This window comes from Hibiscus syriacus, unplaced genomic scaffold (assembly GCF_006381635.1).
Source record: "Hibiscus syriacus cultivar Baekdansim isolate YM2019G1 unplaced genomic scaffold, ASM638163v2 tig00013915_pilon, whole genome shotgun sequence".
In the NCBI taxonomy this organism is placed as follows: Eukaryota; Viridiplantae; Streptophyta; class Magnoliopsida; order Malvales; family Malvaceae; genus Hibiscus; species Hibiscus syriacus.
The window spans coordinates 64,161-136,249 of NW_024062311.1; the positions used below are offsets into that span (position 1 = coordinate 64,161).

Consider the following 72,089-nt stretch of genomic DNA (forward strand, 5'->3'; position numbering starts at 1 on the left):
TAAGGCAAAATATTTTTGGACTTGAATTGAATTTATTCAAAGTTTTCAAAGATTTCAATAATAATTCAAAGTCCAATTAATTTGAAATTGAGTAGGCTTACATTGTGCGGAAGTATTAGCTATTAAAATCATAGTGGAGGTTTTCTTGGAGGAAAATTGGTCCAGAAAAGTTGAGTTGATCATAGAATCTGGCTCACAAGTTGCATTGAATTGGGTTCCTTCATCCAGACTATGTCCTTGGAGGAGATGGAGTCTTTTTGATGAAATTGATTGATTGGTGAGCAAAATCGTGAGAGTGGAATTTGTTTATGTACCAAAGGAAATTAACACCATGACGGATCACCTTGCTAAAGCGGAACTACGAAGACATGCCTTATTTAAGGCGTGGTGAAAATGAAAAAATCAGTTCCTTCAAATATGAAAAATGTCACCCTTTTGCTGATTGCTTCATCAATGATATTTTCAATGGTACCAAGAGCTCGAGGGCAGGTATTTATTCCATGCAGCACTGAAGCCGACTGCGAAGCTGTTGATTGTCACGGAGGAGTTGCACATTGTATCAAAAGACAATGCCAATGCACAGTTTTTGAAATCAAAGCACTTACACCGAGCAAAAGATGGAATGTTAAGGTTTGAAATTTTTAAAGCGTGGTGGTAAGTAGTTTTGACTTGAAGAGGCATGCTCCGCTTTGGTTTTGCAGTTTTTGCTGCACTTTGTATGTCCTTTTACTATTTTCGTGACTGTTCTGGTGTGTAGAGAGATCACTGTTTTGTATTCGGTCACCTAATTGTGTGTATTTTTTCTCTAAATAGGTTTAGATAAGTTTTTAACGAGACACGTAAGTCATGATTAAATATTATTAATAAATTACTTTGAGAGAAAAAACATTTTAAGAAAAAAATTAAAAGACTCGAAATATAAGAATTCGAATATTTAATATATTGATTGAAGATGTTTATCTCCAAAATGCTCCGGATACAATTCACAAGAATGATCTTATAGTGTGTGGTTGTAATACGATCATACTAGGATTGTATGAGTTGTAAAAATAAACTCAAATTACACTGCAATTAAAAAATTAATAAATATAATAATAACCAAAAAAAATTTTATTTAAATTTAGGGAAAACTATTTCAAATACCACCAAAGTTTGATCGATGACTCGTTTATATCACCGAACTTCTAATTTTGCTAATTTTTTATCATTGACATTTAGTTTTTCGTTTAATTATGTCACTCCGCCAATAATTAATTAACCGGACAATGAAATGGCAGTAGCACGTCGTGAGAAGGTTGGGCTTTCTTGTAATATGAATTGTTTGAGTTGTTATGACTCGGGTATTGGATCTTTCGTAACATATTTATTAGTTACTCAGCAATTATCTGAATTGCATTCCCTTGAGTTATGGTTTGTAGGTATCCCTGTTCTTGTACGCATCTTATTACAATGTATTTTGAGTTATCCTAATACTTCTTTGTGCCTAAACCTTGTGTGTTCAGTTATGATATTTCTATTAGGATTATTTTGACGCTGTCTCTACTCAGTTATGCTAGATGGTTATATCTTACTTTTATTTGATAAATACAGCAATGATACATGACATTATACTGTGGCTATATTCATTGCAACTCTGATTTGGGTGTTGTTTCTTCACATGTGTTCAGTCTATTTGATAATTTGGCCTTTTTAATGAAGATTACTTTTGAGTATTGGTCTGAGAACTCGAAACCTTTTAATGGTTTTGAATTGACATTTGACATGCATGTCATCTGCTTTTCTTTCGAATATAATGTTTTTTTCTTCTTGTCACTGCTTTAGGTTGGTTCTTTCTGCAATACTCTTATTATTTATGAGAGTCAAATAGCTGGTCAAAGTATTGACTAAATGGTTATAGCTCAGTGTGTTATACATGCCAAGTAAGCTTTTCATGACAGGAATAACAATGTTTAACGGCAAAACGATCGTTTTGTTACTTTTTCACAACGTTAGTGACCACTTTGTTACTTTTGAAACTTCAATGAGGAAAAGAAAACTTACTCATTCTTCAACGGCCATTTATATAATTTACCCTAAAAATTACATGATTGAGGGTGTTCCATGTTATATTCCTATAAAATTAAGGTGTTAAGTGAAGACTCAAGGTTAGGCTAATCATTTAGTCTAAGTCCTAAGTGTTAGGTTATTTTGGTTCATTAAGGGCATGCATTGTAATATGAAGTTTCAATATGTATGTATACATATGTGTTCTGTTTTGATGCGCATGGAACATATTGCCATAAAGATAAATTAAGTATATCCATATTGTAACACTTTCAGACCGATAAGGGTGACCCGATCCGATCTGAGGTGTCACACTAGGGTCACCGGAGCGACCCACAATAAAAATTCAGGAAAAATTATTTTTTTTGTAAAAACAAATCATAAAATAATTTATAAATACAAAAGTAGAATTTAATAATATTAAAAAATAAAATAGATTCTAGACTTGGATATAAAAACAAAATACAACCTATATGCCCCTTATCACATGCACCATACTCCGCAAATAACGCCGGTGGAATTCTTTTACTGATGTCGATAGGCACACTGGATTGATTCTTTTAATCTGAAATGGAGAGTAAAAGAGTGAGCTTTGGGAAGCTCAGTAATACAGAACTACCAAGTGATGCTAAAAGACATGCAGATAAAACGAACATCATAAGTTTTCCTTATTGACTCAATCATCTACAGATTTTCATAATGAGCTAAAGTTCCACTGATATTTCGTCGAGTAAAAGCCATGAAGATTTCAGTTCATAGGAAACATTCAGAGTACTAAGTTCTCAGGAGATCGGAATAGCATGTCTAATGTGTTCCAACCAAAACCAGTGTAAAGATACATATATTTTTTTTTAAACAATAATAGTTTAAAACATATTTTTAAAAACCATAGTAATACCCTCCAACCGAAAATTGTTATGCAGTTCCCCATAACTTCATCCATAAGGACTTACCCTAAGAACACAATAGAGGATCCACTCTAAGGGAATTCCTTAGTCCTATGGGCCTACGGGCCTACTGGCCTACCCAAGGGTCACCTTAACATTTACCAGCTTGATCATAGCTGAACCTCCATACTCCAGAATCCTACCCATACAGTATCCAGTAGAAGTCAGATTTAGCAGTAATAGTAATATCTGGATAGTGATCCAGAAAAATATAAGCATGACAAATAAATAAACCATATAACTGCCCTCTACCCATACACCATATGTAGTCCCATGATTAACCCAATGGAGTGCCTTGGGGCCTGAGAGCCTACCCAAGAAAGTTTCTCAGGGCCTCAGAGCCTACCCAAAGGTCACCTTAGGTTTGTAAGGATATACCAGCTTAATCAGAGCTGAACCTCCATACTCCAGCCTACCCAAATAATGTCCGATAAAATAGTTCAAGTATTAACTAGTAGAATTCATGATCCATAAATCAAGAACAACCATATTTTCCAATGAAAATAGGAAACCATATAACACATTTCAGGTAATCATAGTTCATAAACCAGTAGATTCCATGATCCATAAATCAAGAACCATCATATTTTCCAGTGAAAATAAGAAACCAGATAACACATTTCAGGTAACCATAGTTCATAACCTGATCAATAAATCAAGAACGATCATATTTTACAATAAAAACATATAAACATAGAACATATTTCAAGTAACCATAGTTCATAAACCAGTAAATCAGTGATTTCAAAAAATCACGTTTAAAACAGGTTAAGCATTTACATGTCACATAAGGAACACACTAGAGGATCCATATATTATTCGGAGATACTTGGTATTTATCAGGTAGGGAACCATGAAACTTTTATAATTTAATAGAATTTCAAAATCAATATCCATATAAAAGGGGTTTGATAGCTAACTCATTCATCATTCATTCAGGAATTGATTTATCAAGATCATACAATATTCAAATTTTTTTCGTAGGCAATTGAGTATCAGGAAGACATTCAAAATCTTTTACATCAGAATTATTGAGGATTTAGACATATCATGAGTGTTCCCATTATTCAGGCAAATCAAGGGTATTTTAGACATTTGAATCTTGGAGAATTCTTAGTAATTTAATCTAATAAGATAAGAGAGATGATTTGTGGTATTTAAGATTATATATTGAATTATCAGGATTTTAAGTCCAATTGAACCAACGATCCCAACACTATGATACTTAACAATCATCTGGACCGTGATACTTCACTATTATTCACTTCTTATTACTGACTGCACCAGCTGATCTGATTAATATCATAATCATCCTTGACCAGTTCTTGAGGAGACGAATAGGTATTCCGTTGGTATTTATTTCATTTCCACATTGTAATAGTATCCCACAACGTCCGACGATTTGGGTCGTGCTCCATAACCTTTAGAGGCAATACACCATTTAGGTTCATCGATGTTCCCATAGTTTATCCAACGACATTCACTTAATCTCAATCTTAAAGATAATTAGGTTATCTCGATATTTAGGGTTATTAAGTCATTTTGAGGTCCAGACATATTAGTTATTTCAAAACTTGAGAATAATCCATCATTTCAATACATCAGTGACGTGACGCACTTCTAGTAATCTAATCTTCAAATAATTATTCAAAAAAAAGGGAACGACATATTAAGAAATTCCAAATGTAAAAGTTTATTTTTGGGGTTTTTCAAATAGATCAAGAATTTAATCAATGATTCCAAGGTTCAAGTGAAACAAAATTTGAGTTCTTAGGTCATCTCCAATATCATAGTCATCCATAGTCCTTTTATACATTTTAAGCATATTATCGTCATTCCAATCAATTCTGTCAGTGACATTACTTCCGATAAATTAGGCTTCAAAGTATTCTAGTTCCTTTAGAGTTCCAGGTATTTTGTTCATTTGATCATTTGACGTTATTTTAGTTATTTTGTAGCTCAAGGACATTTCGGTAATTGATTTCAATCCAAACATATGGACTATTTTTGATAATTGGTCAAGTATGTCTTTTCTGAGTTATTTTTCACCATTAGGGAAGTCTTGGTCTTTTACAGTACAAGGGCATGTTCTTAATTTTACCGCATAGGTCTATTTTTGGTAATTTTTATCCAAATATTTTTGGTATTTAACCTTTAAAATTTTATCAAAATTTACACATCTTGAAGTCAATTCATTTATTAATGAATCACTGAACTTATAATTATTTCTGATCGATCTTTCAGCTTTTTATGCGAGCCATCTGAGTCTTATACAATTATTATCTTTTTACTGAAATTCTATTCGAGTCAAAAACTAATTAATTTTACTCAAAGGACCAATCATTACATTGATGCAATTACCGATTATCAACAAGCTATGGAAAGCATACAAAAGGTAGTAAATTATTACCACAATTTTTATGCTCCACTGATCGAACATTTAAACTTCATTCATCACTCTCGAGCTTGAATTCAACGTCCAATAATTCCTCTGATACATATCAATTGAATTTACGTCAAAAACTAAACTTAATTGAGAAACCAAATTGAATCCGAAGATATAACACTAAAAAAATGGTTTATCGAATGCGAATTTGGAAAAACAGACTTCGGATTTGGACTCAGGATGTCAAAAAACATAAAATATAACTTTTTGGGTCAAGGTCAACGGGTTGACTCAGACGAATTGACTCAGTCAGGTCAACCTAACCTAATTCAACTGGACTGGTTTGGTCCGGCTAGGGCTGATTCCAGAAGCTTCCTGGATCGACGAACGAATCTCACGTGCACTGCTAGCACGTACGACGACGACGAGGGCTGTTTTGACCAACCTATTTTCCCCTGAGCAACTAATCACCAAAAACAAACCACAACTAATCATAAATCATTCAAATCTACGCTAAATCAACCAAAAAACGCTCGAAGCTTACCCCCAACGATGATCGGTGACGACACAACGATAGAGGCGTCACTCACCTGGGTTTTGTTCGTACATCACCAAGAAGCTGATGATGGTGTGCTGCAACACCGGCGGAATCAACCGGAAAATGAAGAATTTGCAACGGTTACAAGGTTTCTCCCTGAATCGGTCAAACGTCGATTAACAACGAACGATGTTGGTTCTCGACTTGAAATCTTGGGGATTTTGGTCACTAGATAGAGATGGGTCAGATACGGGGAACGAAGTTGCCTACAATGGCCAGTAGTGAAGAAATTGGTGAGATAATAGTGAGGGTTTGGTTGGGGGTTTTAGATTTTAGGGATCATAGGGGTTTCTAATTTTTGTATTTTTCACTGTTAATAAAAAATGAAAAAAATCAGGATCAAGTCCCTGAACTTCCCAGAGTTTCAAAACTAGGCTGCAAGGTTCCAAAACTTTCAATTTAGTTCCTAATTTTCATTAAATTTGGGGTGTTACAATTCTTTTAACCTTAAAATAATTTTTGTCCTCGAAATTTACTCAATTCATAGAAATGTAAAAATTGAGCTTACATCCAGTCTTCATTCTCTCAGGTCTCATTTACAAGAATATAATTCCCCTATTAGACCTTAACTGGTTAAATAAGAGTTTGAGTCAAACTTTTCCTTATAAAAAATTCCAAACTAGAATAGAATTCTACTCGTAGAACCAAACATACCTAAATTATCAGTTCTTAATCAAAATAATACTTGTTTAACTTCAATGCATCATACAACATAATTGATTTCTTTCATACTTAATGGAATCACTTCGAGATCTACATTTTTACTATAAACACGTCCCTTTCTTTTAATCTCACACTGATCAAATCATTGAGGTAAAAAGGCTCAACACATATTGAGTTTCAAACTCATAAAATTGGAGTAAGCATGATTGCATAATTCTCCAATTAAGTACATCAGTGCATAACCTTTTAAGGCATATCACCTTGTTTAGGTTTGGACTATATACCTTGTTCTCCAATCTACTTGGGAAGCATATCATGATCTCAACATTTTACTTATAAGTTTGGCTACGAATTTATCATCATAGAACATTTGGAGAGTAACAAAACTCAAATTCACGTAAGAAGTCAGGTCAAAATTCTCGAACGAATAAACTCCCTCGATATTGGTAGGGTAACTTCTAAGATTGGGGTAAATGCTAACATTATTCCCTTTTTGCAAAGAATGTGTCATACAATATAAGATACTTTGGTATACTTATTACAGAATTATTACTTGACATCAAATTTCTAGCTCATAGGAGTACGATCACAATCTAGGGGCATGTACAGACCAAACATCCTATTATAGTCGATCAGCCAATCTACCCAAAAGAATCGACTCAACCTAATCTCTGATACCACTTAATATAACACCCTCAGACCGATGCGGATGACCCAATCCGATCTGAGGTACACATTAGGGCCACCGGAGCTAGCCACAATAAAAAATCAGAAAAATTTATTTATTTTTGTTAAAACGCCTAAAATCATAAAATAATTTATAAATAAAAAAGTATAATTTAACAATATTCAAAAATAAAACAGATTCCAGACTCGGATATAAAAACAAAATAAAACCTACATTCCCCCTAATCACATGCATCGTACTCTGCAAGCAACACCGGTGGAACTCTTTTACTGATGTCGATAGCTTCACTGGTTTGATTTTTTAACCTGAAATGGTGAGTAAAAGAGTGAGCTTTGTGAAGCTTAGAAATACATAACAACCAAGTGATGCTAAAGGACATGTAAATAAAAGGAACATCATAAGTTTTCTTTATTGACTTAGTCATCTACAAATTTTGGTAATGAGCTAAGGTTCCATTAATATTTCATCGAGTAAAATCCATGAAGATCTTAGTTCATAGGAAACATTTAGAGTTCCAAGTTTTTAAGAGATCGAAATAGGATGTCTAGTGTGTTCCAACCAAAACTATTGTAAAGCTACATATATTTTTAAAACAATAACAGTTTAAAACATATTTTTAAAAACCGTAGTAATACCCTCCAACCAAACATCGTTATGCAGTTCCCCAAAATTGCATCCATAAGGACTTACCCTAAGCATATAGTAGAGGAGCCACCCTAAGGGAATGCATTGGGGCTTTTGGGCCTACCCAAGGGTCACCTTAGGTCCATAAAGATTTACCAGCTTGACCAGAGTTGAACCTCCATACTCAGAATCCTACCCATATAGTATCCATTAGAAATCAGATTTAGTAATAATAATAATATTTGAATCGTGATCCAGTAAAATCTCGTAAGCGTGATAATGAAATAAACCATATAACTGCCCTTCACACATACATATATGTAGTCCCATGATTAATCTAAGGGAGTGCCTTGGGGCCTGAGAGCCTGCCCAAGAAAGTTTCTCGGAGCCTACCCAAAGGTCATCTTAGGTTTGTAAGGATTTACAGCTTGATCAGAGCTGAACCTCCATACTCCAGCCTACCCTGATAATGTCCCAATAAAATAGTTCAAGTAGAAATAGTAGATTTCATGATCCATAAATCAGGAACGATCATATTTTCCAATGAAAACAGGAAGCCATATAACACATTTCAGGTAACCATAATTCATAAACCAGTAGATTCCATGATCCGTAAACCTGGAATGATCATATTTTCCAGTGAAAACAGGAAACCAAATAACAAATTTCAATTAACCATAGTTCATAAACCAATAGATTCCATGATCTATAAATCAGGAACGATCATATTTTACATTGAAAGCATGTAACTAGAGAACATATTTCAAGAAACCATATTTCATAAACCCAAAAATCAGTGATTTCAAAAAATCACGTTTAAAACAGGTAAAACATTTTCTTGTCACATAAGGAAAATAATAAAGGATCCATATAATATTCTGAGATACTTGGTATTTATTAGGTAGAGAACCATGGAACTTTTTTAATTTAATAAAATTTCAGAATTAATACCCCTATAAAAGGGGGCTTGATAGCTAACTAGTTCATCATTCATTTAGGAAATGATTTATCAAGATCATAAGTATTTAGATATTTTTGTAGGCAATTAAGTATCAAAAATGCATTCAGAAACTTTTACATCAGAATTATTGAAGATTTAGACATAACATGAGTGTTCCCATTATTCAGGCAAATCAGAGGCGTTTTAGACATTTGAATCTTGGAGAATTCTTAGTAATTTAATCTAATAAGAGTAGAGAAATGATTTGTAGGACTTAATATTATATATTGAATTATCAGGATTTTGATTCCAATTGAACCAACGATCCAAACACTGCGATACTTGTCAATCATTTGAACCGCGATACTTCACTATTATTCACTTTTTATTATTGAGTGCACCAATTGATCTGATCAATATCAAAATCATCCTTGACCAGTTCTTGAGGAGACGAATAGGTATTTCGTTGGTATTTATTTCATTTCCATGTTATAATAGTATCCCAAAATGTTCAATGACTTGGGTCGTGCTCCTTGACCTTTAGAAGTAGTACATCATTTAGGTTCATCGATGTTCCCATAGTCTATTAAACGAAATTCAGTTAATCCTGCTCTTAAAGGTAATTAGGTCATCTCATTATTCGTGGTTATTTTAGTCATTTTGGGGTCTAGGCACATTAGTTATTTCAAAACTTGAGAATAATTCATCATTTCAATACTTCAGTGACATGTCGAACTTCAAATAATCTAATCTTTATATGATTATTCAAAAACAAAGAGATCATCGTATTAAGAATTTTCAAATGTAAAAGTTTATTTTTAGGTTTTTCAAATAGATTGGGAATTTAATCGGTGATTCCAAGGTTCAAGCGATTCAAAATTTGAGTTATTAGGTCAACTCCATATCATACCCACCCATAGTCATTTTTTACATTTTAAGCCTATAATCGTCATTCCAATCAATTATGTCAGTGACATTACTTCCAATAAATTAGGCTTCAAAGTATTCTAGTTTCTTTTGAGTTCCAGGTATTTTGTTCATTTGATCATTGCAGGTTATTTTAGTTATTTCGTAGCTCGAGAACATTTCGTTAATTCCTTTCAATCCAAACATATGTACTTTTTCTAATAATTGGTCAAGTATGTCCTTTCTGGGTTATTTTTCACCATCATTGAAGTCTTGGTCTTTTGCAGTACAAGGACATTTTTGTAATTTTACCCAATAGGGTTATTTTTGGTAATTTCTTATCCAAATATTTTTGGTATTTAACCTTTAAAGAAATTTATCAAAATTTACGGATGTTGAAGTCAATTCATTTATTAATGAATCACTGAACTTGTAATTATTTCTGATCGATCTTCCAGTTTCTTATGTGAGCCATCTTAGTATTATATAGTTAATGTCTTTTTACTGAAATTCTATTCGAGTCCAAAAATAATTAATTTTACCCAAATGACCAATCATTTAATCAATATAGTTACAAATTATCAATAAGTTTTGGAAAGCGTACAAAAGGTAGTAAAGTATTATCTCAGTTTTCAAGCTCCACCGATCGAACATTTAAACTCCATTCAATCACTCTCGAACTTGAATTTAGCATCCAATAGTTCCTCGAACACATAGCAATCGAATTTACGTCATAAACTGAGCTTAATTGAGAAACCAAATTGAATTCGAAGATAAAACAAGAAAAAATGGCTTACCGAGTGATAATTTGGAAAAATTTACTTTGGATTCAGACTTAGGACGTTAAGAAACATTAAATATAACTTTTTGGGTCAAAGTCGGTCGAGTTGACTCATAACGGGTTAACTCAGTCAGTTCAAATAGACCCGGTTCTACTGGACCTGTTCAGTCCAGCTGGGCTGGTTCCAGAAGCTTCCTGGATCAACAAACGAATCTCACGTGCACTCTCGTCGAGTGGCAGCGCATACGACGATGACAGGGATTGTTTCGATCGGTCGATTCTCCCCTGTGCAACTAATCACCAAAAAAAACCACAACTAATAAAAAATCAGCCAAATCTACGCTAAATCAACCGAAAAATGCTTGAATCTTACCCCCCAACAACAGTCGATGATGGTATAGTGATAGAGGAATCGCTCACCTGGGTTTTGTTCGCACATCACCGATGAAGCGGATGATGGTGATGGTGTGATGCAAAACTAGCAAAATCAATGGGAAAATGAAGAATTTGTGGCGGTTGTAAGGTTTCTTCGTAAATCGATCAAACGTCAATTAACAACGAACGATGTTGGTTCTTGACTTAAAATCTTGGGGGTTTTGGTCGCTGGACAGAGACGGGTCGGATGTGGGGAATAGTGTTTGTTACGAAAACCGATGCTGAAGAAAATTGTGAGGCAACAACGTGATTTCAGTTGGGGGTTAAGGATTTAAGGTTTGGGATTTTAGGGATCACAGGGGTTTCTGATATTTTTATTATTCAATGTCAATGAAAAATAGAAAAATTTAGGGTTAAGTCCCTAAACTTCCCAGAGTTTTCAAAACTAGGATGTAAGGTTCTAAAACTTTCAATTTAGTTACTAATTTCGTTAAATTTGTGGTGTTACACATATAGTCAAATTTTTACATGTTTTTAATTATATATATATATATATCAAATATCATTATACATGTCAAATACTTTTATATCGTACTTGTACACATATTAAAAATGATTTCATTGTCATGCAATCATTTCATCTACACATATACAAAGTATTCTTATTGAATTAGTCAAGAATTGCAAATTTTATATCTAAATATAGTTAGAAAATATCATAAGTTATTCACATCAACACACACGTTTAATCATACTTTAAACAATTTTAAGGATTATTCGCCAGTTCTTACATATCATATAATAAGCTTCTTTAATTTTGTCTCGTTTTATGTCTATGACAAGCGTCGTTTTACTATCAAATAAATTCCTTCTTCTCAAAATAAATAAGAAAGGGAAGAGCGTAGTAAACAGAAGTAAACATCGATCTACAGAGACTTAGAAAATTCCCAAATTTAAGTTTGAGTTGGCTATGATCCAGGCAAGCTGCAGTAAAATAAAATAAAATGGGGGCTTTGATAAAAAGAAGACTGAATAAGAAAAAGTAATTAAGAGTGAAAATAAAGAAGATTGAAAAAGTAAAATTGAAAATGTAAAATTGAAAATAACTATGGTAAAAAAAGCAGGCTAAAGCCTCGCTTTGACTCAATTTGTTTCGTTTCTGATAATCGAAAATGAATTTTCACTTTGGGATTCACATCAATTATAGTCTACAAGGCCCAACCCTTGTAACTTTCTTTTCACTTTGGTAACCGATTTTCCCAAGGTAATCTTTGGAAATCTAGTTTTTAATTGAATCAACTACGATAGTCGTCGTTAGCACAAAAACAGTTTTAGTTTAGGAAAAGCCAACTTGAATTATATTGTCTCGCAAAGAATCGAATCCGATCTCAGTTTCCCTTAGTGGACCGTCGCTAAGTGTGTTCACAAGAAGTCGGATATGCTACAAGTCGATCTTTCCTCCCAACTTTAAATCAAAACAACATCTAGACCAACGAGCTATTTTTGAAATGAAAGTGTTTTGATATTATTAGGTCAATTACCTAGCCAAGTTTCCAGAAAACTAAGAGTGACATCCTTAAGATGTTAAGTGCTCTTCAATTGTCATCGCTTAGTCTTTCGGCTTATGAGAAAATTAGCTAAGTATGACAGAAGTCATACTTAGGATATTAAAAAAAAAACTTGAAAATAAAAAAAGTGAAAACGAAAGAAGAATAACAAAACTTTTATAAAAACTGAAATCACCGAAAGTTACTGAATCTAATAACAAGTGTGTTTTGAGCCTTACCCCAAGGGTGTATTTATAGATTCTAAAATCCTAGAGATAAACATGGAAATTAAAATAAAAACAATTCTAAAGATAATTCCAAATGTTTTTTTTTTCAAATTTAAACTTGAAATTTTAAAAATAAATCTCCTAAGATATCTTTGTCTGACTACCTTCCAAAAGGTGCTGACTAGATCTTCTATAAAACTGTTGTTGATTGGACCTTCTAGAAACTATCACGTCAGGTCCTGTAATGCCCATAGTCGTGCCCATGTCTCCAGCCGTGACCAAATAAAAAAAATTGTAGAACACGCCCTTTTTAATGCTAATTCTGGAAAATAAGATCTTGCACGAAAATAAACACAATACAACAAAATCAGTAGTAATAAATCCACAATATCAAAGAATTATCAAGAAAATATTATGAAATTAGAACAATTATTAGTCTATTATTTTATGTAATTTGAACCACATACTCTTCCTCAACTACCATAGAGTACTTTTGTAAAAGTAAATGTCCTTTTGTAATTTAGTGCTTCAATTGTACTTTTTTCAGATTTATGCTTTAACTATACTTTTTGTGTAAATGCTTTTATTCAATTATATCTTTCGACGATAACTTTTTTATCAATTCTGAGATGAAGTCTAAGAATTCATCGTACTTTCATTAATCTATTTCTTTAAAATTCATTCTTTAAAAAATAACATTATAAATAATTATACATTTTTTATTTTCATAACATTATAAATAATTATTATAAATAATTACAAAACTTTGCTTGATGTGGGGGGAATTTAACAAGGAACACCCTTACAAAAAATTGGCTAAGAATAATGAGAGTGTAGTGAAAACCTCTCTATCTTTGTTTAGACTTTTTGCATTATTTTCTCTTTTGTTTTTCTTCTCCTCTTCTTTTTTCTTTCAAACTTGTTTTCTTTGTTGAACATTAGCAGTGGTAATCAGAGTTGTTTCTTAAGGATTGTGAGGTTCTATTACTATTTGTGAGTGATTAAAACACATCGAGAATTTGAGTTTTTTAAGTGTTTTCTAAAATGACTTCTTCAAATGCTCCTTAAACACATGTTCCTATTTTTACAGGAACTCATTACCATGTTTGGGCAGTTAAGATGAAAATCTATTTGAGATCTCTAAGCTTGTTGAGGGTTGTAAAAACTAATGAAGATCCATCGGCATTGAGACCAAATTCCACTCTTGCTCAACTCAAATCTTATGATGAAGAAATGTTGAAAAGGGATAAAGCTTGAAAAATGGATAATGCTTTAATGTGTATTCACTCCGGGCTAGCAGACCACATTTTCACCAGCATTATGGATCTTGAAACACCCAAGAGAGTTTGGGATAAACTCAAGGAAACTTATGAGGGAGGTGATAGAGTAAAGAAAACTAATCTCTTGACTCTAAAGAGATACTTTTCTATGCTATAAATGAAGGAGGATGAGTTAATCAAAGATTTTTCAATGAGGTTGATGGACATTATAAATCAAATCCGTCTTTATGGTGAAGACTTACAATATGAAAATGTGGCGGAGAAAGTCATTATTAGTGTTCCTTAGAGGTTCGAAGAAAAAATTTTAGCTATTGAGAAATCTTGTGACATGTCAAGATTGACCATTTCTAATAGTTTTAGCAAGTTAGAAGCACAAGAACAATGAGTTTATATTCGAACTCATAAGGCAAGTGAAGTTGCTTTTCTTGCTGCTCATAAAGGAGTAAATTTTAACAAATTCGGGAAGAAATCTGAAAGTTTGAAAAAGGGTAAGACTTTAGTTTCTCCTGATGGTCAGAATAGAAAGTTCACATCATGTCCTATTTGTAAGAAAACAAATCATGCTGAAAAGGATTGTTGGTTCAAGGATAAGGGAAAGACCAAATTTTAGTGTACCTTTTTGTGATAAGCTTAGCCACACTGAAAAATTTTGTTGGACTAAAAAGAAGTAAGCAAAGAAGCAATCTCAATAGCAAGCAAATGCCAGTGAAGAAAACCAAGAGCAGGGTGAGCAAATGTTCATGGTTTCTCATGTTGTTGTACCAGCTCACAATTCCATTTGTCTCTTGGATAGTGGGTGAACTAGACATATGACACATATGGAAGCATACTTCAATTCACTAGATCAGTCTTTCAAGACAAGTGTGAAGTTGGGAAATGGTGCTACGGTTCAAGTTCAAGGCAAGGGTTCGATTTGTGTCAATACTCCTCAAGGTAAAATAACTATTCATATTGTTCTTTTTATTCCTGATTTAGACCAAATCTAGTTGAGTTTCCTCAAATGATTAAAAATGGTTGTAGTGTTCAGTTTAAGGGTGATCTATGCAATATATTTGATGGTTATGGTTCTAAGTTTACTGAGCTGAAAATGAAGAATAATAGTTTCTATTTGAAGCATGATGTTATTTATGAACATGTTTACTTAGCAAATGATGAAGTTAGCCCTCTTTGGTATAAAATGATGGACCATTTTAATCTTAGAACCTTGAAGTACATGCAGTCGAATGACTTTGTAACTAACTTGCCTAAGCTAAATATTTATGATGATAAATGTGAAACTTGTTAACTTGGATAGTCACGTAGGTTTCCATTTTCTCATGATGATGTGCAGAGAGCAAGTATGAAATTAGAGTTAATTAACTCTGAATTGTGTGGTACAATGAAGACTACTTCTATGAATGGAAGCAAGTATTTTGTGTTGTTGATAGACGATTTGAAAAGATTATGTTGGTTTTATTTCTTGAAGTCTAAGTTGAATATATTCTCAATGTTAAAAGAATTCAAGAAATTTGTTAAAAATCAAAATGATTGTAGGTTGAAGGTCTTTAGAACGAACAATGGTGGAGAATATGTGTCCAAAGAGTTCAATGATTTTTGCAAAGACTCTGGGATTCATCATCAGCTCAATGTTTCTCACACTCCTCAACAGAATAGAGTTTTTGAAAGGAGGAATAGAATTTTTTTGAATATGTCAAGATGCATGTTGTTTGAAAAACATCTTCCCAAAACATTTTGGGCAGAACTGTCTCTACTTCTATGTATTTGTTAAATAGGTTAACAACCAAGGTCTAAACCATTTATGGAACACCTTAAAGTGTTTGGTTCAATCTGATTCAGTCATATACATTCTAATATGAGGTCCAAGTTAGATGAAAGGGCTTGGAAAGACATTTTCATTGGTCATTCTTATCAATTCAAGGGGATAGAGTCTTCAATCTGGAAAGCAAGAAAGTTGTTGTAACTAGAGATGTCACTTTTGATGAAGGTTCTTATTGGAATTGTGAGAAGAATGATGTGCAGAAACATGATCCACCAATGTTTGAAGAAGTTTTTACAACTGATGATATTGAGAATGATGAAAATAGTGATAGTTTTGATACAGCAAACACGACTAACGCTGAGGTTGTCAAAACCAAATCCTTAGCTAATATGGATGAAAGGTGCAATTTTATCTTTGCTGAACCAACAAGTTTTATTGAAGCTTCAAAGGTACCTGAATGGATTGATGCAATGAAGGCAAAAACTTCTGCAATTGAGAAAAATGGTACTTGGTTCTTGATTGATCGGCCTAACGACAATAATGTTATAGGTATGAAAGGGGTGTATAGGACCAAGTTCACTCTGGATGGCACTGTGTTCAAGCATAAGGCAAGGTTGGTTATAAAGGGGTATGCATAGATAGGTGGAGTTGACTATGGTGACACATTTGCACCATTTGCTAGGCTCGATACCATAAGATTACTCATTGCCATTCCAAGGGCAATTGGGTTGGAATGTGTTTCATTTTGATGTAAAGTCTGCATTCTTAAATGGAGAGCTTGAACAAGACATATATGTTAATTAACCTGAAGGTTTTATAGTTGCTGGAAAGGAGCATCAAGTGTACAAGCTCAAGAAAACTTTTTATAGCCTAAAACAAGCACCAAGGGTTTGGTATTATCGAATTGATTCTTATTTGCAGAAGTTGGGTTTTCAAAGGAGCATTAATAAAGCTACTCTGTATCTTAAGAAAGATGAGAATGTTGATTTTCTTGTTATTTCTCTTTATGTTGATGATTTGTTGGTGATGGGAAGCAATGACAAAGTTGTTTCAGAATTCAAGTTGAGTATGCAAGAGGAATTCGAGATGTCTAATCTCGGTTGGTATTTTCATTTCACAACAAAAATATGCCATAGATGTTCTAAGGAAATTTAAACTGGAATCTTGCAATGGGAGTTGATTCACCATTTCCTTTAAACTTTAAGTTGTCAAAGAACGATGGTGAGAAACTCGATGATCCTTTTATTTTCAAAAGCATAGTTGGAAGCTTACTTTATTTGACAGCAACAAGACCAGATTTAATGTTCCTTACAATGTTGTTATCTAGATTCCTGAGTTCACCAACTGATGTTCATTTGGGTGTTGCTAAGAGAGTTCTCAAGTATGTGAAAAGCACAATGTGTGAGGGGATGAATTATTTGAAGACTGGTAGTGTATTGTTGAATGAATACTCTGACACTGACTGAGTCAGAAGTTTGGATTATATGAAAAATACACATGGATATGTTTTCAACCTTAGCTCGGGTGCAATCTGCTGGAGTTCAAAGAAACAACAAGTTGTGACTTAATAAACTGCTGAAGCTGAATACATTGTTGTTGATGCATCAAATCAATCAATTTGTTTGCGGAATTTTCTTTCTGATCTTGGATTTAAGCAAGAAGATGATACTATTATTTTCTGTGACAACAAATCTGCTATTACTATTGCTAAAAATCCAGTTCAACATGGCAGAACAAAGCATATCGATGTGAAGTTCCATGCAATTCATGAAGCTGATAAAATTTGCATATCAAGATGAAATTTTGTTCTTTTGAAATGTAGATTGTTGATTTGATGACGAAGGTTCTTTCAATGAATAGAATTTCTTTTCTCAAACATGAGCTTGGTATGACCAATATCAACCTCAAGGTGGAGTGTTGATGTATTTGAGTTTGATAATGGAAATCAGATATTAGGTTGCAACCCAAAACCTTAAGCTGGAAATCAGATATTAGGTTGCAATTAGAAATGAGAGGTTAGGTTGCAATTGAGAATTCAGGTTGCAACAGGTTTTGTCTTGTATGTCAGTTGTAATGATGTCTATTAGTTGTTTTTGAGTCTGTTTTAAGTTAAGTGTGTCTTTTACACTTATGTTTGACAGCTCTACATTTAAAATTATTGTGGTTTGTAATCCTATTAAATGAAATTGTTAGAATGATGAGAGTGTAGTGAAAACCTCTCTATCTTTGTTTAGACCTTTTGCATTCTTTTCTCTTTTGTTTTTCTGCTCCTTCACTCCTTTTTGCTTTCAAGCTTGTTTTCTTGGTTTAACATTAACATCTTAAGGCAAGGGAAAGTAGAATAAAAACAGTAAGAATATGAATGGTGATTAGATCACATAAACATTTAACTAGAAATTGAAACGGACCACGTGAACGGATCCCCTCTGCAACAAATTATGATCTACGCCAAGAGCCTTGTTTCCACAGGTTTAGCAACACCTCAAGCAGTTCACTTTGGTATGAATTGGCATATACGGAAGCTAAGGGTAAGATTAGGAAAGGGGACAAAACATGAGAAACAACACTCAGTTCTGAATTCAAATGTAACAGTGCTGTGGGGAAAGCTTTTAGGTTTGTAAATCCAACAAAGGAAAAAAATCCTATGGATGAATGAGATCCATAATTTCTCAGTTGATGTTCCAAGGATATCAACCATCTAAATTTCAGATTGTGTTGATGTCGAAACATGAGCCATATTTTTTTCTAAAAGAGATCACTGCATATGTGAGGCTTAGGATATGTTTCAAGACTTCATCATTGATTAAAAGATTGAATTGGAATTTGAATGAGAAATAAATCAAATTTATTTGAACTGTAATTCAATTTATTTATGTTATAACAATAAAAAAGACAACAATCGTGATATCTTTTATTTTCGGGTTGTGATTTCTCTATTTAGGAAAAGTTTTCCTACAGGTGAGAAATAACAAGTCTAGTCTATGGAAATGCTTTGATTAAAAACTGTGATATAAGTTAGTTCCAAATTGGCAGGCAAGAATGGACTGTAGAACAAGCGATTTGATAATAAAAATCATGAGATAAAATATAATATTACACTGCATCAATTACTCTATGTGAAATACATCTTCTTCCACAGTCAACAATTTAATAATTGGTAAACTTGGTTATTAAACAATGATAACTTTTAATTAGAAATGAGGAAGGGGTCGCGCGAACGCAGGCCCCCACTGCCATAAATAAAGACGTAGGCTCTCCCACTTGAGGAGACCTTAAGCAAGTGCACCTTCCAAGTGCAATGAAAGCCACCAGCCTAGGCCATGAGTCTTATTGATCACCCATCGACCCCGTCCAGGTAAGTATATTTCAAGGTTCTCCTATGCTTATTCTTTATACATCTAGCTAACCTCTCCTCTACTTTCTTCTCGATGTGGGTTTCGAGCTCTCAAAGTTGTGCATACTAAATATGTTTTATTATTATACAGCTGCACCCAAGTTTTAGTATTGCCATGTTCATCAGTAATTTGTCTAATAAAACTGAACTTATTGCTCAAGTTTAATAGTGAATGTTTTATTTTGTTTTATTGAAATTTTGAATTTATTGATTTCAAAGATATAGATGCGTCTTTATCATGAATATTTGGGCTCCACTAATTTGCAGTTCCTCGTGGTGTGATATATGGCTGTGGTGACATACATACGAGGAACTTATAATTGATAGATTTCTGGTGGTATTGTTTGTGTAATTGCAGCTGTGTAAAGGCAGTTTGCTTGGTTGGTACCTATTGTCTGTAATATATTTCAACAGAATTGCCCAACAGAAGCAGTGGAAATTTACCTATGTTGCAACCGTTGAGTACCAAAGACAAGGATAGTAAAACCAAATCAAAAACTCTTGATTGGAAATTTTGTGGACCCTGAAGATTGGATATAGTGATTTCATTTGTTGACTATTTGAATACCTTCATTTCATATGGAATTTATGTTGGAAGCATAAGTGGACACTATAAATAATCTCTCTTTCTCTCGATTTTTACTCATACATACATGCATTTTAACTTTAATCATTTGAGCCTTTATATAGGCATTAATAACAGCCTCTTTTTCTTCAATTGTCTTAATTCTCAATCAGCAGAAACAGTCTTTTATCGCATTCTTTCTGCCTTTCTTACATCTATTTCTTCAAAATGCATACATTATGAATATACTAGGCAAGTTTCAATATAGTAAATATTGGCAAGTAACAAAAGCATGGATTTATATTTGAAAATAAAAGCATGATATTATTGAATTTATAAATTCCTTAGACATTTCAAATCCACGCATTCGACTAATCCATAGAGTTGAGAAATAAATATGAACACTACATTTCTATTGCTATGCGTGCTATCACTCAATTTACATTTGAAATCCAATAACCACAAGGCGAAAAAACTGTGGAAATTTGCAGAACGGTATCAACCTAATATCTATATCCTATGACTAAAGACTAACAGCAATGACTTACACCACCAAAGCTGCTGATAAGGATCATTAACAGCAGGAGAAGAAGGCACGACTAACTCATAATAATTAGGAAACTTGGATTGATGTGGGGGTATTCAACAAGGAACACCCTTCCAAAAATTGGCGTATGCCGCTTTTAGTGGAGAGCACACGGTATTCTTTAGTAAAAGACGAAAGAATAGTTCGCTTTTACTCACCACACGGCTCCGTGAGTTTAAATGCTTGCTACATTTTTCTTTATAAACACGAGGAGTACCTGCAAACTTGATTTCCCAGTGCGATGCGGGACTTGTGAACAGAATCAGTCACGTGTCCAATATTACCAGTTTATATCATGGTATTTTTTGTGACTCGTGATATTAAATTCTCCTCTCTTTGTGATTTCTATTCAAAGTGAAGGAAAGAGATAAGAACCTAGCTTCAAATGAAATTTCCTGCATACTAGGAGGGGGAATTAGCAATAACCATTACTTTTACTTCAAAACTGAAATCAATTTCAATATGGTTGGGGTGGATATAATGTCTTAGGTTAGCTTTGATTCTAACAAAATAACCGAGGACACAGGATTAACATAGTTTGCTATAAGTGGCATTAGTTTTGGACTTCTGCTCCAAACAAACATACAAAGATAACGTATTTTGTGATTTGGATGAACGATGCAAGCATTTTCCACTGCTTACAACTCAACCGCGGGAAATGCTCCAATCTCTGCCTATCCTAATAAAATCCCAAGTCTTTCAATCGGGAAGAGTACCCATCACTGCTAAACCCCTTCAAAACTCGTATCAATACATGTTTGAATGACAAATCCAAATTTATCAGAATCAACGGATATTGCTATTACCACATTGGTTGATCTTCTGTTTCGATAAATTTCAACTCCACAGCCAACAACAATTAACACTAGGTAAGCTTCATTATTAGACGAAAGATACTTTTAACTAGAAATGAAGAAGGGGGGCCGTGCGAACGCAGGCCCCCACTGCCAGAAATAATGTCGTAGCCTCTCCCAATTGAGCAGACCTTAGGCAGGTGCACCTTCCAAGTGCAAAGAAAACCACTAGCATAGGCCATGGATCTAATTGATCACCCATCGACCCCGTCCAGGTAAGAATGTTTCAAAGGTCTCCCATACTTATTCTTTATACGTCTATCTAACCTCTCCTCTTTACTGTCTTTCTCGATGTGGGTTTCGAGCTCTCAAACTTGTGCGTGCTTCATATTTTTTATTATTATACATGTGCACCCAAGTTCTAGGATTAGCATTTTCATCAGTAATTAGTCTAATAAAAAAGAACTTACTGCTCAAGTTGAATGGTGAATGTTGATAAGTTTTGCAATTTTAAGCATTTACTCACAATTGTTTCTTTTCTTTATTTATTTTTGCTGCAGGCTCTCCGAATTATCACATTTTATTCTACTCAACTTGCGGGATCAAATTATCATTACCCAGAAGTATAGTATTGTAATTATACGTGAGATTGCCTTTAATTTTATGTTTACATTTTGAATTTTAAGATCATTTGGTAAATAATTGTGTTTCTTTTAAGACCAGGGTGAGCATTTGTTTATGGTTTTTCATGTTGAATCATCTCATAACTCTACTTAGGTCGTGGATAGTGGTTTTACCAGTCACATGAAACTCGTGGCTGCATACTTTAACTCCCTTTATAAGACTTTTAAGATAAATGTGAAGTTAGGAAATGGTGTCACAGTTCAAGTTCAAGGCAAAGACTCAATTTCCGTGAATATTATACAAGGTAAAAGAACAATCTACAATGTTCTTTTTATTCTTGATTTAGATCAAAATCTTCCAAGTATTCCTCAAATGATTAAAAATGGTTTGTGTTCAGTTTAAGGGTGATTTCTACAACATATTTGATGTTTGTGGTTCTAAGTTCGTTCAGCTGAAAATGAAAAATAATAGATTTTAATTGAAGCTTGAAGTTGATTGTGAACATGTGTACTTGGAAAAAGATGATCTCAATCCTATTTGGTATACAAAGATAGGTCATTTTAATCTTAGAACTTCAAAGTATATACAACCAAATGGTTTTGTAACATATTTTTCTGTGCTTAATATTTGTGATGATAAATGTGATAGTGGTCAATTTGAAAAGTCTTATAGACTGTGATTTTCTCAATGATTGTGTGAATAGAGCAAATATGAAATTAGTGTTAGTTCACTCTAATTTGTGTAGTCCAATAAAGACTTCTTCTGTGAATGACATCAAGTATTGTATGTTTTTCATAGGTGATATAACAAGGATGTGTTGAGTATATTTCTTGAATCTAACCTGAATGTATTGTCAACTTTCAAAGAATTCAAGAAATCTATTGAAAATCAAAGTGATTGTAGGTTGAATGTTTTAAGAACGAAAAAATGGTGGAGAGTATGTGTTCAAGAAGTTCAATGCTTTTTGTAGAGAGGTTGGGATTCATATCAGCTAACTATTCCTTACATTCCTCAATAGAACAGGGTTTGCAAAACGAAGAATAGAATTGTTCTGGATATGTCAAGATGTATGTTGTTTAAAGAACATCTTCTAAAATCATTTCGGGTAGAAGCTGTCGCTACGCCTATGTATTTTTTTGAACAGGTTAGTAACTAAGGATGTGGATGAAAAAACTCCTCTTGAAGCCTGGTCTAGGTTTAAGCTGTCTTGGAAACACCTTAAAGTGTTCAGTTCACTCTGTTTCGGTCATATACATGCTAATATGAGACCCAAGTAAGATGGAAGGACTTGGAAAGGAATTTTTATTGGTTATTCTTCTCAATCCAAGGGGTATAAAGTCTTTAATTTGTAAAGCAAGAAGATTGTGGTGAGTAAAGATTTCACTTTTGATGAAGGTTCTTAATGGAATTGTAGAAGAATAATGTACAGAAGCATGATAGTATATCAATGGCTGACGAGGTTGTTATAACTGATGATATTGAGAATAATGTAACTAGTGATAGTTCTATACAACAGATAAAAATGATGTTTAGGCTATCAAAACTAAATCCTTAGTAGATGTGTAGATGTACAATTTTATCTTTGTTGAACCAACAAGTCTTATTGGAGTTGCAAAGGTACCTGAATGGATTTATGCAATGAAGGTAAAAATTTCTGCAATTGAGAAAATGGTACATGGTTCTTAACAGATCAACCTGACGACAAGAATGTTATAGGTGTTAAGTTGGTTTATAGGACCAAGTTCAATTTCGTTGGCTCTGTATTCAAGAACAAGGCTAGGTTGGTTGTAAAGGGGTTTGCACAGATAGGTGGAGTTTACTAATATGACACATTTGTACTTGTTTCTAGACTCGATATCATGTGATTACTCATTGTTATTGCATGTCAATTGAGCTGGAATTTGTTCCATCTAGATGTAAAATTTGTCGTTCTGAAGGGAAAGCTTGAAAAATATTTTTTTATGTTTTTCAACCTGAAGGTTACATGGTTGCCGAAAAGGAACATCAAGTGTACAAACATAAGAAGACTCTTTATGACTTAAAACGAGCACCAAGGGCCTGGTATTATCGAATTAATACTTATTTGCAATTATTGAGTTTTTAAAGAAGCGTTAAAGAAGCTACTTTGTATCTTAAGAAAGATAAGAATGATGATTTACTTGTTGTTTCTCTTTATGTCGATGATTTATTGGTAATGGGAAGCAATGAAAAAGCTATTTTAGAATTTAAATTGAGTATGCAAAAAGAATTAGAGATGTTTAATCTTGGCTTATTGAGCTACTCTCTTAGGATGGAAATGAATCAAAGCAAGGTTGATATCTTCATTTCACAACAGAAATATGTCTTAGATGTTCTAAGAAAATTTAAGTTGGAATGTGATGCAGGGGGATCCGAGACAGATGATGCTGAGCTGTCAGATTGCACGTTGATGGCGCTGAGATACCATGAGTTGGCAGATCAGCGCAAAGGCGGGAATTGATTGTGACATGTTCCTCATTGGGGTCGTTTTGAGTATGTTTCAGTCTTTTGGCCATAACTTTGGCTACAGGTGTTAGAATCGCGCATAAGACCCCAATCCGGAAAGCTCTTTTCGACGCGCACGCTCTCCACATTGAGCTATGCTCTATGTGGCCTTTTTTTCAACCTCAAATTCTGCCGTTTTCCCCTCCGAATCACTAGATTTAGTTATTTTTTTACTATTTATGGTAATATTTCGATTGTTAATTAGGAAGTCAATTTAAATCCGATTTAGGCCGGATTTTTGGGAGATTGCTTATTTTATTTCGAATTTCAATTTAGAGTGATTTTCGGGATTTTGCTATTTTTGGCAAAATTCGAATAAAGACGATTTTTTTGCTATAACAGTCCGGCTTGTGGACTGCTTTTTGGATGGTTTTGATTTTATAATATTTTATTAAACCCTAGAGACTTTTTTTCTCTGGTTTTTGGGCAAATTTTCTCTTGTGAATCGTCTGTCGGAACTAGCCTACAGGATAATCACTATTCTGTCTGGCGTCAGAATGTTGCAAGGGAGTTGATTTACCATTTCCTTTAAGCTTGAGGTTGTCAAAGAACGATATTGAGAAACTCTGTGATCCTTCTAATTTTAGTAGCATAATTGGAAGCTTACTTTACTTAACAGTAACAATACCTTAATTAATGTTCCCTGCAACATTGTTATCAAGATTTTTTAGTTCACTTACTAATGTTCATTTGGGAGTTGCTAAAAGGGTCCTTAGGTATGTGAAGAGCACATCAAGTGAGGGGCTGAATTATTTAAAGATAGGAAGTGTGATGTTGACCAGATATTATGACAGTGATTGGGCAAGGAGTTTGGATGATATGAAAAGTACATCCGGATATGTTTTCAACCTTGGTTCTAGTGCAATTTGTTGGAGTTCAGAGAAGCAAGAAGTTGTGGCTCAACCAACTGCAGAGGCAAAATACATTGTTATTGTTGTTGTTGTAAATCAAGCAATTTGGTTGAGAAATTTACTTTTTGATCTTGGGTTTGAGCAAGAAGGTGCTACTATTCTTTTGTGTGACAATAAGTTATCTACTGTTATTTCTAAAAACCCAATTCAGCAATATAGAACAAATCACATCAATGTGAAGTTTCATGCTATATGTGAGGATGAGAAAAATTTACATATCAAGGTGGAATTTTGTTCTTCTGAAGTGCATGTTGCTATGATTTTGCTGATTTGTTCTTCCGAAATGTTATGATGATGAGAAGGCAATGTAAGAAGAAGCCTCTCTTCTCATTTTCTGAAAACGTTTTGTATTCTCATCTCTTTTCCTCATAAGCTTATTTTTCTGCGTAATATAAACAGTAAATTGTACAGTTCTAATGTATCATGGAAATTTTCAACTTCCTATTGCTGTTGAAGTACTGATCTTTACTCTCAACTACACCGAATTGGCGAAATATAATTTCCAGTCTCTCACTGCCAAATGTCATATAATACTACCAAATCCTAAGAATGAAGCAACAAACAAAACAAAGTTATCGCTTTTGTTGTCCAATAGCAGCAGAAACATATCTTAGATGAACTGTCGCCTATGTATGTGAAATATGCATTACTTATTCTGCCACTCACATTACTTGCTGACAAGTAAATTGTGGGCAGTGAGAAAGTGTCTTAGCATCATATGAGAAGCAAGTTACTTTAGATTCAATAGAAAGCCAAAACTCGAGTTCAATGATATTTTTAATGGAAATTCGATCTAATACAGGTTGAGGAAGTATGCTTATCAGAATTAATGGACATTGCTATTACCACAGTGGTTTATCTTCTGTTTCAATAAATTTCAGCTCCACATTCAACTTTAACAATTGGTAAACTTAGTCAATAAAAAACAAAAACTTCTAACTAGAAATGAGGAAGGAGCCACGCGAACGCAGGCTCCCACTGCCACAAATAATGGCGTAGGATCTCCTAATTGAGGAGACCTTAGGTGGGTGCACCTTCAAAGTGCAATGAAAGCCACCAGTCCAGGCCATGGGCCTTACTGATCACCCATTGACCCCGTCCAGGTAAGTAAGTTCCAATGGTCTCTCGAGCTTATTATTTATACGTCTAGATAACCTCTCCTCTTTGTTGTCTTTTCGAGGTGGGTTTTGAGCTCTCAAAGTTGTGTTTACTTCTATTATTATACATGTGCGCCCAAGCTCTAGGATTACCATTTTCAATAGTAATTTGTCTAATATAACTGAACTTATTGCTCAAGTTGAATAGTGAATATTGATAAGTTCTGTAATTTTAAGATCATTTGGCATAAAATTGTGTTTATGTTGGCAGGGTTTAGAGCTTGGTAGGTTGCCTAAACCACATAGTGCTTTAGAAGTTTTCTTAGTTAATAGTATGTATTGTTGAAAATTTCAATTTATTGATTTCAAAGATATAGATGCGTCTTTATCATGAATATTTTGACTCATTGGCTCCACTAATTTGCAGTTCCTCGTGGTGTATTATATGCTTGTGGTGACTTGATTTCTTCATCACACATGATCTTCTGTTAATAGGAAATGTGTTCTTGCTTGCTACATTGACATACATATGAGCAACTATTTGGTAGATTTCTGGTGGTATTGTTTGTATAATCACAGCTGTATAAAGCACTTTGCTAGGTTGGTAGCTATTGTTCAAAGTCTCTTGATTATGGCATGACTGTTAGAGTATGCCAAAAGACCAATCATATGATGATTGTAATAATACTTTTATTTACCGATTTTATTGAATAAAGGCATTGCCGCTATTATTTTCAGTTATATATGTGTTTAACATAAACTGGAAGATAATAAAGTCCATATAATGATATAATTGTTATTATTAAAAGATCCCTAGTCAAGTATTATTATGGGCATGGACAATAATAATACGCTCAAGACTAACATGTTATTGATTGATGACAACGAGTTTACATTGACATAGAGATGTCAGAATTAATACATGATTATATTGTTAGAGAACAATGTATTGGATTGACCCACCATGAGCATATGTCTTGGATTATTATGTGACAGTCATAACATTATTCATGGTGATGGCTATATGTATGATCCTCATACTTGAGATCAATACTATCCCAACATATATTGTTATATGTTTTGATGCAGCTAAACAAGCTTCGTAACTGGTTGCTCTATAAAGACTGTTATTGAATATATCTCAATATATATGTAGTGGGTGTGTATGATTAAGATAGGATATGTCCTTCCTACATAATAGGAAATATATCATAGGCCACTTGATTGAGTAAGACTAGAAACGCATGGCCATGCTCGAATAAGTTGATATGAGATATCATAAACTATTAGTTAATTTAAGTCTACTCTAGAAATCAAGAAACAATAGATGGGCTATACAAGTGTGACTATTCCAAGACTTGTGCCTATTCTAGATATAAAGGACATAAGGATATAATACATAAAAGAGTTAATCACCAAGATGATATATCGAATCATATTTTCTTGTAACTTAGGTGACAATGATATATTGCTAGATGTCACTCATTGTATGTAATATTAAAATTGTTCTAATAATTACTTCTAATGTTACAAGAACCTATAGGGTCACACCCTAAGATTGAAACGAGCAAAAATGTACAATTTGTTGTACGTTACTAAAATATATCTAGAGTTATTAAGTATATATATATTTTAATAATCCCAAATTTTTTATTTCAATTAATTAAATATAGATTTAATTAATTTGAAATAATAAAATCTCTTATATGATTAGGGTAACTCGGATATAAAAGGATTATTAAATTCCAATTAATTAAATATAGATTTAATTAATTTGAAATAATAAAAACCCTAATATGACTAGGGGAACTTGGCTATAAAAGGGTGTGTTAGGTCTAGCAGCCATTTTGGGGAGAACACACACAAAACCTTCAGCCACTTTCTCTCAAAATTGTTTTGGGGGAAAACAAAATTGCTCTCAATCGGGTGAACTGAGTAGAGGCCGAGACGTGATTTCGTAGAGGCTTACGATTCGAACCGATCTACACCACCAGAATTCACTGTATTCCTTGCTATTTTTCAAGGAACCCACTGTAAGTATTCGCATCTCTTCCTCCCGATTTCAGTTTTTCGTACTTGGATCGCTGGTGAGACCGTCGAGTTTTGTTTCCGCTGCGCCATGGGGTGCGCCGACGGTCCTAACAGTGGCATCAGAGCCACTTGTACGATATGATTTATGGTTAAATTTTTTGTTGATGCGATATGTATGAGATGCATGTTCTACTTTTATCGATTTCGGTAAATATGATGATATCATTGTTCGAATCGATACCATAACGATTAATTTGTTAATATGTTTATCAATCGATTTGTTACTGGATGATCTATGGGAGTGCGATAGCAGATCACGTTTAGCAGTGGAACAATAGTTGTTCCGATGCAGAAAAGCTTCGGGATTGAAAATCCCAAAAGAACGATTCTGTTGATAATTGTTATCAAATCGTGACGTTTTTCCATGGGAGTGCGATAGAAGATTGCGTTTAGCCCTTGACCCCTTATCAGCAGTACAAATTGAAGGCCCATATTAATATTTTAACAAATGCGTAACAACGTGTATATATATATGATATGTTTGTTTTGCACGATGTTTGATATGCATGGTTATAGCCCTTGTTCAATTCACAATGGTTTATTTTGAAATACGGTCTGCGAGCTGTGCCTTTCTATATCTCTGTTGTATTTCTCTTCTCATCTTACTCCCTCGTATGTAAAACGAGTTTCTTTTAAAATTGTAAATCTATGAAGATTCACAAGGAGCAGAAGAATGGCGAGAAGATGCCTAGAGAATAGTCTTAGGCTTTAGGGTTCTTGGTTCTCCCATTGGCTTAGGATGGGCCACCTTAGTCAATGTTTTGGGCTATAACCATTGTATCTTATTTATTGTTATATTTGTTATGTATGCAATGCATCAAATGATATAATAAGAATAAATATATGAGATCAATAAGGGCCTAATATTAAAACGAACAATTATGAGATAATTACGCAAATCCCTCTTTATAATCTAAGTTAACTTAATCGTCCAATATTTACCCTCGTTAAGGCTTTGATCGATATTGTGTGGGCTTTGCCAAAGCATTGGCACATAAATCTATCTTGGTTAAACGCGAAGAATAAGCAAGTGATATTCACCGGTTGAAATATTGGTAATAACTTAGCTAGGTTATTCTAATAGGATTAGAAACCTAGAGGTTAAATATTTGGATAAGTCATGAGATGACTTGAACAAAAGTTGTTCACCAAAAGTGAGGAGTTACATGAGATGTAAATAGTCAAGTGTTACTTACCTAAATAATCACTATCCTAAAAGAAAAGCCAAAGCTGATTTAGGAAATCGATGTATTATGGATCCTCACCCACTAGAAAAATTTTCGTTGATTTTTTTGAAATTAAAACAAAGAGGGTTTTTAATTTTGAATAAAATAGTGGGAGTAATTTGTAAATAAAGTCCTATTTATAAATTTTAATTCGGTAAATTTACTTACTTTAATATTTCCATTGTTGTAGATTTAATGGCAAACAACACTGCGATCACTGCGATCACTCCTTGAGAAGGATAAACTTAATGTCATAAACTTCCTTGACTGGTTTCGTAATTTGAGAATTGTTCTCAAACAGGAAAGGAAGGAATATGTCATTGAGGAACCTGTTCCTGATGAACCGGCAGCTAATGCTTCAAAAGATGACAAAGACAAATTCAAGAAACATATGGATGATATGTTAGATGTTGGATGTCTAATGCTTGCCACCATGACTCCCGAGCTTCAGAAGCAACATGAGGACATGGTTGCAAATGAGATGATTCAAAATCTCAAAGAAATGGCAGAGGGAACTCCTGTAGGAGCTCATGTCATAAAGATGATGGGCTACATCCAAATGTTGGAAAAGTTAGGATTTCCTCTCAAAGATAAATTGGCTACCGATGTTATCCTGCAATCGTTGCCAGATAGCTTTAGCCAATTTGTCCTTAATTTCAATATGAATGAAATTAACAAAACTTTGCCACAGTTACTTGGCATGTTACGACTGCTGAAAGTAACATGAAAAAGGTTGGACCTAAGCCCATTCTGATGGTCCACAAGGACAATGGAAAGGGAAAGAAAAAGGTAATGGCAAAGTCTAAGGGAAATGGTAAGACCAAACCAAAATGGAAAAATGCATTAAAACCCAAAAGGGGTTAGCAAAGAAGGAAAATGTTTCCATTGCGATAAGACCGGACAGTGGAAGAGGAACTGCCCTATTTACCTTGAAGAAGTCAAGAAGGCAAAAGTAAACGGAACGTTTGTTTCAGGTATTTATGTTATTGATGTTAATTTTTCAACATCTACTTCTTGGGTATTAGATACCGGTTGTGGTTCTCATATTTGTACTTCTGTACAAGGACTGCAAAAGAGAAGGAATATGGCTAAAGGAGACGTGGACCTACGAGTGGGAAATGAAGCAAGAGTTGTTGCATTATCTATAGGGACATATGTTTTATCTTTGCCTAGTGGACTTGATTTAAATTTAGAGGATTGTTATTATGTACCTAGTTTGACTAAGAACATTATTTCTATTTCCTGTTTGGACAAGATTGGCTTTGAGATTATTATTAAGAATAATTGTTGTTCTTTTTATCTCGATAGTTTTTTTTATGGTTCGGCACAATTGGTTAATGGTCTCTATATTTTGGATCAAGATAACACCATTTATAACATAAATACTAAGAGATCAAAAACAAATGACTCGAATCAAACTTATCTTTGGCATTGTCGTTTAGGCCATATAAGTGAGAGACGCATATCAAAACTCCATAAAGATGGATTCTTAGATTCATTTGTTTTCGAACAATATGATGTATGCAAATCTTGCCTGTTGGGAAAAATGACTAAAGCTCCTTTTAATAGTAAAGGTAAGCGAGCAAGTGATTTATTGGGGTTAATACATAGTGATGTATGTGGACCAATGAATACACAAGCCAGAGGTGGATTCCATTACTTCATTACTTTTACCGATGACTTCAGTCGATATGGGTATATTTATCTTATGCGCCATAAATCTGAAGCCCTTGAAAAGTTTAAGGAATTTAAAAATGAAGTACAAAATCAACTAGGAAAGAGTATTAAGGCACTCCGATCAGATCGAGGTGGAGAATACTTAAGCATAGAGTTTGATGAACTCCTAAAAGAATGTGGGATTGTCTCACAGCTTACACCACCTGGTACGCCACAGTGGAATGGAGTTTCTGAAAGAAGAAATCGAACACTGTTAGACATGCTTCGATCGATGATGAGTCATAGTGATCTTCCAACTTCTTTTTGGGGACATGCACTTGAAACAGCCGCTTTCACACTAAATCATGTTCCATCTAAATCGGTTCAAAAGACACCATATGAGATATGGACTAGGAAACGTCCCAGTATGTCTTTTATCAAGATTTGGGGTTGTGAAGCTTATGTAAAACATCATATGTCTACAAAGCTCGAACCTAAATCTCATAAGTGTATATTTGTTGGATATCCTAAAGAAACTAAGGGATACTATTTCTTCAACCCTAACGAGAACAAAGTGTTTATTGCTCGAACAAGAGTTTTTCTCGAAAGAGAATTTCTCTCAAAGAAAGGGAATGGTAGAAATATTGAACTTGGAGAAGTTCAAGAACAGCAAATAAATAAACCTGAAGTTGAGCATGTTTCACAAGTTGTTGAGGAGCATTCAACAGATTTAGAAATACAATCACTGCGTAGATCCACAAGAGAACATCGTGCACCTAAGAGATTTGGATTTCTCCTTATGACACATGGAGATGTTCTTCTTATGGATCAAGATGAGCCCAGGACTTATCAAAAGGCATTGTCTAGCCCATACTCTGAGAAATGGCTTGAAGCCATGAGATCTGAGATGGATTCTATGTCAGTAAACCAAGTATGGACATTGGTTGAACCACCTGAAGGGGTCAAACCTATTGGGTGTAAATGGGTTTTCAAGAAGAAAACTGACATAGAAGGTAATGTACAAACATACAAGGGGCGATTAGTCAATAATGGTTTTTTACAAGTTCATGGTGTAGACTATGACGAAACATTCTCCCCTGTAGCTATGTTTAAGTCCATCCGGATCCTGCTCGCAATAGTTGCATTCCATGATTATGAAATCTGGCAAATGGACGTCAAAATCGCCTTCCTTAATGGAAAACTTGAAGAGGATGTGTATATGACACAACCAGAAGGTTTTGTCTTTCCAGGAAATACTGGAAAGGTTTGTATACAGAGGTCTATTTATAGACTAAAGCAAGCTTCTCTAAGCTGGAATCTTTGTTTCAATGATGCAATCAAAGAGTTTGGTTTTATCATATATGAAGATGAGCCTTGTGTTTATAAGAAGGCTAGTGGGAGCATTATTTCTTTCCTAATCTTGTATGTAGACGACATACTCATCATAGGACATTCTGTTAAGACTTGGTTAAGTTGTTGTTTTTCTATGAAAGATTTGGGTGAGGCAGCGTATATCTTAGGAGTTAAGATCTATAGAGATAGATCAAGACAACTTCTAGGTCTAAGTCAAAGTACATATATAGACAAAGTGCTGAAAAGGTTCAGTATGGAAGAATCCAATAAAGGATTTTTGCCTATGAGACATGGCATTTCTCTTTCGAAGGAAATGTGTCCTTCAACTCCACTAAAAAGAGAACGGATGAAAAAGATTCCATATGCTTCGGCTATTGGTTCTATCATGTATGCCATGATATGTACTCGACCAGATGTATCGTATGCTTTATGCATGACAAGTCGGTATCAAGTGAACCCTGGTGAAAATCATTGGGTTGCGGTTAAAAATATCCTTAAGTACTTAGGAAGAACTAAGGATAAATTTCTTGTCTATGGAGGAGAGGAAGAGCTTTGTATAAAAGGTTATACTGATGCCAGCTTCCAAACTGACAAGGATGACTCACGACCGCAATCGGGTTTTGTGTTTTGTCTTAATAGAGGTGCTGTGAGCTGGAAAAGTTTGAAGGAAGACACAGTAGCTGATTCTACAACAGAGGCTGAATACATTGCAGCTACTGAAGCATCAAAAGAGGCTGTTTGGATCAAGAAATTTATAATGGAATTAGGGGTTGTTTCCAGCATATCAGATGCTGTAGAACTCTGTTGTGACAATAATGGAGCCATTGCACAAGCAAAGGAACCCAGATCTCTTCAACGATCCAAACATATTCTTAGGCGCTTTCATCTCATTTGAGAGATCATTGATCGAGGAGATGTGGAAATATGTATAGTACACACGGATGACAATATTGATGATCCCTTGACGAAGCCTCATACACAACAGAGGCATGATCGTCACACTGAGTCACTCGGTATTAGATATGTGAGTGATTGGTCTTAGTGTTAGTGGGAGATTGTTAGAGTATGCCCAAAGACCAATCATATGATGGTTGTAATAATACTTTTATTTACCGATTTTATTGAATAAAGGCATTGCCGCTATTATTTTCAGTTATATATATGTGTTTAACATAAACTGGAAGATAATAAAGTCCATATAATGACATAATTGTTATTATTAAAAGATCCCTAGTCAAGTATTATTATAGGCATGGACAATAATAATACGCTCAAGACTAACATGTTATTGATTGATGACAATGAGTTGTCATTGACATAGAGATGTCAGAATTAATACATGATTATATTGTTAGAGAACAATGTATTAGATTGACCCACCATGAGCATATGTCTTGGAGTATTATGTGACAGTCATAACATTACTCATGGTGATGGCTATATGTATGATCCTCATACTTGAGTTCAATACTATCCCAACATATATTGTTGTATGTTTTGATGCAGCTAAACAAGCTTCGTAACTGGTTGCTCTATAAAGACTGTTATTGAATATATCTCAATATATGTAGTGGGTGTGTATGATTAAGATAGGATATGTCCTTCCTACATAATAGGAAACATATCATAGGCCACTTGATTGAGTAAGACTAGAAACACATGGCCATGCTCGAATAAGTTGATATGAGATATCATAAACTATTTGTTAATTAAAGTCTACTCTAGAAATCAAGAAACAATAGATGGGCTATACAAGTGTGACTATTCCAAGACTTGTGCCTATTCTAGATATAAAGGACATAAGGATATAATACATAAAAGAGTTAATCACCAAGATGATATATCGAATCATATTTTCTTGTAACTTAGGTGACAATGATATATTGCTAGATGCCACTCATTGTATGTAATATTAGAATTGTTCTAATAATTACTTATAATGTTACAAGAACTTACAGGGTCACACCCTAAGATTGAAACGAGCAAAAATGTACAATTTGTTGTACGTTACTAAAATATATCTAGAGTTATTAAGTATATATATTTTAATAATCCGGAATATTTAATTTCAATTAATTAAATATAGATTTAATTAATTTGAAATAATAAAATATCTGATATGATTAGGGTAACTCGGATATAAAAGGATTATTAAATTCTAATTAATTAAATACATATTTAATTAATTTGAAATAATAAAAACCCTAATATGACTAGGGTAACTTGGCTATAAAAGGGTGTGTTAGGTCTAGCAGCCGTTTTGGGGAGAACACACACAAAACCTTCAGCCACTTTCTCTCAAAACTCAAAACTGTTTTGGGGGAAAACAAAATTGCTCTCAATCGGGTGAACTGAGTAGAGGTCGAGACGTGATTTCGTAGAGGCTTACGATTCGACCCGATCTACACCACCAGAATTCACTGCATTCCTTGCTGTTTTTCAAGGAACCCACTGTAAGTATTCGCATCTCTTCCTCCCGATTTCAGTTTTTCGTACTTGGATCGCTGGTGAGACCGTCGAGTTTTGTTTCCGCTGCGCCATGGGGTGCGCCGACGGTCCTAACAATGACGTGGTTGTTGCATGGTATGGAGTACACTCTTGAAATTTCAATTTACTGTTAGGATCTTTTATATTTTCTTTGATTTAGTTTGACAATTGTAAGATATTTTCTGCAGGTATACGGTTAATTTAGTGGTATTCTTTATAAACAACAAGCTGTCAGGCTTGAATATTTTGATCTTTTCAAACTTTTGTCTAATTATTCCGTCAATGATTGGGGTTGAGTCTTCTAACCCAGATATTTACTGCAGAATTTAACGACAGAAGCAGTAGAAATTTGCCTATGGTGCTGCCCTTGAGTACCACAGACAAGGATAGTAAAGGCAAAGAAGAAAATTACAAGCCAATCACTAGTCACTAGGGAATAAATAGTGGTTGCAATCACGTTTTCCGTTATGCTGTGTATATCATGATTGCAGACATAACGAGTGCTATTACAGTAATTGCAAGTATCGCGATTATAAAATAGCAGTATTGGGCAGCATCGATACCATTATATCACAAGTGTTATTGTGGTCACAAACCGCTATTTAAATCTCTTATCGTTACATTGAGAAAAAAACTGCTGGAAAACATTGAAACTTGGATTGGTATCGGGGGCATTCAACAAGGAACACCCTTCCAAATATTGGCGTATGCCGCTTAAGATGGAGAGCACAAGGTATTCTTTAGTAAAAGACGAAATAATAATTCGTTCCTGTGCTCACCACACGGCTCAGTGAGTCGGAAGTATGCAAAAAGTTGCTTTACAAACACGAGGAAAAGCTGCTATCTTGCTTTCCAGTGCAATGTGGGATGGTGGGACTTGGCTTTATGGTAATTTGATTTGAATCCTTCCCTCCTTTTAATTTTGATATTCACTAGAAAAAAAAAACAAGGAATCAATTTTAACCATCTATTTTCACTTATCCAACGGTCCTAAATCTGTGTCAACTAAAAGAGTTTTACATTGTATAATAGGATACTCTTATATATATATATAATAGGATAAGTGAAAATAGATGGTTGAGATTAACAGTAGGAAATGAGAAGATATTCACTAGAAAAAAAAACAAGGAATCAATTTCAACCATCTATTTTGAACGATCCTAAATCTGTATAAAAACTAATGAGTTTTATATTGTGTAAGTGGATTCTAACCTTATATATATATATATTTAGTTGATTTTTATAGAAAGTTTAAAGTATAGATATTAAGAGAGGTAAGAACCAATAACAAAAATTATAAATGAAATTCTCAGCAAGACATAGTGAACCTAATGATGTCGAGATATATTTCAAATAAGAATTTGAAAAACAATATTTTAATTTAGGGTAAACTACACTTATCACTAAAATTTGGATAAATTTTTTTATCACTAAAATTTAAAAACTTATAAATAATCATTAATGTTATCATTTTGTAACAAACAATCATTCAATCCTTAACCTTCGTTTCTTTGATTACGGGAAGTTGATTTGACACGTTTGGACTACTGAGATAACAATGTTTGGTCATATCAAACCATAATTAACTAATCATTTACTTTAAAAACATAAAATTAGATATTTAAAAAGAAACTCTGAACCCTAATCCTAATTGGAAGAATTTCTTTTTCTAATGTTGCATCTATTTATTTATATGTAGGCACTTCTTCATTCATCCTACATGACAAATCTTACTTATAATATCGAAGGCCTATTAAAAAAAACAAGGTAAACTATGTAAAAGATTATGGGAAGTTCATTTCTTCCTCTGAAGTTTATGTAAACACTTTTGAATGTAAAAGACAAGAATATCATAATTGTCACTGGTTTGACAACACCTCAAGCAGTTATGTAAAAAGGAGCTAAGGGTGAGATTGGAAAAGGAGGTGACACATGGAGAATAACATTGGATTTCGAATTCAAATGTAACAGTGCAGTTTGGAGAGTTTTGAGGATTGTAAATCCAACAAAGGAGAAAAACCCATGAATGAATAAGATCTATAATTTCTCAATTTGTGTTCCAAGGATCTTTACCATATAATTTCCAGATTGTTTTGATGTTGTTGTGAGATTATTCATGCTGTAACTAAATTGGGAGATGCATTGATTCAAGTTATATTTTTGTAATCAAGTTCAGAATTTCCTTCCTCCAACAAAGATAAAACTAGATAAACAGGAATAAATTCCAAGTTGCAATGATGAGAAGAAAAACTATAATAAGTCATGCTACTCTCCGGATTCTGTTTCATTCAAATTTTTTAATGATATATGAATATTAGAGAATGGCCGAATGAAGCAGATCTATCCATTACACTGTTACATCATATCGTCCAAGGAGTTTCCTAGATCAATTTGAAATCTAGTTCTCCACTCTGAGCAAATCAATCAAAGAACCGAATGCGGGAATTCATATCCTAAAGCTAGTTACAGATATCTGCAATGCTAAAAGTTACTAAAGTATATTTAGCATCAATGTCTTAGACATAAATTCAGACTACGTGTATCATTATCATCAGCACAGATCTTTGTGCTCAAATCAGTATGGTATCAACTTAACAGTATGGTATCAATTTCCAGTATGATATCAAATGTCAGTAGTAAAAGCAAACGCCACCATAAACTGAAGTGACGCCAATTTTAAACAAGTGAAAGCATGAAAGGTATCCACAAAGTCTAGGAATTTAAACAAGTTAGAATACCTAAATAACCATCATATATTATGTAGGAATTCCATAGATCATACTACCCTAAAACATCAAGTACATTCAAAAGTTACATAATATCTCACTTGAAAATAACTCCAAATATAAAGTTATTTTCATATGGGAAGGCCAGTTAGGGTTAAATGGTACAAAATTGTCTTAATATTTCATCAGAGCGCATAAAAGTCCTCAATAAGAAAACTTTAAATTGTTAGATTAAAATTACTACTCCCTTGAACTGGGAAAACATGTTAAAGTGCCCACAAAGTGATGCAAAAGACTCGCAAGGAATGGGCAATATCTGTCATCCGGTGTTGAGTAGCACTTTTTCAGAGTTAACCATTCCAGTCTTATTTCCAAAACTAAATCTGTGGTGAATCGTTACTGCTCAAAGTAGTATCAGGGAGAAAACGACATTTTACTTATAATCTCAAAGAACATCAACCAAACTAGGTAAATCTATTACAAAAGCCTCAGCAATAACGACAAATGAAGGCTATTAGTAGATTAACGATGAAATATATGTAACCAAATCAAAATATGACATCAAGAGTATAATAGGTGTAAACAATATCAGAATTTGCAAATATAAAGAATTTTCTAACTCTTCCGCATGAAAACCAAGTTGCATATGGGAAAGTAATTCTCCGAACTCGAAATGCAAATGAAATCTAAAAGCAATATAAACAAGACAGGAAGGTTATATAATTGGATATCATCAAAGTTGTGGATTAAAAGATACAAGATTACCAGCATCTACTCTACCGATGAATATTAAGCAAGTCCTTGGCTTCACTCTGCTCCTCCATCAACCCTTCACTCGCATACTTACTTAAAAGATCCATCTTCTTCCTTTCAACAACCATCCTCTCAATGTGCCACTTTAAAGAGCAGAAACAGGGAGCCCCATCACAGATATTGTTGTATCTGGCAATTGGAGATTTGTAAAATCCTGTCATACATTCTTAAGCAAAAATGTTTGTTTCAAACAAATCCATCAAGTACAATATGTAATGGGATACCTCTTAAATAGCATATTTAAAGACTTGGGATGACAACTAACGAGAGATAGTTCAAGTAATAAATAATTTGATATCGTTTAAGTAACTTTTTAATTCGAATCTTTATGTATATAAAAAATCTTCGACGGAAGGCTTACTCATCAAAACTAACGTGGATCGATAACAATAGTATTTATAACACCAAGCGATTAATCAATAACCCAATTCGTAATGTTAAAACCGATAAAGGGAGAAAAAACACACCTTCCTCCTCGCCTTCACGTAAGCTTCTGCTTGGCGTTACTATTATTAGCCGCTTCCTTAACCTTCTCAATATATCTTTCGATAGGCGGAGTCAAAGTCGCTATATATCTATTTGCCGGAAATGGGGTCAAATCCGATATCATAGCCACCTCTTTAAGTTTTCCGGCATGGCTTCAATCTCATCCTTTTTTTCATTCTCAACGAATTAGTCTCAACCAAGCCCGTTTATGAGATTTTGGTGACCCTCGGACGAACAAAAAAGTTAGACCTTTAATTAGGAATTTAAATTACAATTTATATTTGTGTCTTTGATATCATTATGTTTATCGTTATTGCATACATAATTGATGATATTGTGGTCACTGCAAGTATTGTGGTTGTGAATTCTTAATAACATATGCTATTGTGAATACAATGATTGTGGATATTGTGGTTTCAAACGATGTCATTATCATTACATAACGGTCGTTATTTTAGTTACATACTATTGTTTAAGTAATTATTCCTAATAACAAGTGTTGGAAAAAAATAAATTTTAAGGGTAGCTCCATATTTATAACTATTGAAAAAATGGGTCCCTAATAACAAATATTAAAGAAAAAGTAAACTTTTAAGCTCATAATAACAAAATATTAAAAAGAATTGGATCTCTAATAAAGTATGGAAAAATTGGACTCTTAATAACAAATAAATATTAGACAAAAAATTGAATTTTCAAAATAAACCCTAATAACAACTATTGAAAACTTAGGCCTCTAATAAAAAGTATTAAAAATTTTGGCTCTTAATAACAAATGTTAGAAAAAAATATTGGCAAAAAATTGGCCCCTTATACAAATATTAGAAAAATAAATAAATTATAAGAGTAGGCATCTAATGATAAATATTAAAAAAATTGAGTCCATAACAATATTGAAGAAAAATTAAACCCTTAATAAAAAAATATTAAAAATAATTGAATCTTATAACTTATATAAAATCATTTTTTAAAAATATAATGCACTATAAAAATTATAGGCCCTGGGCAGGTGCCCCTCCTATACAGGCCCATATATAGGCCTGGTCTCAGCAGCCTAACTTGTCTTATCTTTAAGTGGCACATTAATTTTCATTTTGTTATAAATTGATAACGTTAATGACTAATTTGTAACTTTTGAGAGTTCAGTTGGGAAAACAAAAATTTACTCAAACTTTAGTGACCATTTGTGTGGTTTACCCTAAAATGGGTTATGTATCACATTATATATTAGATAAAATTGTTTTCTTAAATAATTTCCCCAGATAAATTTTATGATATGATGCTAGTTTTTTAATTTTAAAGTCAGATGATGCACGAACCAATTTACCTCAATAGTCAAAGGAATTGTTATCATTCCTAGAGGTCATGTGTCCTATCACCAGTAACTGCAAATGTGATTAAGCGTTTATTATGATATGAAAGTTGAGAGCACTTAGAACATATACTACTTTGTAATCACCTCTAGCTTAATAAAAAAATAATGTCAAATGATAAATCTCAATAAAAAAACAAATATTTATTATAGTTTCATCAAACATGCTTATATCTCACACTAATGCTACTTTATTTTTTCAGGCAAATACAAAATTTTATTTATTCCAAACAGATAATTCTCAATCCTTTGATATTGAACGTTGGTACATTTAGCATTCCTGGCACTCGAACTCGGGACCTCAAAGAATAAAAACAATTCTTTTACTATCGAGGTCACTGGAGTTCGTGCTAAATTATAATGGTGATTTGGGGCTGAAAAACTTTCCTACCACTCCTGAATCTAATATCTTGAAGGCTTCCTTAGATTTAATACAACTAGGTCTCTTGTATTGCCTGAAAGAGGCTCCTTTGGACACATAGTAATCCAATAATGCCTCAAAAGTTCCTTGATTTATAACCCTAATCTCCAAAGGTGCAATTATATTTTCTTGACTATAGATTTTGTATGTATAATGCAATTACTCTTCCATTATAAAGTAACATTCCACCATTATATTTTGGTCAAGCTCTTTGGAATGATTGCCTTCTTTTTGCTTGAGCTCCCAAAATAACACATAGTGACATGGTGCTAAGGAAGTATCAGCATAGCTAGTGTACTTTGTTAACACCAATCCTAGTGGATCGAGAAGGGCCTTTGCTTCTATCACAACCTTTAATTAAGAGGTCTGTTTCGCTTGTTTTTTTCCTGATCTTCACTTATAGCAACATTTTTCCTCTCCATAAATTTAAAAAATTGAGGTGCATTCTTGTGAAAATCAGTCACCATAAGAACATCTCCTACTTTACATCGATATAATCCTGAATGAAAGGAAGGAATATCATCAAACAATATTTTATCATTATCTAACTGGTTATTGTATTAGAAACCAGGATGTATAATACAAAATTAGAGCATGACATGAGATTAAATGGTTTGGCTAACAATCTAAATTCGGAGGAGAAACTTTTACCTATAGAAGTTGTGACAAGTAATTCATAACGATAATCGGGCTTCACATGTACAAGATAACATGCTCAACATCTTCAGTATTGCTTTTATTTTAATAGATTCATCGTGATCATTCTTCGTAGGAAGGAATTCAAAGCAAGCCAAGTTAGGGAGGATTGTGTAAGAGACATATGTAGGTTTTCTTAGAGATTATAAATTAATCCCACACTAAGCTTCAGAGCAAACATATAAAGTTTAAACTAAAGGGAGCCCGCTGCAATACAACTCGAGTTTTGCGGTATAATTTCTCATAACGCCCGTACATATGCAACCAACATACCTTGCTTTAGGCCATAGTTTTCTGATTATTGCTTCCCATGATTTACAATTTCATATGTTTTCTATCAAGTCAGCAAGTTGTGGATTCGGCTTCATGACCAATGATGTTGCATTTCTGCATCCTGAGTCCGTGTTCTGATGTCTTAGTTGACTTGTTTTTATGTCAGAGCACAGCTCTCGCCAGTCTGGATGGGCAAAACGGATTCATACAATCATCTCAAGGTATTTGGGCGTATGCCATTTGTTCATATACCCAAAGATGAGAGAGCCAACCTTGACGCAAAGAACGAATGAATGCATCTACCTTCGTTCACCTAAGGATGAATTCGGTTATTGGCTTTGGGATCCAATCAATAAGAATGTTATCCACAATAGAGACATTGTTTTCTTTGAAGACCAAACAATCGAAGATATCAAAAATTCAGAGAGGCCAAGATTTAGAAGCAACAAGAACACCGAACCTGCTCCAGTTCGACGTGAGTATAATAATACACAAGAATACAATGATGCTGAAGATCATGAACCTATGTTAAAGCAAAGCAACTAGGAGACCCATGATGAACCAGCTCATGAAGAGCCTCAATCTAGCTCTCTAACATCATCTGAGATGAGATGATCATCCAGAGATAAAAGAAAATCCACTCGATATAATACAAATAAGTACGTTATGCTCACTGATGAGGGGGAGCCTCAAAGCTATAAAGAAGCAATTAGTGATAGTCATAAAGAAGAGTAGAGAAGAGCCATGCAAGAACAGATGCAATCCTTGTATGAGAATCATACTTATGAACTTGTGGAGCTACCAAAAAGGAGAAGAGTCTTGAAGAATAAATGGGTGTATCGGATCAAGATCGAAGATAGCAGCTCAAATCCTCGCTATAAAGCTCGGTTGTTCGTCAAAGGATTCAGACAAGAAAAAGGTATAAACTTTAAAGAAATATTCTCTCCCGTAGTAAAGATGTCATCCATCTGAATGGTCATTGGCTTAGCAGCCTGTAAGATTTAGATATTGAACAAATCGATGTCAAGACGACGTACCTACATGGCGATCTAGAGGAATAAATGTACATGGAGCAGTCTAAGGGATTCAAAGTTCTAGGCAAAGAAAATCTAGTGTGTCTGACAAGTTGCCACACTGATATCATAGTAAGCTTTGGAAAAGAGTGATCAAGTGAAGAAAGACCGAATTCTCCACTCTAAAGTCAAAAGAAAATTGAATCTAAATTTTTGCATTCATGAGAACATCATTTGCATTTAGATACATTTAATTTCATTAATCTTTTACACATAAATGCATGATTTTTACAGATCTTATAAGAAAAGAAGAATATTTGTGATTTCAAAATCTCAAGAAGAGAACACTAGGAATCAAACTTCAACTGTAGGAAATCATGTTTAGAGTGACAGAACCTAAAAAACAGAGGAGCCCAATCCATAGAAGATTCATTACTTTAAAGTGGGGCATGTACCCGACCACTAAGTTATTTTTATATATTTGTTGTAAAAAATGAGAAAAGTAATCATCAAAGTTTCTCATTTAATGTTTTTAGAAAATGAATTTTTTTAAAAGTAAGAAAGTGATTTCCAAAGTTTCTTACCAGTAGACTATTTCCCAAATTGATAAGTCCTTCGGGTAATCTTTTAGTCTTTTGAGCGAGATGATAAGTTCTTCGAGCCATCTATAAGACCTTTGGGCAAGGTGCTTTCATATGATGTTTGTGAAAAATGAGACACAAAATTTTCAAAGTTTCTCATTTAATATATTCAGAAAATGAAATTTTGAAAAATAAAAAGGAAATTTTTGAAAAGTAAGAAAACATTTCCAAAGTTTCTTACCAGTAGAAATTTTTGAAATTGGTAAGTTCTTTGGGGGCCATTAGTAAGCCTCTCTAGCATGATGATTAAAACCTTCGGGTCGTCTGTCAGTCTTTTGAGAAAGATGATAAGTCCTTCGGGCCATCTAAAAGACCTATGGGCAAGATGCTTTCATATGATGTTTTTGAAAAATGAGAAAAAGCAATTTTCAAAGTTTCTCATTTAAGATTTTTAGAAAATGAAATTTTTAAGAAGTACGAAAGTAATTTCCAAAGATTCTTACCATTAGATTATTTCCCAAATTGGTAAGTCTTTTGGGCCATCAGTAAGTCTTTCGAGTATGACAATTAAATCATTCGAGTTGTCTGTCAGTCCTTTGAGAAAGATGAAAAGTCTTTCGGGTCATCTATAAGACCTTCGGGCATGGTGTTTTCATAAGGTATTTGTAAGAGAATGACAAAGCAATATTCAAATTTTCTCCTTTAAAATTTTCAAAAAAAAAAATGAAAAAATTAAAAAAAGGAAAAAAGAAGAAAGGAAAAAGGGGAGAGAGAAAAAATGAACAAAAATGACAAAAACAAATCCTGAAAGGTGCTAATTAATGGCAATTATCTTTTGCATATTCAACATTCATGAAACTGGGGCAAACCAAGCGAGAAGAATTTTGGATACAAAGGGACAAATCATTCGGTTGAAAGTGGATGAACAAATTAATTAAAGACCAAAGAAGGTTTTTAAAGCCATATTGAGTTGCAATCGAAACCGACAAAATTATGCTATCTATTTGTCTTTGCTATATTCTTATGTTCACAACGACAAGAAAAGAGGAGCAACTATAATACCTTAATTTTTTTCCGGTTGATTTAAATCCATTAAAGACGTTTGAGGACTAATTTGAAGATGATTCGTTCATCGATTGGCGTAAGTGGCATCGATGAAAAATGGGTAGTCGAATTGTGCATTTGACAACGGTGTTTAATGTTCCGGTGCTTATTTGGATTTGGAACCATTCATATTCTTCATAAAAATAAAGCTCAAATTGGAGTAATTTTTACAATCCAATTAAATATCCAAATTCCAAACCTTTTGCATTAGAAGTCCAATACAAACCCAAAATAATATTCCAATTACAAAAATTAAACCTTTCATTAAACATTTATAGTCCTTTTACATTCAACCCCAATCCCATTTCAAACAAAATCCATTTAATCCATAAACCCAACACATCATTCAAACCAAACCCAATAGTCCCAATAATTATTTTAACCAGCCCAAACTCAGGTGGCCCAAAACAATAGCTAACAATGAAACCCTCAAGTTCCTATGCTTTAGTAGCCGCCGTTAATTGCTTTTCAATTTCTAGTGGTCCCTTCACTTGCCAGCAAGGACCCTCCACACACATGCCCTCAGGCCCCATGAACCCACACACACCAACAACAAACACAGTAGGTCTCCAAAATGGTTTCTCGTCCACAACAACAACACAGGAAGACAAACAAGAGTTAAAAATAAAATTTATTCTGCCATTTTTTTTGTAACATGGGATAAAATTCCAAAAATCATATGCTAAAGGGAATGACCTTTTCCCCATTAGAGAGCACGATTTATGTAAGCCCTCCTCTTTTTGATTTTACACAAAAGGCAGTGTACTGAGTGGCTTCCCCTCCATTCAACAGATAACAATGTAATCTCCCCCCGACTGTAATGATATTCCCTATTGGAAACAACCAAAAAAGGCCATACAAAAAACAAATGCCTCTTCAAAAGTATTTTCCATCCTCTTTTACATCAGAAGTAACCATTTTTATTGGGGATTTTTCGAGCATTCAAACCAAAAACTTGTAATAACCCGAGAGAAAAAAAAATCATTAAATCGGTGTAATTTGGTGAAATTTGGTGACTAATTAAAAAGTTTGCAAAACTTGTAGTCTATTTTAGAAGTGAAAGAAATTCATGGACCAATCCTCCAATTTTGCCAAAGAGTGTCGGCAGCTTATAGTCATAAATATGTGCAATGTGTTTTCTGGTTACATACCAGAAAACAATTGCAAAACTTTACTCTCCCGCACCCTTTTTTCAAGCTCAATTTCGACGCCGTCCGAGCTTCAATCGTAAAATTAAAACCACCGTCAAGCTCATCTTCGACCCGTGATCAAAACCCAGTAAACCAATTATAGCGAAGCGCTGCCAAACAACGTGAATTTCGAGTCAAAGTCTCGATGTTTTTTAGGCACCACCGCCGGGAAAATCTTAAATTCATCTCCGATCGTTGATCAGTTTTTGACACCTCCCGCACCATTGTGTTCCTGTTGTCGTTCCGAGTCCGACGGTTTCGTCCTTATCTTCGTAGGCGACGGCGCGTGTGGGAGGTGGAGCGGTCAAAGTTTCGACCGAGTTGGAATCGAGCTCTCCACCTTTCAAAAATTTGAACCGAGGTTGGTAAGTGACTCAAAATCGCTTAAAGAATTTTTAGAATTTTTTTATGAATTATTGGAGACCGAAAGATGCCTCACGCGCCCCCACGCGTCGCCCCTGTGCGTGGGGGAGCTTCGAACTGGTTGATTTCATGTTGACCGGCTTGACCGGTCTGAACCGATTTGACCGGTTTGACCGGTCTGACCGACCCGTTGACCCGAGCCGACCCAGTGATATTCTGAGAATTTTTGTAAAAAAATGTGACATTCTGGGAAATATTTTGAAAAAGGTGACATCTTGGGAAATTTTTGAAAAATGTGACATTTTGGGAAATATTTTGAAAAAGTAATATTCTAGGAAATATTTTGAAAAGGTGACATTCTAAGAATTATTTTGAAAAAGGTGACATTTTGGAAATTTTCGAATGTTTACTATTGAACCCCTTTGACCATAACTTTGACCAGCTTTAAACGACCATTAAACGACCTTTGATTTTGTTCGAGTATACCTATTCTGACATTTTTCGACATGTTGAATCCGTTTCCGAAGTCCGTTTTGCCAAATTTGAACCCGAAGGCCTCCAAATCATCAGTCAAATCCATTGATTTTGATTTTGACCAAGAATTTGAATTTTTGAAAAGTCATACTTTATGTTTTTCGACGTCCTGATTCCGATTCCGCAATCCGTTTGGTCAAATTCAGACTTGAAATCTTCCAAATTAATAGTCAAATCCGGAAAATGCTTATATACTTAAGAATTTTAGCTTTGATCAATTAAGTAAGACTTGGGGTTAATAAATTATTATTGTTTGAAGGTACAAGAGACTCTCCGGATCGTTCGACAGCTCAACTCAGCTCTTCTAGATCAGTTAAACCACGAGTGCCCGTATTCACCCGTAAGACCCGTAAATCTTATAATTTCATAAATTGATTATGTTACCCTCTAGTAATGTAGTGTTATTATGAATTAGGTTCGAAAACTATAGCAGAACGTGGCGAGGCCAGTACTCAGTAGATCTACAGTTTGATCCTATTATCGTGGTGTGTTCCCTAAGTACTATTTAATTGTTTTATCTGTTTTGAAATATGGTACATTGAAAGCTATGATTTATTGTTTATTGATGGTTTATGGACAATGACTGATATATGACTATTGGTTTTCATTAATATATGATAACGATGTTTACTGATTTATGGAAATTATGCTTACTGTATAAATAGTATTTTTGAAATACTGATTTTGGGTTGGATTGAATTACGGAGGTATAGCTCTGATCAAGCTGGTAAACCTTACGGACTTAATGGACTCTTGGGTAGGCTCACGAGCCCCAAGATGCTCTATTAGGTTGGCCCTCTTTGGTTTGTGCTTAGAGTAAGCCCTACGGACCTAAGGATATAGGCCCGAAAGCATATCCTTAGGTAGGCTTCCTTTTTGTTGTGTGCTTAAGGTAGCCCTACGGACGCAGTTCTGGGGAACTGCGGTTGGTGTACAGGAGAAGGGATTTAAACTATGAGTTTCAAAAGTTAAACTTTATTATGATTTTATGATGATTTACTGAACTATTACTCGGTTATTGTACCTACTATGATTTTATTATACTATTGGGACACACTGAGCCTAGCTCACTTTTCGAAAATGTTTTTTTTCCTTTCAGATACTGTTGGTTAGATACCCCAGATCGAGCACTTGGAGAATCAACATATATCTTGAAGTACATCTATTTGTAATGCTTTTATATTTCAAGTTGACTTTATTTTGGTAGCATGGGCCTTTATTTGAAGTATTTGTTTTAGAAATGAATATTATTCCGTTATTGATAATTGGTTTATAGTGATTCGAATTCTACGACATGTTTTAAAATTTTAATTTTTAACTATTTAGTTTTATATTCATGAGTTAGGTTTTATCGTAATTTATTATATCCTTTTATAAATGTATTTATAATGTGATTTTACATTGATCGAATAAGGGTTTCGAAAATTGTCTTTAAAAATCATGGATGTGATCCGCTAGACTTAGTCGAAACGCATAGGCTGGGTCTAGGGGGTTACATTTAATTGGTATCAGAGCTTTTGGTTTTTAAACCTCGGACTGTGTATGAGTCCAAATTGAAAATACGGTTTTGAAATATTTTACAAAACCTGTTGCTAAGGCCATGTCTCAAAGTTTTTACGATTTTAATTGTGTTTGAGACTCCAAGTGCTTATCTAACCCTAAGTTTTACCTTCTGTGGTAAACTAGAGATCTACCAAAATGAGTGCTAGACGTGGACGTCGAACTACCCGTGGACGAGGTCGAATGGCTAGATTTACGGACCCAATCGATGAGATTCGAGTAGATCCCCCACCTCCGACAGGTGATCCTGCTCCTACGACCCCGACGAATTTTCCTCATACTGCTGCTACTGGCATGACTACACCGATCATAGGAGCGACCGATATTGAGTCTGAGTCTACCAAAGTTGCTTTGGATGAGAATTTTGGTAGACAATTTCTGCAGTTGATACAGGGAGCGGTAAGAGCTGCTGGTGTTGTATCCGAGGTTCCTATTTCGCAGACTCTAATTTCCAATGGAGTCAGAACTTTTGGGGGACAGATTGGTGGAGCTCCTACTGAAGTTGAAGATTGGCTCCAGGATACTGAGAGACGCATGGATCAGTTGGGTTTGGACCCAACTAAGAGATATCTGGGTGCAGTTGCGATGTTAGATGGCAATGCCCACACCTGGTGGGAGTCAGTGGTCAGTAGTGTTTCGGCTGATCGTTTGACCTGGGGTTTCTTTAAGGAGCGCTTTCGGAGCCGTTTTCTGGGAGAGCGCTATTTAGCTCAGAGACGACAGCAGTTCCAGGACCTGGTTCAGGGAGACATGACCGTTTCTAAGTATGAGATTGAGTTCTTGAAGTTGCTAAAGTATGGAGTCAGTATGGTACCTACCGAGAGAGATCGATGTCGTAAATTTGCCCTTGGACTCAGATACGAGCTGCGTAGGCAGGTTGTGACCCATCAGGATGAGATTTTTGATGTGCTAGTAGGCAGAGCGAAGGATGTTGAGGAGGTAGAGACCTTGGCTCCAGCAAGAGACCGTGTTGATTGAGAGCGGCCCGGGAGATTTTCTGGCCCAAACGAGTTCTCCGCAAGTCTTGGAAAGAAGACTCGTACTGGAAAGAAGACTCATACTTCGGGTCCTTTGAGAAGCAATACCAGTTCTAGGCCTGCACCATATTCACCCTCAGTTGTCAGTCGAGGTGGTTCTTCATTGTGGCCTCATAGACCCCTTTGTGAGTATTGTGGTAAACGACACACAGGAGAGTGTCGTAAGAAAATGGGGGTATGCTATCAGTGTGGATCCAGTGATCATTTTCGGAGGGATTGTCCACAGTTAACTTCGTCAGAGCGGACTGCTACCCAGACTCCTGTACGTTCTCAGACTTCAGTACAGACCCCAACTAGAGGTCGTAATCAGGGAAAGCCTTATGGATCATCATCCAGAGCCGATAGTAGAGCTCGACCCCAGCAGAGTCGAGAGCCTGCAGTTTCAGAGGCTAGACAACCAACTTTGATTAATGCCACCAGACGTCGGGATGATAGAGATGAGCCTGAGGTTATTGCAGGTACATTTACTATTTATTCTATTCCATACTTTGCATTACTGGACAATGGTTCGACACACTCCTATATATTGAGTTCAGTATCTCGGAACCTTCAGATTCCGATTGAGAAAACTGATAATACGGTTGTGGTTACGAGTCCAGTAGGACAGTCAGTGTTAGTGAATAAAGTACTTCGGCGTTGTCCACTAGAGGTTCAGGGAGAAATTTTTCTCGCTGATCTTATGGAACTTCCTTTAGAGGAGTTTGATCTAATTCTTGGGATGGTTTGGTTGAATAAACACAAGGTAAATTTTGATTGCAAATACAAGCGTGCTACTCTGAAGACTTCAGATGGTCGGACTATTGTGTTAATTGGTGAACGGCGTGGCTATCTCTCCAATATTGTTTCAACTATGGAAATTGATCGTATGATCAGGAAGGGGTATGAGACTTTCATTGCCTGTATTCTGAACACTAAAGGTTCCTTATCCACGATCGAGGAGATTAGTACAGTTAGCAAGTTTTCTGATGTTTTTCCGGAGGAGCTGCCTGGGTTACCTCCTAATAGGGAGGTAGAGTTCGAGATTGAGACTTATCTGGGATCTTCACCTATTTCTATGGCACCTTATCGCATGGCTCCAAAGAAACTTAAGGAGTTGAAGGTCCAATTGCAAGAATTATTCGATCGAGGATTTATTCGGCATAATACCTCACCCTGGGGAGCTCCAGTTTTGTTTATGAAAAAGAAGGATGGGTCGCTAAGGCTATGTATTGACTATCGGAAGTTGAACAAGATGACGGTCAAGAATAAGTACCCATTACCCAGGATTGATGACTTATTTGATCAGTTACGAGGAGCTACTGTATTCTCTAAGATTGATCTTCGTTCGGGGTATTATCAATTGAAAATTAAGGGGTCCGATGTTGAAAAAATAGCCATTCTCACTAGATGTGGTCATTATGAATTCTTAGTAATGCCTTTTGGTTTGACGAATGCTCCCGCAGCTTTTATGGATTTGATGAATCGTGTGTTTCGGTCATATTTGGATCAATTTGTGGTTGTCTTTATTGATGATATTCTGGTATATTCTCGGACAGAAGCAGAGCATGACGAGCATTTGAAGATTGTTCTGCGGACATTGAGAGAGCATCGACTATATGCCAAACTAAGCAAGTGTGAGTTTTGGCTTCAAGAAGTGTCGTTTTTGGGGCACATTATTTCTGCTCGAGGTATTCAGGTCAATCCAAGCAAGATTGAAGCTATTGTGAATTGGAAACAACCCATGAATATCTTTGAGATCCGTAGTTTTTTGGGCTTGGCTGGGTATTATCGACGTTTTGTTCAGGGCTTCTCGATCATTACTGCTCCTTTGACAAAGCTGTTAAGGAAGAACGTGCCGTTTTATTGGGGCGAGGCACAACAGGAGAGCTTTGAGAAATTAAAGGCAGTTTTGACTCAAGCACCAGTGTTGATTCAACCATAGTCCGGGAAGGATTTTACAGTGTATAGTGATGCTTCACATTCAGGACTTGTATGTGTTCTAATGCAGGAAAGTAAGGTGGTGGCTTATGCGTCCCGTCAACTGCGACCGCATGAGTGTAATTATCCTACTCGTGATTTGGAGTTAGCAGCAGTGATTTTTACCTTGAAGATTTGGAGACACTATCTTTATGGAGAGAAGTGTTATATTTTCACTGATCATAAGAGCTTAAAGTATCTTCTGATCCAGAAGGAGCTTAATTTAAGACAACGGCGCTGGCTAGAGCTTCTAAAGGATTATGATTTTGTGATTGATTATCACCCTGGTAAAGCTAACATTGTGGCGGATGCTTTGAGTCGAAAGGCGGTATCGGAATTGAGGTCTTTAATGGCCATGATGAATTTATATGACAATGGCACTTTGTTAGCAGAATTACAAGTTAAGCCGACTTTGGTTGATGAAATTAAAGTTAAGCAGCCCCTTGATAGCTCCTTGCTATCCATCTTTGAGCAAGTAGAGCATGGGACAAGCTCAGATTACGTCCTTGATCAGGATGAAGTTTTATGCTTTAAGGGTCGATATTGTGTGCCTGATGATGCTGAGTTGAGGCAGATTATTCTTAATGAGGCTCACATTAGTCCATATGCTATGCACCCCGGTGGAGATAAGATGTACCGGAATTTGAGGGAGTGGTATCATTGGGTCGGCATGAAGAAGGACATCTCGGATTTTGTGGCTAGGTGTTTGACTTGTTAGCAAGTTAAAGCAGAGCATCAACATCCATCAGGTTTGTTACAACCTATTAAGATTCCTGAATGGAAATGGGAGCGTATTACTATGGATTTTTTTACCGGATTACCTATGACTCCTTCGAAAAAAGATTCAGTGTGGGTGATTGTGGACAGACTTACAAAGTTAGCTCAATTCATTCCTGTGCGGGTAAATTATACTTTGGACAAGCTGGCGAGATTGTATATTTCGGAGATTGTTAGATTGCATGGTGATCCATTGTCTATTATTTCTGATCGAGATCCGAGATTTACTTCGAGATTTTGGAAGGCGCTACATACAGCTTTGGGAACAAGATTGGATTATAGTACATCATTTCATCCACAAACTGATGGCTAATCGGAGAGGGTGATTCAGATTCTGGAGGATATGTTGAGGGGTTGCGTAATTGATTTTCATGGTAGCTGGGAGAACTTTTTGTCATTGGCTGAATTTGCTTACAATAACAGTTATCAGACCAGCATTCGTATGGCACCCTACGAAGCACTCTATGGGCGTAAATGTCGCACTCTGATATGTTGGACTGAGTTGCGTGACCGGAAGACTTTGGGACCTGAGTTAATACTCGAGATAAAGGACACAGTCAAATTGATTCGTGACCGTCTGAAAGAGGCATTTGATAGACAAAAGTCTTATGCAGATCAAAGGAGGAAAGATATTCAGTTTGAAGTTGGAGATCAGGTCTTTTTAAAAGTATCACCCTGGAAGAAAGTATTGAGATTCAGGCGTAAGGGTAAATTGAGCCCAAGATTTATTGGACCATTTTGTAATTTGAAGAGGATAGGACATGTTGCACATCAGCTTGAGTTGCCTCTTGAGCTCAATCGTATTCATGATGTCTTTCATGTATCAATGTTGAGGCGATACCGTCCAGATCCGGGTCACATCATTCAGGTTGAAGAGGTAGAGCTAAGACCTGATTTGTCATATGAGGAGGAGCCCATTAAGATCTTGGAAAGTGATGAGCGAGTTCTTCGGAATAGACGTATCCCGATGGTAAAAGTTCAATGGAGTAACCGAAGCCCCTCTGAAGCTACTTGGGAGACAATGGAGTGAATGGATGCTCAGTTTCCTCAACTATTCTCATAAGGTAAATTTCAAGGATGAAATTTCTTGTAGAGGGGGAGAATTGTAACAACCCGAGAGAAAAAAAAATCATTAAATCGGTCTAATTTGGTGACTAATTAAAAAGTTTGCAAAACTTGTAGTCCATTTTAGAAGAAAAAGAAATTCAGGGACCAATCCCCCAATTTTGCCAAAGAGTGTCGGCATCTTATAATCATAAATATGTGCAATGTGTTTTCTGGTTTCATACCAGAAAATAATTGCAAAACTTTACTCTCCCACACCCTTCCTTCAAGCTCAATTCCGACGCCGTCCGAGCTCCAATCGTAAAATTAAAACCACCGTCATATTCTTCTTCGACCCGTGATCAAAACCCAATAAACCAATTATAGCGAAGCGCTGCCAAACGACGTGAATTTCGAGTCAAAGTCTCGATGTTTTTTTAGCACCACCATCGGGAAAATCTTAAATTCATTTACGATCGTTGATCGGTTTTCGACACCTCCGCACCATCGTGTTCCTGTTGTCGTTCCGAGTCCGACGGTGTCGTCCTTGTCTCCGTAGGCGGCGGCGCGTGTAGGAGGTTGAGCGGTCAAAGATTCGGCCGAGTTGGAATCGAGCTCTCCACCGTTCAAAAATTTGAACCGAGGTTGGTAATGACTCAAAATCGCTTAAAAGAATTTTTAGAATTTTTTTTCATGAATTATTGGAGACCGGACGACGTCTCATGCGCCCCCACGCGCCGCCCCTGTGCGTGGGGGAGCTTCGAACTGGTTGATTTCATGTTGACCGGCTTGACCGGTCTGACCCGACCCGTTGACCGACCTGACCCGTTGACCTGACCCGACCCAGTGGCATTCTGGGAATTTTTGTGAAAAATGTGACATTTTGGGAAATATTTTGAAAAATGTGACATTTTGGAAAATGTGACATTCTGGGAAATATTTTGAAAATGTGATATTCTGGGAAATATTTTGAAAAAGGTGACATTCTAGGAAATATTTTGAAAAAGGGGACATCCAAAGAATTATTTTGAAAAAAGTGACATTTTGGAAATTTTCGAATGTGGACTATTGAACCCCTTTGACCATAACTTTGACCAGCTTTAAACGGCCATTAAACGACCTTTGATTTTGTTCGAGTATACCTATTCTGACATTTTTCGACGTGCCAAATCCGTTTCCAAAGTCCGTTTCTCCAAATTCGAACCCGAAGGCCTCCAAATCATCAGTCAAACCCATTGACTTTGATTTTGACCAAGAATTTGAATTTTTGAAAAGTCAAACTTTATGTTTATCGACGTCCTAATTCTGGTTCCGCAATCCGTTTGGTCAAATTCAAACTTGAAATCCTCCAAATTAATAGTCAAACCCGGAAAATGCTTATATAATTAAGAATTTTAGCTTTGATCAATTAAGTAAGACTGGATTAATAAATTATTATTGTTTGAAGGTACAAGAGACTCTCCGGATCGTTCGACAGCTCGACCCAGCTCTTCTAGATCAGTTAAACCACGAGTGCCAGTATTCACCCGTAAGACCCGTAAATCTTGTAATTTCAAAAATTGATTATGTTACCCTCTAGTAATGTAGTGTTATTATGAATTAGGTTCGAAAACTGTAGTAGAGCGTGGCGAGGCTAGTACTCAGTAGATCTACGGTTTGATCCTATTATCGAGGTGTGTTCCCTAAGTGCTATTTAATTATTTTATCTGTTTTGAAATATGGTACATTGGAAGCTATGATTTATTGTTTATTGATGGTTTATAGACAATGACTGATATATGACTATTGGTTTTCATTAATATATGATAACGATGTTTACTGATTTATGGAAATTATGCTTACTGTATAAATAGTATTTTTGAAATACTGATTTTGGGTTGGATTGAATTACGGAGGTATAGCTCTGATCAAGCTGGTAAACCTTACGTACTTAATGGACTCTTGGGTAGGCTCACGAGCCCCAAGATGCTTTATTAGGTTGGCCCTCTTTGCTTTGTGCTTAGAGTAAGCCCTACGGACCTAAGGATACAGGCCCAAAAGCTTATCCTTATGTAGGCTTCCTTTTTGCTGTGTGCTTAAGGTAGCCCTGCGGACGTAGTTCTGGGGAACTGCGGTTGGTGTACAGGAGAAGGGATTTAAACTATGAGTTTCAAAAGTTAAACTTCATTATGATTTTATGATGATTTACTAAACTATTACTCGGTTATTGTACCTACTATGATTTTATTGTACTATTGGGACACACTGAGCCTAGCTCACTTTTCGAAAATGTTTTTTTTCCTTTCAGATACTGTTGGTTAGATACCCCAGATCGAGCACTTGGAGAATCAACATATATCTTGAAGTACATCTATTTGTAATGCTTTTATATTTCAAGTTGACTTTATTTTAGTAGCATGGGCCTTTATTTGAAGTATTTGTTTCAAAAATGAATATTATTCCGCTATTGATAATTGGTTTATAGTGATCCAAATTCTACGACATGTTTTAAAAATTAAATTTTTAACTATTTAGTTTTATATTCATGAGTTAGGTTTCATCGTAATTTATTATATCCTTTTATAAATGTATTTATAATGTGATTTTACATTGATCGAATAAGGGTTTCGGAAAATGTCTTTAAAAGTCATGGATGTGATCTGCTAGACTTAGTCGAAACGCATAGGCTGGGTCTAGGGGGTTACATAGAGTAAACCAAAATAGAGAAGGAGAGGTCGTTACCTGTCTAGTTTGGTATTTCATCGGAATCCGAGCTGGTCACCAGTGTTAAAGAGTTGGTCTGACGGGGGTCGATTGTGGCTCCTAGAATCTCGGTTTTGGGAATTTTTGGGTAGAAGGAGGAGAGTCTGGATTTTAAGGTCAGGTCTAAGGGCGTTTGGCCATCGTTGGTGGGGGTCGAAATAGAGCGGTGGCGTCGATGGTGGGTATACTCTAGGGTGTGACGTTAGAAAAAGAGAGGAATTATGGGAGAAGCTTTGGATTTTAGGGTAATTTGTTTATCGAACCCTTTCTCTAGCGGGTTTTTTGTGACGGTCAGAGGTGGATTTGGCTACCAATATATGGTGGCTAGTGGTTGAGCATCAGCCATGGGGCCTTTGGGAGTCAGCCATCGTGTGGTAAACGAGGGTAGCGAGAAATTTAAGTTTAGTTTTAGGTTTAAGCTTAGTAAATATGGGTTTTAGGGAATGACTATTTTCTCTCATGATAGAATATCTATTGTTCTTGGGTTTTAGGGTTCTTCCCCTAGTTCTTGCTAGTTTGAATTGCTTGATTCGCTCAAGATGGATTCCAGGCAATTGTATTGAGTTATAGATTGGAGGAATTTGTTTTCTGGTGTCGAGGAGCAATTGCTAGATTTCTTTCATTCGGAGTGCTGTGAGGGTTCCACGACTGTGGTTCCTTCGAATGTTGTCTTTGAGGAGGGGATTTCGGAGTGTAAGTTCTCACTGGTGGGGCAATTTATTGGGTCGACGCCCAATTTTGGTTCCTTGTAGAAGCTGGTAGAAATTATGTGGGGGAAATCGATGGTAAAGGTTAGTGTTGTTGGATCTAACCTTTACATTTTCTCTTTTGCTAATGGTACTAGTCGTGACTGGGTCCTTGAGAATGGACCCAGGCATATCCAGCACAAACCGTTGGTGTTGAGAAAATGGGAACCTAACCTGAAGCGACTTGATTTTAATCTAGAAAGGATACCAGTATGGGTCCAGTTGTTTAATGTCCCACTAGATCTGTTTTAAAAGAAAGGGATAAGTTACATATTCAGTGCCTTAGGCGTTCCTTTGTTCATGGATTCGATCACGGCTTCTAAGGAATGGCTGAAATTTGCTAAGGTGTATGTTAAAGTGGAGGCTGGTGCACGGTTGCCTCGATCGATTACAATTAAGTTGCGAGATTGAACAGTATGTACTATGAAGGTGGTCATTTCATGGTTTCCTTCATGTTGTTCTAAGTGTAGGATATTTGGTCATTCAGATAAGATCTGCACTATGGGTGGTGTTGAAGGGAAGAAGGAGTGGTGCATAAAGGATAAGACCCAAGATACATTTGATAAGATAACTGAGGTGGGGAATTCGAATCAAGGAAAAGTGGAAGCTAGTCTGGGATTGTCATTGGCTGAAATTGAAGTACAGGAACCTATGGAAAAGGTAAATGTTGAGCAAAGTTCTGTTGTTAGAAATATTGATAAAGATGTGCTTGGGTCAACTCTTGTGGATGATGTGGAGGTTGGTGAGCAGTCTTTTAAGGAACAGACAGATGCAGGGTAGAATTTAAAGATAGATATAGAATGAGTTAAGACTAATGACAGTGTGGTGAGAGTGGCACCTAAGGCTGATGATTCATTGCATATAGATCCTACATCTAATCGAAGAGTTAGGGGAAAAAAGGTTAAAAAGTGAAGGGATCTATTATTGGTTCTTCCAATAAGTTTGAAGTATTGGGGTCTTTATTGGAAGAGGCTGAGGGGGTGGGAAGCAAGCCAAGGCTTGCTTCTCAGGGTGTTGCCAATATACTGCAGGAAATGAAAATTAAGAAGAAGGATTATCTTGATAAAACAAGGAGGCCTAGTGAGCAAGTGGGAGGTACAATTCTTACTTCTATCTTATGACTGTGGTATTTTGGAATGTAAGGGGATTTAATCAATCCAACAAACAAAAAGGTGTTATGATTCGAGTAGAGAAGATGAGGTTGAGATTCTTTATTTGTTTGAAACTAGAATCAGAGAGCATAGGGCTTAGAATATTGTTGCTCAAATTGAAAAATAATGGAATTACTGTTGGAATTATAGTTGTCTGGAAAATGGTAGGATCTAGATTTTGTGGAAGAAGGGATTACAATTTTCTGTTCTGAAAGTAGCTGATCAGTCTATTACCATTCAGGGCAGCTTGGGTGGTAGGAATGTTATTGTTTCTGCTGTGTATGGCAGTAATAGTGGGGCTATAAGGAATGAGCTTTGGAACCAACTTTTTGATGTTAGCACTTTGGTTAGCAGTAATGGTTGGCTTGTTGGGGAGATTTTAATGTTACTGCTGAAGCTGTGGAAAGCTCATGTTCTAAGGATGGGCACATTACTTCAGTTATGGAAAACTTGCAGAATTGTATGAGGAATCTGGGGTTAGTGGACCACCCATTCTTTGGTCCTATTTATACTTGGTCAAACAAGAATGAAGATGGATTTCTAGCTAGAAATCTGGATAGAGTGCTAGTGAATGATCAATGGTGTGAGGCTTTTTCTAACTCTCATGTAGAATTTCAAGCTCCTAGAGTATCAGACCATTGCATGGCAGTTGCTTGGTATTTCTATGAGAGCCTTGCTTCAATGCCAAAGCCTTTTAACTATTTCAATTTTTGGGTATTGCATCCTGATTTTAAGGAGGTTGTTAGGAAGTCTTAGGCAGAGGCTGTGTAGGGGGACCCTATGCAAGCTTTGTTTTGTAAATGAAGAGATTTAAGCTTGTGTTGAAAGCTCTTAATAAAAGATACTATTCTAATATATCTGAAAATGTTATTGAAAAGAGAGGACAATTAGAAAGACAATAGTTTTTGACTTTAACTGGAGGTAATTAAGGTGGTGTGGCAGATGAAACGAAGCTACAACTAGAGTTTATTGAATTAGAGAAAGCAGAAAGGTTATTTTACCAGCAGAAGGCAAAAGTTGATTGGCTGCAAGATGGGGATCAGTGTACTAAGTTCTTCCACTCTCAAGTTGCAGTTAAAAAGAAGAGAAATACTATTAGAGTATTGATTGATGAGAGGGGTAATAAATTGGAAACATTTGATTATATGCTGAAGAATTGGTGAATTATTTCAAAAAACAGATTGGTACTGTTGATGAGAATGTGCAGGGGAGTATTAGAAGGTTCTTTAGGGATTTACTAGGATATTCCCTCCCTGAAGGTGCTAATGCTGACTTGGTTAAAGTTGTTACAAATGATGAAGTTAAATCTGCCATTTGGAATCAGGGAAAGGATAAAGGCCCTGGCCCTGGTGGATATACTTCTGGTTTTTTTCAATCTGCCTGGGACATTACTGGAGCAGATTTTGTGGCTGCTTTGAGGGTTTTTTTTAAATCTTCTAAAATGTCGTATGCCTTTAATTCTACTGCTATTGCATTAGTTCCTAAGCAGCCCAATTCTTGTAAAGCTATGGATTTTAGACCTATATCCTGTTGCTCTATATTTTACAAGACTGTTACTAAGATTTTAGTGAGCATACTAGTAAAGTACCTCCCTGAGATGATAGCCCCTAACCAGTCAGCTTTTGTGAAGGGAAGAAACATTGAAGGAAATACTCTTCTGGAACAGGAGCTTATTAGAGGGTATGGTAGGGGCTCTATTCCCCTAGATGTGCTATAAAAGTTTATATGCAAAAAGCTTTTGACTCCTTAAGTTGGAAGTTTCTGCTTGATGTTTTAAAGGGTATAGGGCTACCTGAACAGTTTAGAAAATGGATTGAAGCTTGTGTTATGGACTCTAGATTCTCTATTGTGTGAAATGGCAGCCTTGTGGGGTTTTTCAGAGGTAGAAGAGGAATCAGGCAAGGAAACCTCCTCTCCCCTTACATGTTTGTAATTGCTATGAATGTCCTCTCCAAACTGCTAGATATTGCCGCTTTTGAGAAAATTTTCCAGTTTCACCCTAAGTGTAAAAGAGTGAAGTTAACTCACTTATGCTTTGCAGATGATTTGCTTATTTTTTGCAAAGGTAATTTGGATTCTATTGTAGGGGTGAAATGTGTCTTGGAAAGATTCTATGAGCTGTCTGGGATGAGACTCAATGCTTCTAAGACTGAAATCTTCATTGCTGGTGTGAATGATAATTAGAGGGCTTTGGTGCATGAGGCTACTGATTTCAAAATATTCTACCTTCCCGTGAGATATCTAGGGGTTCCACTAGTCCTTAGGAAATTAACAGAAAAAGATTGTGCTAGCCTAGTGGAGAAAATTAAAGGAAAGTTGGGACTTTGGTCAAATAGATGGTTGAGTTATGCATGCATGGTGCAACTGGTTAAAGCTGTCCTATTTAGCGTTGCAAACTTCTGGTGCATGCAACTTATTTTGCATGCTGCTGTGATTAGAAGGGTGGATCAGCTTTGTGCAAGGTTAGGGAAATCTAAGGGGTTGCTTATTGCAGAGTGTGTTGGGAGAGTATTTGTACCCCTAAATCTAAGGGGTTGGGTCTAAAACAATTAAAATGCTGGAATAAGGCTTGTGTACTACTGCTGGTTAAGGAATTGCTTATTGCAGAATGTTCACTTTTGGTTGCTTAGGTGAGATCATATGGTGGATTTTTTGTCACTTTTGGTTTCGTCACTTAATTCCATTTAAGATTATTTTAATTTTGATATGGTGGATTTTTTGTTTATATTTTGATCACTTTTATGTTCTATTTTATTTTATTTTTGACATCTTATTTCATTTTATTTTAATTTAGTCATCATTTTGGCTCCGATTTATTTGAAATTTGTCACTGCCTTACACATTGTTTCATTTTGGTCACTATTAGTTTTTTTTTATTTTAGTGTGAATTGGATATGGCAACTGCAATTTATTCATTTTAGTCACTAATTAGTTATGATTTGCTTTTTTATTTATTTCATTTTGGTCCATGTTATTAAAATACTAATATTTGAACATTTAATATAATCTTGTGGTGACCCGTCCTGGTGTAGGATCCACATTATTTATGGTCTAGATAAAGTTATATTTTTAACCACTAACTTTGCTAATTTGTTAACCACTAACCACTAAATTTGCTAATTTGTTAACAGCTAACCGCTAACTTTTTATATTTACGTTCGAATCATTTTACTACCTCGCGATGACCCGTCGTGGGGTATGATTTGTGTTATTTATGGTCCGAGTAATAATTAAAGGTAACCTCTAACTTCTAATTTTATTCAGTTTATTTATTTTCTGTTATTTACAATTTTCCCTTTAAATTTTTGTTATTTTAATTTGAGCCTTTAAATTTTAGCATTTACATTTCAGTCATTTAATTTTTTGCACTTTTCTTCCTGTTTTATTTTATTTTAATCCTTTATTTAATGAATTTTAATTTCAACATTGTATGTTTAATTTATTTAGATTTCGTCCCTTTACATTTGCTAATTGCTTTTAATTTTGTTCATTTTTAATTCTCTTCAATTTGGTCCTAGAACTTTTATATTAAATTGAATCCTTAAGTTTAGATTTCAAATATTTTAGTCCTAATTTTGATTACTTTATCTTTTAGATTTAGTCCTTACATTTATATTTCTTTTAATTTAGTCAATTTTTGGGTATTTGCTTTATTTAATTAGATGTATATATTTGTTTTGCATGTTGATATGTTTACATATGTATAAGTATACAAATGAATTATTTACGAATCACCTGACATCATTTTCGCATAATATGTATGATACCTTCACAAGTATAACTCAATTTAATTCAAATAATTAGATTAAGGATAATACCTTTTCATTTTAAGGTTGTTGTGAAGTGAATGACTTAACATATAAGAAAGTCACTTCTAATAATTTTAAAATAAAAGTGCGTCCCGTCAAGTGAAACCCTAAAATTTAGGCACACCTAAAATTTGGAAACGAGAGTAAAAGATATGTTCGTTTATTTAAGTTCGTCGAGAAAAGAACGTTAGAACTTATAAAAGGTTCGATCTCGATGTCTGTAAATTATTGAACACCTTTTTTCTTTCTAAAACAACTGGTAATACTAATTTAACTTGTTCTATTTTTATCATTATTCATGCATTTAAAATTATAATTATTAACAAATTTTTGAATGGACTAGTAATATTTTTTATTTTGATTAGAGTAAATGTTGAATGCTTTAAGGCATGAGAGGTATTTTCTTCTCCATATGAAATAATTAAACACTATTTTCTTTCATCTTAAAATTCATGTAGTGTTATTTAAAGGGATATTAAATAAAATTAAATTAAATTCAAATTTACAAGTTTCATTGAAAAGATAACTAATTAATCGACTAGGTGTCTATTTAGGGCGTTGTGTGGGTGTTAATCTTTCCCCACACATAATCTACTCCCGAACTAAATTTCTGGTGCACAGACCTTAAGATGTTGTTTTAATAATTTTTAAATTAGAATTTATTAAAATGAAAAAACATTTTGGGTGCCCAATCACATTCTAATCAAAGATTTGTGGTAGCTCTCGAACCATGTTTTTATTTTTTTTAAAAGAAACCCAAAATTAATTGAGACGAGGCTTTTAAATCAGCTAATAATTAAAAATTTAAGAAATCATTTTGACAGAAGGAGTAAAATATTATCCCAATATGGCGTCTTTTAGAGGAAGGAGAAAATCAAACGAAAATTAATGACTTAACATCCTTTAGATGAAGGAGTAAGATCATATCTCAATTTGGAATCCTTCAAAAAAAGGAGTAGATCAACCATACGACTTGGCTTCCTTTAGAGAAATGAGCAAGATTGCTCCCCGATTTTTCATTCTTCACAAAAAGAAGAAGATCAACCATTGATAGCTACTTGACGTCCTTTAGAGAAATGAGTAAGATCGTTCTTCAATTTGGATTCCTTTAGAGAAAGGAGTAGATCAACCATTGATTATGACTTGGCGTCATTCAGAGAAAGGAGCAAGATCTGTAATACTCCAAATTTTGGTTAGTGACCAAAATGAAAGTTTTAAAAGTTTAGTGGCCAAAGTATAAAAGTTTAAATAATTTAGGGATCTAAGTGTTAATTTTTCCAAAATAATTTGTATTCCATTAATGGATAGTTTACTCTTGAGAGTGGGTTTTTATTGAAATCATAATCCTGATCCATAATTTACGTTGAAAACTAGAGAGGGTTAAAGTCCAATACGAAATTGTTAAATCGGATTGAATAAAAATTTCGAAAAATTTTGAAGGATGATAAATTAGGCTTAAAAATATTATTGCCATATGTTAAAATGATGGAAAATAATATGGATCTTTGGATTTGAATATTTATTTCCATGTTTAATTTGAATCGTTGGATTAAAGTGGCAATATTGTAATTTTTGGAAAGTTGCTTGGTAAAATTGGAAAAGGGTAAAATATTTTGTTCATCTTTGACTTTAGAAAGATGATAATATTATGTGTCTTGGTACTATTGTAAATATCAAGTTTCATTAATGGTAAAATGGACATTTCACATTAAATCAATTTTTAATTCATTTAAACTTAATATAAGGTAAATTAACATGAAATTCATGAGAAATTTCATGAAACTTAGGCCATTTTTCAGCTCCATTTTGTTCTCCCTATGACCTAGCTGAGAGTAATTTTATTTTCCTTTTCTGAGCAATTCCCTTTGGATTTTGTATCATGTCGTGAAATAGAAAATTGTTCTATTCGAAAAACATTATCATTTGGTACCTTTATTGCTTCCTAATTTGGTTTGTGTTCAAAGATCCCAAATTCTAGTGTTTATGGAATTGATAAAGAATTTTGATGTTTTTGAGGTTGTAGAATCATATAAAAGCTTGATGATGATTAAAATCACTTGTACATGCCTATATAAGCTCATGTTAAATTCAGCCAAACCCTAACTTTAGGGGAAATATGTATTTTTGATGAAATTTGATTAGAGATTTGATTGTAGAGATTGTATCAGGTTGAATCAAGGTTGATTTCATGCTTGAATCAAATCAATATCGAGTAAAATCATGAAAACCCTAGTCTTGGGGTACATAAACCATTCGACCTTGAGGAAGACGATGGGGAAAAATTGGGAAAAAATTCATGTAGCTTAGAAATGATATTATAAAGGTTTTACAAGCCTTATAATTTTTTGGGCCAATCTATAAATTTGAAAAAGTTGGGGGACCAAGTCAAAAAAATATAAAAAAGTTATAGTTTGTTGTATAAATTTTCAATAATTATTGTAATATGCTAAAAATTTCTATTTGGGGACTGAAATTGAAGTTAGAATGCCAAAATTAGCCATTTTGGAAAGTTGAAAGTTTGAGTGCTAAATGGTAATGTAACACCTCAATCTTTAGTTAATTATAACATTCACGTGGTTGGTTCAGAATTAGGTTGAATGTGGACAAATTGTTGGGTGAGATGAGAATTTTATTATTTTTTATATATTATTATTTTATTTAGATTTCCATGAACCATACAATTGAGATATTTTGAAAGTCTCTCTTTTATATAGTGTATATACGTAATGGAGGAAATCATTTGGGAAGACAAAATACAAACCCAAACTTATCCTTATCTTAACACGTTCTCATGCTTCGTTGTTCTCTAATAGCTCTGTTGAACCATGGAAAGTTCTCAACCAGTCTAGGTCCAAGCTCCGGCATCATGCTGCAGCTGTGTAAGTTCCGATTGGCTTAGAAGAAAACTTTAAGGGTATTGTCGACCATGTTCAGAGAAAAAAACTTACTATTTTCAAGGTTTCATCGGAGAAAATGTTGTTGGTAAAGAAGTGCCGGAAGAAGAAGCAGTCGCAGTGCTGATTAAGTTCACTTTTAATTATTCGCTAGTCGATGTTACTCTTCGGATCTTACTATTTGTAGAAGCTTTAAGTTCTGTGGTGGTCATAGTTACCAGCAAGCAAACCGAGGGGTTCAAACTACAGAGGAAGAAGATGGAGGAGCTAACGATGGCTCTACTATGGTTACTTCTAATGCCCCGTTAAAACCAAGAAAGAAAAGGCAGTTTACCTTTTTAAGAGAGACAGAATGAGATCCAAGAGATTCTTGGAAATTCAAAAATTAAGGGAAAACAAAAAGGAATATCATATGAAGACAAAGGGAAAATGGGGTTATGATTCCAACATGAAAATTCACGTGGGTGTTGTCTAGGAAAATAAAGGGGTAAACCATAAGGTATGTCATCAAAGTTTGGTGAGATCTTTACTTTGTCTCTTAATTTCCAAGTGTTTATAGTTATGACATAATTGTTTTTACAAGATCAATTTAGTCCATGATGTTAGTAATTAAATATTACTAGCTCTTCAAGATTTTAGTTATGCAAATTGGGTTTCCAAATTATTAATTAGATTCTAATAAGTTATTTTTTTATGGAAAGGAAAATTATTGGAAGTCGTATTTGTACGATAAATTATCCGTGTTCGTTAGAAAAAGATTGGAAGCTAGAAATCAAGTTGGTGAGCTGGAATTTAAGACTAATATTTTGGGTTTTGTTGATGTTTCGATTTTGAGGTTCGTTTTGCCAATTTCAAATCCGGTAAGCTGTTTTTCACTGATTAATCACCTAATTCGATCCGTTTTCAAAATTAAGTTCCATTTTTGATAAAATTTAAGGTAATATGTATCTAAGGAATTATTGGAAGTCGATTTCAAGATCGAGGGCGTTCGAATTTAATTTAAATGGTCGAGCAATATGGCAAGGAAATCGAGGTAATACTTTACTACCTCTTTATGCTTTACGGAACATGTTTATATTGATAAATGCATGAACAAGATAATGTTGGTCACTTTGGTGAAGTTGAATAATTTATACACTCGATATGATGTGGTAGAAATTCTGTAACTGATTACGGATCGAATGACAAATATAAGAGATTGAGGAATTGTTAGATTAAATTACAAGTTTTTGATTATTGATAAAGAAATCAGCCTTGTATCTGCAACTTATAATTTATTTCATCAAAGGTTAAATGTTAAAGGTACTTGGATGAGAAATTATGAGAATACTCCGGTAGGGTAAAATTATGAAAATACCCTTATGTTGTAGGATGACAATAATTGTCCCTGGAAGTTAGTTAATAACTCTGAAAAGACATATTGATTCTATATAACTACTAATGTGCATAAGAAATGTTAGTTTTACTTGGAAAATTCGGATAACCGATTTTTAAACCCTAGAGGGTTTGTGCAAGATATTAGAATTCTATTAAGGAATCATTTCAAATAAGAGAATGTTCGGTAAAGCAATTGATCATAGGATCTCTAAATTATAATTATTTTCGTTAAGAACTAATATTGAAATTATCTGATTAAGAAATTATGAAAATGCCCTTGAGAGGTAAAATAGTTCTAGTTAACCCTGAATGAGAAAATACTTTAAGGATTTGTACTTAACTCGATTAAGTACGGATTTGATTATTAAGATCTTGACTTAGTTTAGGAAAATTCTTGATTTTCCGTTTGTAAAATCTAAGAAGACACTTGACCCAGAAATATCCGAGTTATGAGTAAATACCTGAAGAATAATTTGTCGGGGTGTTCTGTTGTCATAATTGTTCGAAATGACTGAAATAAATGATAAGATTGAATTTAATAGTAAGATCGGACGGAAGAAAATGATTGAAATACGTTGAATCTATAAAATGACCAAAATACCCCTATAATGGAAATGACCCAAGAATACCACCAAGTTCAAGAATGATTGGATATCTTCGAGCTCTGAAATAAATGGAATAAAAATGAACACCAAAATTACCAAAATACCCTTGTGCCATATTCTAAGTAAATGCCTTGGATTAATTAAGGAATCCAAATAAGCATAGGTATTGGACTACCTTTAAAAAGTTATGGAACACAGCTTAAGTAAGCCAATCAACTTTAATGATATGTCAGTACCTGAACGACATATATATTACTTGAATACGTGTTCGTCTACTCAAGTTTAGCTCAATGATAATTTTGGAAGTATTCAGCTCAGCTCAACTCTAGATCGCATTCAGTATTAAGAATTAGACGTTTGTTTGACAAATAAACCACGAAGACCAAATTAAACTGAATGGAAATGCAATATGTATTTGGAATTCAGAAACATCTGAATTACTCTGGAAAACTCTGAAGTAATAAGAATAGAAATGATTGTTAAATGAACTAAATAAACTCAATGAATGAGGATTAAATAAGTGATTTGGATGAGTCTGGAAACACTGTTGAACTTACATGATGAATTATCTTTATGGGTTATGAACCATGAATCAAGTATGTATGTATTTCCTGATATCGTTGAAACAAGGAAATGAAATAAAAACAGTTGGGAGATCTATTCAGCGATGATTATGGGGATGATATATGTATCTGCATTATGGTATTAAAGAGTGAATACACTGGAAGGATAATGAATTGACTTGTTGACATGCATCAGTTTGAGAGTTGTGTAACTCGAGTTGTTTGATAATACGATCGATAGTTATAGATTGTAAATGACTTGAATCTTCGATTCTATATTTTCATCTAAAATCACTTCGGTTATGTTTGAAAACGTAAGTAACGCATAAGAAAAGATTCGGAATACCTCATTTGGTTCAATTGGGCTGAAATCCTATGAATTCAAAGTATATTCCTAAATACCCCTGATTGTTTGGGTAATGAAATCACTCGCAGTAAATCTGAATTTAGAATTATTATGTATAAAAATTCCTGAACGTTTTCCTCATGCACATAGAAACTTAGTGTAATTCTAAAGTATCAATCTGAAATGTCTGATTAGATCGGTTAGAAATCGATTCTCTTCAATAAGATATTATTATTGGAATCTGATCAAATTGCACGAGCATCATGTTATCCTTACCGATAATTACAAAATGCCTCTGAAAGATACTTGGATCCTCTAGTTTGTTCCATAATTATTACTGAACTATTTTATTGGTTTTAATATGAGGTACACTGAGTTCTTTGGTTACTGTTTTATTGATGCACCAATTTAATGTGATGATTTATGGAATTTGTGTCACGGTGCAATTGAACTTTTGGATTGAATTACAATAGTATAGCTCTGATCAAGCTAATAAACAGAATGGGCCTAATGTGACTCTTGGGGCCCTCAGATACATTATGTTGGCTTCCCTTGCTGTGTGCTTAGGGTAAGCTATATGGACTTAGACTTATGGGCTTAAGGATACAAGCTCTAAAGCTTATCCTTAAGTTGGCTTTCTTTTTGCTGTGTGCTTACAGTAAGCTATATGGAAAATAGTTTTGGAAATTACTGATGGTGTACAAGAAAAGAGTTTAAACTATTATTTTCAAAAGTGAAACATCATTATGATTTTATGATGACTTATTGAACTATTACTCATTTATTGTACCTACTATGATTTTATCGTATTGTTAGAACACACTAGACATCCTATTCGATCTCATGAAAACGTGATACTATGAATGCTTCCTATAAACTGTGATCTTCATGGTTTCTACTCGTTCAACTACTAATGGAATCCCAGATTATCTTGCAAACTAGTATACATTTGATTCAATAAGGAAATTATGGCTTCACATTTATCTGCATGTCCTTTAGCATCACTTGGTAGTTCTGTATTACTGAGCTTTCCGAAGCTCACTCTATTACTCAACATTGTAGGTTAAAAGAATTGTACCAGTGCAGCTATCGACAACAGTAAGGGAGTTCTTCCGGCATTGTTTTCAGAGTATGGTACATGTGATTAGGGGGCATGTAATTGTATTTTGTTTTATATACGAGTCTGGAAATCTGTTTTATTTTTAAATAGTGACAAATGATTTTATAAGTTTACATGTTCTGATAAAAAGTTTTAAATTTTCTGCTATTTTTACAGTGGGTCGCTCCGGTGGCCCTAATGTGACAACCCAGATCGGATCAGGTTATCCGCATAGGTCTGGGGGGTTACATTTAGTGGTATCAGAGCTATGGTTTGAGTCAAACTTTTTCAAGATAGACCGGCCGGTCGAATGTCAAAATATGTCTGATCAATACATGCCCCTAGACTGTAATCTTACCTCTCTGAGCCGAAACTCCAGGGCTGAGTCCCTATCTGCAACGAGTAAACCGAAGTTTCTATCCGTTAAGGCTATACTTGTACAAAAAGGAATACCAGTAACATATGTCTAAATGCTGTAAAGTACCTCACGAGCCATGCGAGAGTTATTTATCTGAGAAATGCTGACCCGACACCAGAAATGAAATTGAGATATGCTACTGCTTTATGAGCCTATTCTCGTAACCAAGACTGAATTGACTCATCAAGGAAATTTTTGTTCAGATTCTTTTATTGAAATGAGGAAAAGTTCTGATAAGAATAAATGCTCAACTGGTAAAGGATTAGTGGAGGATCCGTATTTTTATAAAAGCTACTTGAAAATATGGAAGAATTATTTGGAATTTTCATTTCTGTAATTCTGTGACATAAATGAATTTCGAGGACGAAATTCTTTTAAGGAGAGGAGAATTGTAGCACCTCAATCTTTAGTTAATTATAACATTCACGTGGTTGGTTCAAAATTAGGTTGAATGTGGACAAATTGTTGGGTGAGATGAGAATTTTATTATTTTTTATATATTATTATTTTATTTAGATTTCCATGAACCATACAATTGAGATATTTTGAAAGTCTCTCTTTTATATAGTGTATATACGTAATGGAGGAAATCATTTGGGAGGACATAATACAAACCCTAACTTATCCTTATCTTCACACGTTCCCATGCTTCGTTGTTCTCTACGAGCTCTGCTGAACCATGGAAAGTTCTCAACCAGTCTACGTCCAAGCTCCGGCATCATGTTGTAGCTGTGTAAGTTCCGATTGGCTTAAAAGAAAACTTTAAGGGTATTGTCGACCTTGTTCAGAGAAAAAAACTTACTATTTTCAAGGTTTCATCGGAGAAAATGTTGTTGGTAAAGAAGCGCCGGAAGAAGAAGCGGTCGCAGCGCCGATTAAGTTCACTTTTAATTATTCGCTAGTCGATGTTGCTCTTCGGATCTTACTATTTGTAGCAGCTTTAAGTTCTGTGGTGGTCATAGTTACCAGCAAGCAAACCGAGGGGTTCAAACTACAGAGGAAGAAGATGGAGCAGCTAACGATGGCTCTACTATGGTTACTTCTAATGCCTCGTTAAAACCAAGAAAGAAAATGCAGTTTGCCTTTTTAAGAGAGACAGAATGAGATCCAAGAGATTCTTGGAAATTAAAAAATTAAGGGAAAACAAAAAGGAATATCATATGAAGACAAAGGGAAAATGGGGTTATGATTCCAACATGAAAATTCACGTGGGTGTTGTCTAGGAAAATAAAGGGGTAAACCATAAGGTATGTCATCAAAGTTTGGTGAGATCTTTACTTTGTCTCTTAATTTCCAAGTGTTATAGTTATGACATAATTGTTTTTACAAGATCAATTTAGTCCATGATGTTAGTAATTAAATATTACTAGCTCTTCAAGTTTTTAGTTATGCAAAATGGGTTTCCAAATTATTAATTAGATTCTAATAAGTTATTTTTTATGGAAAGGAAAATTATTGGAAGTCGTATTTGTACGATAAATTATCTGTGTTTGTTAGAAAAAGATTGGAAGCTAGAAATCAAGTTGGTGAGCTGGAATTTAAGACTAATATTTTGGGTTTTGTTGATGTTCCGATTTTGAGGTTCGTTTTGCCAAATTCAAATCCGGTAAGCTGTTTTTCACTGATTAATCACCTAATTCGATCCGTTTTTCGGAATTAAGTTCCGTTTTTGATAAAATTTCTGTTAATATATATCTGAGGAATTATTGGAAGTCGATCTTAAGGTCGAGGGCGTTCGAATTTAATTTAAATGGTCGAGCAATATGGCAAGGAAATCGAGGTAATACTTTACTACCTCTTTATGCTTTATGGAACATGTTTATATTGATAAATGCATGAACAAGATAATGTTGGTCACTTTGGTGAAGTTGAATAATTTATACACTCGATATGATGTGGTATAAAGTCTGTAACTGATTACGGATCGAATGACTAATATAAGAGATTGAGGAATTTTTAGATTAAATTACAAGTTTGTGATTATTGATAAAGAAATCAGCCCTGTATCTGCAACTTATAATTTATTTCATTAAAGGTTAAATGTTAAAGGTACTTGGATGAGAAATTATGAGAATACTCTGGTAGGGTAAAATTACAAAAATACCCTTATATTGTAGGATGACAAGAATTGTCCATGGAAGTTAGTTAATAACTCTGAAAAGACATATTGATTCGATATAACTACTAATGTGCATAAGAAATGTTAGTTTTACTTGGAAATTTCGGATAACCAATTTTTAAACCCTAGAGGGTTTGTGCAAGATATTAGAATTCTATTAAGGAATCATTTCAAGATAAGAGAATGTTCGGTAAAGCAATTGATCATAGGATATCTAAATTATAATTATTTTCGTTAAGAACTAATATTGAAATTATCTGGTTAAGAAATTACGAAAATGCCCTTGAGAGGTAAAATAGTTCTAATTAACCCTAAATGATAAAATACTTTAAGAATTTGTACTTAACTCGATTAAGTACGGATTTGATTATTAAGATCCTGACTTAGTTCAGGAAAATTCCTGATTTTCCGTTTGTAAAATCTGAGAAGACACTTGACCCAAAAATATCTGAGTTATGAGTAAATACCTGAAGAATAATTTGTCGGGGTGTTCTATTGTCATAATTGTACGAAATGACTGAAAAAAATGATAAGATTGAATTTAATAGTAAGATCGGATGGAAGAAAATGATTGAAATACTTTGAATCTGTAAAATGACCAAAATACCCCTATAATGGAAATAACCCAAGAATACCACCATGTTCAAGAATGATTGGATATCTTCAAGCTCTGAAATAAATGGAATAAAAATGAACACCAAAATTACCAAAATACCCTTGTGCCTTATTCTAAGTAAATGCCTTGGATTAATTAAGGAATCCGAATAAGCATAGGTATTGGACTACCTTTAAAAAGTTATGGAACAAAGCTTAAGTAAGCCAATCAACTTTAATAATATGTCAATACCTGAACGACATAGATATTACTTGAATGCGTGTTCGTCTACTCAAGTTTAGCTCAATGATAATTTTGGAAGTATTCAGCTCAGCTCAACTCTAGATCGCATTCAGTATTAAGAATTGGACGTTTGTTTGACAAATAAACCACGAAGACCAAATTAAACTGAATGGAAATGCAATATGTATTTGGAATTCAAAAACATCTGAATTACTCTAGAAAACTCTAAAGTAATAAGAATAGACATGATTGTTAAATGAAATAAATAACCTCAATGAATGAGGATTAAATAAGTGATTTGGATGAGTCTGGAAACACTATTGAACTTACATGATGAATTATCTTTATGGGTTATGAACCATGAA

At 34.6% G+C, this 72,089-nt stretch overlaps 1 long non-coding RNA gene and 5 other non-coding genes across 6 annotated transcripts; all 6 read right to left on the bottom strand.

The window, feature by feature from the left end:
• Positions 1–13,632: 13,632 nt before the first annotated feature.
• On the bottom strand, positions 13,633–39,229 carry LOC120206516. The gene is made up of 3 exons (XR_005524117.1): positions 39,078–39,229; positions 18,198–18,207; positions 13,633–13,643 (listed from the first exon to the last, which is right to left on the bottom strand). It is a non-coding gene; the product is annotated as an uncharacterized LOC120206516 (long non-coding RNA).
• LOC120206519 lies at positions 18,967–19,127 on the bottom strand. The gene has a single exon (XR_005524118.1). It is a non-coding gene; the product is annotated as a U1 spliceosomal RNA (small nuclear RNA).
• Positions 20,361–20,476, bottom strand: LOC120206522. The gene has a single exon (XR_005524121.1). It is a non-coding gene; the product is annotated as a U5 spliceosomal RNA (small nuclear RNA).
• On the bottom strand, positions 21,226–21,386 carry LOC120206521. The gene has a single exon (XR_005524120.1). It is a non-coding gene; the product is annotated as a U1 spliceosomal RNA (small nuclear RNA).
• LOC120206520 lies at positions 26,113–26,272 on the bottom strand. The gene has a single exon (XR_005524119.1). It is a non-coding gene; the product is annotated as a U1 spliceosomal RNA (small nuclear RNA).
• LOC120206523 lies at positions 35,742–35,859 on the bottom strand. The gene has a single exon (XR_005524122.1). It is a non-coding gene; the product is annotated as a U5 spliceosomal RNA (small nuclear RNA).
• Positions 39,230–72,089: the final 32,860 nt, after the last annotated feature.